The sequence below is a fragment of the Oncorhynchus tshawytscha genome, linkage group LG17 (genome assembly GCF_018296145.1).
Source record: "Oncorhynchus tshawytscha isolate Ot180627B linkage group LG17, Otsh_v2.0, whole genome shotgun sequence".
Lineage (NCBI taxonomy): Eukaryota > Metazoa > Chordata > Actinopteri > Salmoniformes > Salmonidae > Oncorhynchus > Oncorhynchus tshawytscha.
Genome location: NC_056445.1, coordinates 7764667 through 7825614, shown reverse-complemented (window position 1 = coordinate 7825614; position 60948 = coordinate 7764667). Strand labels below are relative to the sequence as shown.

The window sequence follows — 60948 nt, the reverse complement described above, 5'->3', positions numbered from 1 at the left end:
CGCGACCCGAAACCCGCTTTCAATGAAGACACAGTGAAGCACGAAAGGATGGGAGGAGAGAGGGAGGAAATTGAATGCACTCCGAGGGTAGGAAGAGGAGATCGGAAAATGACATTACTTCATTGCCATGCCGGTCCAGATAGCACCGTAATGTGTGGGCCATATCAGAGACAGTGAGTGGATGAACAAATGTGGTCGAGGCAAAATATCTCTCCATCGGACGCCAGGGGAGAAGAGAGGAGCCAGAGACAATTTATATCTCCCCTGCAGTCGTTTTCATGTAATAAGCCCATTAAATGCTGTGGGCGTCTCATTCGTCCCTTTCCCCAGTAAAGCATATCTGTCAGCGGAATGGGCTTTGCGGCACATCCAGCATTATGGAAGACCCTTAGAGATAACAGGGAAACATGTATTGGTTTCATGTAGTTAATTTATAATAACATCCTGTAAACCATGCCAAGAGAGGATAGGGATGCCAGCCACCGACAGTGCTGCGTCTGGGGCCCGTTTTTCAGTCTGTGCTTTTGTGTGTAGGCAAATGTCCTTCCAGTTTAAGGAATAACAAGTGAAGAGACACGGAGAAGAAATTAACAAGGAACACACATAGACCCACTACAAAACCTGCACAGGGTTGATGAAGGCTTTAAGTTTATTAAAAGCCTCAAAGCCTACTGTAAAAAAATAATAATACAATTTGCACTTGACACCAAAGTCACAACCTTCAAAATGCCCTCCGACCATTTCTAGAAAAATACACATTTTTCACACACTTATTAGTTTAAAAGCACTTTAATGAAGCTGTATCCAAACATTCATACATATTCAATCTTTATCAAATCATAATCCACATCACAGGTTAGTTACACACAGTGTGTCATGTCATCTTGAGACCCGCAAGATGAATAGTTTACATAAATATTCGGTCATTATAAAGCCTTCAGCAGAACTCATGTGTTTGTCAAAACGTCCCCCCCACGTCAGCTGGCTTAGCGAGTCAGCGTGGGGCTGACACCGTTTGGTTCCACACAGATTTATCCATTGTACAGCAAAGAAACATCAGCCAGTTCATCAGAACGGGACAGCCACATAGACCGTTCACCCACAGGAAAGATTATAAGCACGACCTGATTCACTCACAGCTCAGAGTTGAAATATAATCATGGCCTTTCGCAGCAACCAGTAATGATCGTGGAGAGGCTTCCAAAAGAACAGGCCGAGCCTCCCACAGTGTTGAGAGTTTAGGTCTGTGTGTGGTTTCACAGTGGCATATGATAGATGTGTGTGCGTGCATGGAGTGTGTGTGTGTGTGTGTCCTAGAGTTGGCTGATGTTTTGGCTGCAGGAAGCAGCATCTGTCTGATGGCAGTCTGGTGTATAATTGTAACGGAGCTAACTCATTATGATGGCACTCTCACAAAGACATTACCCTACACACAGAGGACAACCCACTGGCAGCAGCCCCCCGCCCCCCACTAGTGAGAGGGGCTACTAGTCTTAACTAAATAACTTCAAAATAGACAAACTGTAGCTCTGTGCCACAGGTGCGAAACTTCCTGGGAAAGCAAAATCACTTAGGGACCTCTGATTGCCCTGGAGATTCTCTGCCCTCACATTGTATCACAGCGATACGCAGAAGCAGTGAGGCATTACCGACAGTCTAGCTTGGTGATTTCCACTTCCCATCGCATTGTCTTTGGATGCCCACACAGAATATCAGTCGCATACTTTGATTGGAGGTACATAGAACAGATTCCTCCTTTTCGTTCATCTCATTATGGGTCTCCATATTCTCGGAAACCTGTACTGCAATCTGGTGTAATTGCGGCAGATACTCGCTTAAGCTCAGGTGGGGAGATGAGTCAGGAAAGAGACTTGACTGGGAAGGGAAAGCGCCTATATGTCTTGTCAAAAGCGCAAGCTGATGGCAGTTCTCCTCGAATAAGTGGGAAGTTTGAAATACGTGACCAACTGACTTTAAAAAAAGAAAAGAAAGTTATAAATAAACATTTAAAAAAATGCAGGACTTGCATGTGTGGTTGCAGGATGGAGGGATAAAGGGTCCAAATGCAGGACTTTCTAGCACAATTCGGGACAGTTGGTCCCCCTAAGCTTGCCACGAGAGACTTGATCCCTCTATTACAGACCATGTGTAAGTGTCAAACGTGGTCCTCCTCTCGACACCTCGGGCAAATAGTCTGATCAGCTGGCAGTGAACACTGTAGAGAGAGACACACACACACACACACACACACACAGAGAAAACAGTTACACATGTATTAACATAATGAGTGTTCGTTTTCAGTCTGACACAGATGTAAAACTAATGGAATGGAGATCAGGTTCCAAGCTCAGAAGCTTCCTTGTTCATTTTAGAGTAAAAACCGAGATTGTTATTTAGCGACCAGGTGGCCTGGTTACAGAAACACTGTGATGAGACTTGGAATGGTCCAGTAGTAGTGTGGAGGTTAATGCATTAGAGAGACCCTGACTTTAATAAGAGTTCAACTCAGATTTCATTTTCCAGTCAGTCACACTGGTGGTTCAAATTGTATGTGTGTCTAGCAGTGAAAGAAAGAAGCCTATTTCTTTTCTTTTCAGGGGGGGGGGCGATCAGGGTTATCACCATTAATTATCTCAGCCACTCATTCGCAGACTCATTCCAAGAATAATTACTGGAGAGGAAAAAGGCAATAAATGAACGGACTAAAAGGCTCTTAACAGTGGACGGGATATTGAATTAGATAAACTAGGATTACACAGCCATGCCTCATTGGCAAAGTATAACGGAGCATAAAGTAAATGATGTGTTCAGGAAGAAAGCCACTGTTGTGCTATATAAAGATCTCTACTGATGTTGTGGTGGTGGGAGGGAGAGCCACCATCATGCTATATAAAGATCTCTACTGATGTTGTGGTGGTGGGAGGGAGAGCCACCATCATGCTATATAAAGATCTCTACTGATGTTGTGGTGGTGGGAGGGAGAGCCACCATCATGCTATATAAAGATCTCTACTGATGTTGTGGTGGTGGGAGGGAGAGCCACCATCATGCTATATAAAGATCTCTACTGATATTGAGGTGGAAGAAGTGGGACCCCTGTGTGTGTGTGTGTTTGTGTGCGCACGTGGGTAAACCTCTAACTTTTTAAATCTCTTAACAAAACCAACATAGCATACCTCACTTGTATATCCGCATGAGGCAAGATCTCCCCATCACAGTTCCAGTTGCTATGGCCCGTGTCGTTGTTGGGATGGGCCGTACAGACCTGGTTACAGATCTTCTTCCCACTGGTCTCACTCAGGTCCACCTCTGAGATCCCGTTGCTTTGCTTTGGAACAAAACGGAACCGCCGCACACGGTGCACCTCCACAAAGGACATGTCAAACTGTGGAGGCAGAGAGGGATGGAAGTCAGGGGAGGGAGGGAGGGACAGAGAGGGAGGGAGGGACAGAGAGGGAGGGAGGGACAGAGAGGGAGGGAGGGACAGAGAGGGAGGGAGGGACGGAGAGAGGGAGGGACGGAGAGAGGGAGGGACGGAGAGAGGGAGGGATAAGGGAGTAAAGACAAGAGGGGATGGATAGAAAGTCAGGAAAAGAGGCAGAAAAGAAGGGGTCAGTCAAAGGTCTGAATCTTTCACTGCCCCAGAAAACAACCTCCCTTTATCCCCCCATCACTACTCAGTTCTACTCCACAGATTGTCTGAGAGGAGAGGAGGGTGTCAGAGCGATTTATTCTCCATTACACTCACTTTATGACTGGGCCTGGTTAGTATTCATACCAAGTGTCCCCTAAAAAGCTTTCGACAAAAAACTATGAATACACTTACTGGCCTCTCACTCCATGTTTCGCTCTGTGGTGGATGGGCTATGCAGATATTACAGAGGTATAATGCAATGGAAATCCTACCGTCCCACCTGTGTGTGTGTGGCAGTATGCGCAGGTGGATGACGCAAGTTATCCAGAGCGCTTTGTAGAATTGGGATATCACTTTGTAGAATTGGGATATTTACGAAAAGTGAGAGAGGGCGGAGTGGGACGCAAGAGAGTGTCTGAACTGAGGTATACCCTGATTTAGAAAGAGCTGTGTCAGCCAACTAAACCATGAGGTCTGCAAGCAAAGTACAGGGAAACTCTTTCCCACTCAATCTCCCTCTCTCTCTGTGAAGGCTGAGTAACACGTGACATGCAGTACGTGAGAGAGATGAGTGACTGAGCAAGTGACGGAGGAATTCTCCATCTCCCCCCGAACCCCTTGTGACTTTCAAAAGTTGTATTGTGGATCAAGCCAGTACATTACCAGAGATTAATATGGTTTGAAAATAATCCGTACTTACTTAGCAAATAACTTTGCTAAATCTTTTCACTTTTTGTCAGGGGTGATATCCACCTCTGATTGAGTCATCTTACATCTAATGATCTTTTACGCTTGCCAATGTGAAAATAAATAAATAAATAGCAAAATGTTTCTCTCAATGACAACTCAGAGTTCCCCACCTGGTCGTCCTTGTTGGTGTGTCGCATGAGGTGTCGGAGGAAGTCGAGGCGGGAGGCCTTGCGTACCAGGATGAGGTCTGTGGTGCCGTCAGCCAGGTGGGCATAGGGCGACAAGCCTCTAGGGCTGCGAGGACAGGCACAGCTCATACTGGCAGCGTTGATTGCTAGGAACTTCCCCCGGATCACCCGCCATACACCATCACCACTGGTCTCTTTAAACACAAGAGGAGATGATCGATCAAAAAAGTGTCATCCCTTTCGGGGAAAATTCTTCCTACAGTGCTGCGTCTGTATTATTGCTAGTAAAATATAAAAACACTCTTGTTGACTCTTTGGGTGCTCTAAAATCAGGAGCGAGACTGGACAAAATATGATGTGTTATTGCACTCATGTGACGCCACTCGGTAACTGTTAGGTGAATCAAAGTCTTCTGCCATTAAATGACTGGTTGAGTGGTTTAATGGGGGATGTACAGTAACTCCAAAATGTCTGAGTGTTTTACGATAATATCCCTGATCGCATGGGGAATATTATGTGATCCGAGTCCATAAAACGCTTAATTATTCTAGTCGCCTCGTAAAACAAACTCACGGGAACGATAACCTGAACCAACATTAACAAGTCCACCGGGATTAAAAAACTAAATTCATTTACTTGGAAAGTAAATGATTAGAAGTCTTTAAAAACTACCAATGGGATTGTGATTAGACATTTACAAACTTTACTGTAGGTCTTGGCATCGTCTTAGCTCGGGAACCTCTCAAGTGTCCCGCACACATTAAACATTTCGGGAGGCTCGTTTGCGACGTGGCACCGAGCCGGCGTCTTGCCCCATTGCTTAAGCAGTTGTTGGAGATTTGATCGCCAAAACGTGTGCAGCAAGTCTGCCGCCAACTCTGGCAGCCAGACCAACTATCTCCCTGATTAGTGGGGTTCTGACTCCCTCTGTCTGTGTGTCTGTGTGTGTGTGTGTCCCAGCTACCACAGGGACCTGTCGCCTCAGCCAGCGCTCCAGCCAGCCACAACAGAGAAGCCGGAAATTAACACCAATTAGACTCCCGGGAGATGAGAGGAGAAAGGGGATCTCTGTGGCTCTCAGTAAACTCTACTTATCCTATCTGCTGCTCAGAATAAATAAATGCCGGCTAAGAAGAGAGTTTCCCATTTCCCAAAAGTGGGGACTGTAGTGTGTGTGTGTGTGTTGTGGGGTAGATAAGGGTCTGGGATGAGACGAGTGGGCTGTGAGGAGTGTGTGTGTTCAACACCATACGGTATACTATGACTGTCTGTCGGGCGTCATGGCAGTGAGCGAGAGACAGACATGGGGACAGGAGGGACATCAGCTTTATCAACAGACATGGCAACAGGGAAAAGACCACACACACAGCACACACTTACAGAGGACTATAACCTCTTACCCTTGTCAGAGTTCTCTTCAGCCATCTTGTCGACATGGTCCAATGAGAGGAGCTGCCCATTGTTGGCACCCTGCTCACAGATATGGCACCCAGTCATGCACTTGATCTTGTCTCTAGGGTTCCCCAGGTTGTCCTCAGCGGGCAGGAAAGCGACGGTCCCTTCATAATACTGATGGGTCAGGAACGTCTTTAGGCCTGCAATGTGTGAAGCAGTGTGTGGCTTTGAAAATCCTGATGTTGACATTGTGTGAAATGTTTAGTTTCTCCACTCATTCCTCCCTTTCCCTGTAGGTCATATTCGGAAATGGAGATTTTTTTAATTAATTTTTTTACTACATGATGCAGTAACTAATCGTTGGACTGCAATTGTAATAACACTTATAACTCCATTATTTACCTGAGAAGTCGTATCTGGAAGGCCCCATCCAGCGCTTCCTCTCGCTGTCTGTCAGCACGTCGCCGTAGAAACCGTATCCGAGCAGCGAGACGGAGTACCTGAGGAAGGTGTTGTTGTGATGGACAGAACACACATCCATGGGCTGGGAGTCACCTGGAAAACAGACAGAAAGGGTGCCTTATTCAACTGGTTGGAATGTCGTCACGGAACACTCCCTGTAGAATAGTCTTGGCGTCCGGGTCAATGCCATTTCAATATCAGTCCATTCAGAAAGTCATTGAAAAGCATGGAAGAGAACTGGAATAACCAGTGTCCTTCCTGAATTGACCCAACCCCCCTGGACAGGACTCTAGTAGAGTGCAATGTTCTCTCTTTAAACCACACTCCAGACTGTGCGCATGGGACAACACAAGTGTACCTGCAGGACTTAGGATGCCGTACTGTACCCAGACATAGAATGCTTGTACTATTGAGAGATGCAGCTAATTGTGAGCATTGTCACCGAGATATATTAAGACATTCTATTAAATCTCGACGAGGACAGGTAGGAGACCGATAGACCTATTTGTGTTTGTGTGTGTGTGTATGGTTACTTACCCATGATGATGTGCAGGGCTGAAGTCACTGGATCGTTGGTGCCTGTGGTAGAATAGCAGATACAGTCAGTCGAACCTGTTGGATAGGAGAGATACAGGCCTCGTCAGTCACGTAATAGTATCTTGAATCTCAAGACTAATCCCAAACCACCAACTTTGGGGGCCGTTTTCTCCAGAAACAGATTAGCCCTAGACCTGGACTAAAAGGCACGTCCAATGTAAAATCTCTAATGAAATGGCATTTTACCCCAGGACTAGGCTTTGTCTGTATCCAGGAGTTATTGTTTAAGTGTTTAAATATGGTTTTTATTGAATCATCAATGGCCATAAAAGTGTTTTATGATTAGAGTCTTGAGATGGAGTTAAAACAAGAGTTTAAGTAGTTTTATTAGGCAGAAAAGAGATGATATGTACCAGGGCCAAAGAAAGATATCATAGCCAATGGGTGTCTGGATCTGGGCAATCAGCACTCACTACACAGTAAATGAGGGGAAAGCGAGACGCAAACCCTTCCTGGCACTTGTGAGAAATGTTCCGTTTGACTTCGAAATCTCTGATTTGATATTATGGTAATAGGTCTCTATCGACCGTGCGCTACCGTTCAGCTGGGGGACAGTCATTTCAGGCATATCTGTCACAGTTAGATAATTTACGATCTGTTGAGACGAACCAACGACACCAAGACAGACCAGTGAGGAGACAGACTTATTTCCTATTTCCATCTCTACAGCTAGACTGCAGACTGATGCTAGGGATGCTTCCCAAATGGCACCCTATTCCCTAATAGGCTCTGATGAAAAGTATTGCACTATATAGGGAATAGGGTGCTATTTGGGATGCAAGCTAGATGTTTTCAGCTGACTCAGGGAACCGTGACAGAACAGAGAGCCTGGGAAATCAGCCCTGCCGTTTACAGATGGACTCATTGCTTAGTAATCACACTCCTCTCTTTTCAGATTGCTCTTATCAAGAATCTGACAATGACACAGCAGAGAGTAAAGGGGTGACATGGGCTGACTGGTTTGCTTCTCCAATATTTTTTGAAAAGTTATTGAATTGAAATGAAAACTAACTGTAGTGCTACAGACTGGTTTACACTTCCATATTTCTTCATCAAGTGAAGATTGAAGATGTGTGTGTGTGAAGGAAGCCTGGCTGTCTTGGGTGTGTGACTGTGTGAGCCGAGCATGTATTTATTATGGATCCCCATTAGTTTGCCCTACTCTTCCTGGGGTCCAGCAAAAGTTTAAAAACATTACAATACATTCACAGATCTCACAACACACTGTGTGTCCTCAGGCCCTTACACCACCACATATCTACAGTACTAAATCCATGTGTATGTATACTGCGTATGTTATCGTGTGTGTGTGTGTGTATGCATGTGTCTGTGACACATTGTGTTGCTTCACAGTCCCCGCTGTTCCATAAGGTGTTTTTTTTTTTTTAAACTGTTTTTAAAATCTAATTTTACAGCTTGCTTCAGTTACTTGATGTAGAATAGAGTTCCATGGAGTCATGGCTTTATGTAGTACTGTGTGCCTCCCATAGTCTGTTCTGGACTTGGGACTGTGAAGAGACCTCTTGTGGCATGTATTGTGGGGTATGCATGGGTGTCCGAGCTGTGTGCCAGTAGTTTAGACAGACAGCTCGGTGCATTCAACATGTCAATACTTCTCATAAATAAAACTAGTGATGAAGTCAATCTCTCCTCCACTTTCAGCCAGGAGAGATTGACATGCATATTATTAATATTAGCTCTCTGTGTACATCCAAGGGCCAGCCGTGCTGCCCTGTTCTGAGACAATTGCTCTGAGTCAAGTCCTTTTTTTGTGGTACCTAACCACACGATTGAACAGTAGTCAAGGTGCGACAAAACTAGGGCCTGTAGGACCTGCCTTGTTGATAGTGTTGTTAAGGCAGAGCATTGCTTTATTATAGACAGACTTCTCCCCTTCTTAGCTACTACTGCATCAATATGTTTTGACCATGACAGTTTTCAATCTAGTGTTACTCCAAACAGTTAAGTCATCTCAATTTCCACAAGATTTATTACAAGATTTGGTTGAGGTTTAGGGTTTAGTGAGTGTTTTGTTCCAAATACAATGAATTTAGTTTTAGAAATATTTAGGGCTAACTTATTCCTTGCCACCCACTCTGAAACTAACTGCAGCTCTTTGTTGAATGTTGCAGTCATTTCAGTCGCTGTAGTAGATGACGTGTATAGTGTTGAGTCATCCGCATACATCGACACTCTGGCTTTACTCAAAGTCAGTGGCATGTCGTTAGTAAAAATTGAAGAAAAAAAACAAGGGGCCTAATCAGCTACCCTGGGGAATTCCTGATTCTAACTGTATTATATTTGAGAGGCTTCCATTAAAGAACACCATCTGTGTTCTGTTAGACAAGTAACTCTTTAGCCACATTATTGCAATAACACATATGTTTTCCCAGCAGCAGACTATGATCAATAATGTCAAAAGCTGAACTGAAGTCTAACAATCAGCCCCCCCAATCTTTTTATCATTAATTTCTCTCAGCCGTTGGGTGTAAGTGCTGTGCTTGTTGAGTGTCCTTCCCTATATGCAGGCTAAAATTCTGTTGTCAATTTGTTTCCTGTGAAATAGCATTGTATCTGGTCCAAAATAAAATCCAGAAGTTTACTAAGGGTTGGTAACAGGCTGATTGGTCGGCTATTTGAGCCTGTAAAGGGGGCTTTACTATTCTTTGGTAGCGGAATGACTAACTTCCCTCCAGGCTTGAGGGCACACTCTCTCCATTAGGCTTAAATTGAAGATGTGGCAAATAGGAATGACAATATCATCTGCTATTATCCTCAGTAATTTTCCATCCAGATTGTCAGACCCCGGTGGCTTGTCATTGTTGATAGACAATATTTTTTTCACCTCTTCCACACTGACTTTAGGGAATTCAAAATGACAATTCTTGTCTTTCATAATTTGGTCCGTTATACTTGGATGTGTAGTGTCAGTGTTTGTTGCTGGCATGTCATCCCTAAGTTTGCTGATCTTGCCAATGAAAAAGTCCTTAAAGTAGTTTGCAATATCAGTGGGCTTTGTGATTCAATGAACAAAGGAGCTGAGTTGGCCTTTTTCCCCAAAATGTTATTTAAGGTGCCCCAAAGCTTTTTTACTATCATTCTTTATAGAATTTATATTTGTTTCAAGGTGTAGTTCATTTCTTTTTCTTTATTTTAGTCACATGATTTCTTAATTTGCAGTACGTTTGCCAATCAGTTGGGCTGCCAGACTTAATTGCCATACCTTGTGCCTCATCCATCTCAACCATACAATTCCTCATCAATCCAAGGGGATTTAACAGATGGTACAGTCATTTTAATTCCTGTGCTGTTTGTAACTACCCTGGTAGGTTGACTGACGACCTGATTCAGGTTGCAGGCACTGGTTACAGTTTGAAGTTTTTTCCTGAGTGGGCAGTTTGATGATAGCCAGTCAATATTTAAAAATCACCCAGGAAATATACTTCTCTGTTGATATCACATATATTATCAAGCATTTCACACATATTATCCAGATACTGGCTGTTAGCACTTGGTGGTCTATATCAGCTTCCCACAATAATGGGTTTTAGGTGAGGAAGATGAACCTGTAGCCATATTACTTCAACAGTATTTAACATTAGATTGTCTCTAAGCTTTACAGGAATGTGGTTCTGAATATAGACCGCAACACCGCCTCTGTTGGCATTTCTGTCTTTTCGGTAGATGTTATAACCATGTATTGCTACCACTGTATCATCAAAGGTATTATCTAAGTGGGTCTCAGAGATAGTCAGAATATGAATGTCATCTGTTACAAGCAAGTTATTGACTTCATGGACCTTGTTTCTTAGGCTGCATATCTTAATTTGGGCTATTTTTAGCACTTTTCTGGGTTGCTTGATTGTTTTTAATGCTTTACTGGGAAGCTTCTCAGAGGTACACTTACTCATGCTATTTACATTGGAGCTGATAGTGCAGGGTGAGCTGCATAAAGTGGGCTACCTACTATTGCACACCGCCTCAGCGCTAACAGTAACTCTGGTTTATAGGCTCATGATTACTGCTTACAATAAGCTGTAGGATAAGCAGATATATTCGGTGCAATTAGGGGTACATCAATTAAATTACTTACATTGCGTTTGCCAATACCCCTAAGATCATGTACATTTGATGCGGCATTATGACGACTCATTGTCACAATGGTCGGGCTTAATTGAGCTGGGTCTTGGATCATCTACCAGTCATTGTTTCAACGCAGTCCTTTTCAAACAACAAACCTTAACACCCAGTCAAAAATATTCACAGAAGAGAGGAAACTAGCTACTCTCTCAGCTCCCTCTGAATTTCCAGATTTTTTATCTGGGAGATATTTCCCGCAGTTTTGACTCAGTTCCTCATTCAAATAATTCCAAAGCCTCTCTCACTTTCTCTGTCTTATCTGCCTACCTAATAGAATAACAGTCAAGGTTGAGTCATGAACCGAAACATAGTACCTTGAAAATATGTGATAAGACAATGTGAATGTGTTGAACTACACACAGCCACTAGGTTTCTAGGTAGGTTACCTGATAAAACCGTGGACTTTGGGTACTCTAACCAAGGCTGTGTGTGTGCTGGGTTGACTTTGTAAACACTCATACTATTTCAGTGAAAGTCTATTTGACACAGAGAGGTTCTGTTCGCTATCTTACCACGTCTGATTAAAGCATCAATATTACTTTGAGTTATTATTTCTCCTGGTATACGGAACCACACTACACCATGACAGTTGGTTATCACTATCCCTTATCAGCCTCAAAACTATGTTTTGATTGATTGATAGGTAACCATATTTAAAATGTTTGCACAGGATAAGCAGTGGCAGCAGAAAAGGCCACACTTGACCTCATGAGACCTGTCAGTGGGACACCAACAAAGGCAAAAGCACAAACAAAAACTGTGATACCGTGAGTCCTTTCCTCTAGATATATAGTGTTAACTGGCTTATAGTAATAATTTCATCTTCATCTGACTGACTGGAAAAAGACTAATTCTGGACCCCAGCAGCAGCAGCAGGCACTCAATGCTAAGTAGAAGCATTAACCTACAGAATCACTGAAGCTATAGGCCAAACCAGCTGTGATTTGATTCTCCTCCTCCATCTTCAACCTTAGGTATTGTGAAGTAATGGATTTCACGGTGGTGAAATGTATGATGATTTTTTTATTTCTTTTTTTTAAAACTGGTCACGCAGCACAACAGGCCCCCTCTGATTGAGTTTTGAGTGATGGACTCTTCAGAACCCCCTGTGGGACCCCAAGCCCTGTTGCTATAGGGATTCCAACTCGTAACTCAGCAACAGCCAGAAAACAGAACATGGGGATTAAGGTTAGCCACCGTGGGAGTCAATCATAGCCATGGCCACTAACAGAGGTATAACACAGTCCCATTCTATGGGCTAGAACATGCCTTTACCTCACCATAACTGAACTTCTCCCATTCCTTCCTCTCCTCTGCTTCTCTCCTCCCCTCATACCTGCAGGGATGATTCCGATGCGGAGCGCACATGGAACCAGGTCCTGGTTCGGTTGGTTCTGGTCCACTCTGGAATCACTCTGGGTCCTAGAGACCAGGCCGTGGACAACCTCGCTGAACATCCCGTCCCCTCCCACGCACACCACCCTGAACAGGGACACACACACACACACACACACACGATGCATGAAAACACTCCATTGAGACCAGCCTTAGGGCCTGCTGGTTTTTGCTTTCCTTTCAATTTGTGTCCAATTAAGACCTAGACAACCAGCTTAGGGAATTTCCTAACTAAATCAGTGATCATAATTGATTAATCTTAGGATTCGTATGTCGGGTCAAAATGACCCAGCCTAATGTTTTTTTTTTTTGTGCTGTACTAATCTCCCCCAAAAATGTCATCTAATATTCCAGGAATTCCTGAAATAATGTATATTTAATGTTCTAACATCCTAGTTTTGTTTTTTATTTCTTATCTTTTAAGTAAGAGTTTTTGCATCACTACCTCAAGTTTTCATATGTGGGTCAAATATGACCGGTATGTATTTCCTATAGAATTCACTGCATTGCACTTGTCAAACTAACCTTTCTTTTTGCTACAACAATAACATCGAAGTAATTAATAACATTTATTAAATATCTTGTTTTTAAATGTTCATTAATCACCTTTTCCATGTATCCTTTTGAACTCTTTGAGTAAAAGGAGTTTCATAAGGAGGCTCATAAGAATGTGGCCAGATATACAACCAAAATGGTTTTACAGATGCTGGATGAGGAAGCCATTGGTGCCTCCGACTCAGAATCTGAGGTATCCAATTCAGATGACACAGACTATGTGCCTGTGGGTCAAGTTGGAGTTGTGGATGCACCTGGTAGTCCAGCTGTCCTAGATGATTCTACAGATGGGGAGGATTCCTCGGAACCGAAATGAATAAAAAGGGGTCTTACTGGAGTGAACACCCCTGCCCTCCCACTAAAGTCAGGACCAGAAGCCATAACATCCTGAGGAGCTGCCCAGGGCCTGTGCCGGGGAAATCAGTTGTGTCACCAAAAGTTGCCTGGGAGCTGTTCATTAGAGATAACATTGTTGAGGAGGTCCTAAAGTGTACAAATTTAGAAGGACGGAGAAGAGCGACAGGAAAAGGGACTGAGTGGAGAGAGGTCAACAAGGAGGAACAAAAAGGCCTTAATTGGTTGAACCCTCCTCGCCGGCAAGGAGAAAAGGTGGGATGTCTCCACACAGGAGCTATTTTTGGATCCACTGCAGAATCCAATGTATAAGGCCACCATGTCGGTCGGAAGATATCTGGCGCTACCTGAGGCTTGATGACAAGAGGACCAGAGTGTTCAGAGAGGCAACGGATCACCTGGCAGCCTTCCAGTATGTGAGGGATCTTTTCAAAGCAAAACTGTAGAAGGTTCATCCCTAGCGACTGCGTGACAGTGGATGAGCAGCTTTCCTCCAGACGTGACGCTTAGCATTCCATCCAAAGAGTTCAATCTTTGTTTCATCAGACCAGACCTGACCTGACCAGACCTGTTTATCATGGTCTGGGAGTCCTTTAGGTGTCTTTTTGGCAAACTCCAAGCAGGCTGTCCGGTGCCTTTTACTGAGGAGTGGCTTCCGTCTGGCCACACTACCATAAAGGCCTGATTGTTGGAGTGCTGCAGAGATGGTTGTCCTTCTGGAAGGTTCTCCCATCTAAACAGAAGAACTGAGACAATGGAAAGATGTGGGGTGATGAAAGAGCCATGCCACTACCACTCAGAGCAGCCAGGGCCAGAAGAGGAAGAGGTGCCAGCTCTGCCCACCACTCAGAGCAGCCAGGGCCAGAAGAGGTGCCAGCTCTGCCCACCACTCAGAGCAGCCAGGGCCAGAAGAGGTGCCAGCTCTGCCCACCACTCAGAGCAGCCAGGGCCAGAAGAGGTGCCAGCTCTGCCCACCACTCAGAGCAGCCAGGGCCAGAAGAGGTGCCAGCTCTGCCCACCACTCAGAGCAGCCAGGGCCAGAAGAGGTGCCAGCTCTGCCCACCACTCAGAGCAGCCAGGGCCAGAAGAGGTGCCAGCTCTGCCCACCACTCAGAGCAGCCAGGGCCAGAAGAGGTGCCAGCTCTGCCCACCACTCAGAGCAGCCAGGGCCAGAAGAGGTGCCAGCTCTGCCCACCACTCAGAGCAGCCAGGGCCAGAAGAGGTGCCAGCTCTGCCCACCACTCAGAGCAGCCAGGGCCAGAAGAGGTGCCAGCTCTGCCCACCACTCAGAGCAGCCAGGGCCAGAAGAGGTGCCAGCTCTGCCCACCACTCAGAGCAGCCAGGGCCAGAAGAGGTGCCAGCTCTGCCCACCACTCAGAGCAGCCAGGGCCAGAAGAGGTGCCAGCTCTGCCCACCACTCAGAGCAGCCAGGGCCAGAAGAGGTGCCAGCTCTGCCCACCACTCAGAGCAGCCAGGGCCAGAAGAGGTGCCAGCTCTGCCCACCACTCAGAGCAGCCAGAAGAGGAAGAGGTGCCAGCTCTGCCCACCACTCAGAGCAGCCAGAAGAGGAAGAGGTGCCAGCTCTGCCCACCACTCAGAGCAGCCAGAAGAGGAAGAGGTGCCAGCTCTACCCACCACTCAGAGCAGCCAGAAGAGGAAGAGGTGCCAGCTCTACCCACCACTCAGAGCAGCCAGAAGAGGAAGAGGTGCCAGCTCTACCCACCACTCAGAGCAGCCAGAAGAGGAAGAGGTGCCAGCTCTGCCCACCACTCAGAGCAGCCAGAAGAGGAAGAGGTGCCAGCTCTACCCACCACTCAGAGCAGCCAGAAGAGGAAGAGGTGCCAGCTCTGCCCACCACTCAGAGCAGCCAGAAGAGGAAGAGGTGCCAGCTCTACCCACCACTCAGAGCAGCCAGAAGAGGAAGAGGTGCCAGCTCTGCCCAAGTGCAAAGGATAGAAGTCAGCTGCTGGTGTTCTCAGTGCAACACATCATCTGCAAAGAGCACAGTCACATGCTTGTGGTTTGTAACAAATGCATGGACTAAGACAGCACAAGTAAGCATCACACACACATGTTGTTCCTTTTAGTGTTCATGCTTTCTATATTCAAAATTGTTAGTGTTGTCGGTTATATTGATGAACTTTGGATTTAAAAAAAAATGTTTTGAAATATTATAAAACATGCTTAAGGTGGCTTTATTTGGTTCTTCACACTAAAAGGTTGAATGTGAAACTTTGATTGTAAAGATTGATTGTAAGAAAAAGATGCCAATATTTTCAATAGCCATTATGGAATTTCATAATATGTCATCATTGAAATGGAGCTGTTGAAATGCGACAAAAAAAAAACATTTCTAACAATAAAATAATTATTGAAAAAGTCCAAATCATCACTCAAAATAATTATATTCCACAAAAAGGATAATATTTTTGACCCATAAAAATAACACACAGATATTACATTATCGGGTCATTATGACCTGGCAAATGCATCCTTGGGGAGCCATGTTTACAATGCATCCTCCAGTATAATGGAGGAGTAAAAACCCACAGACAATCTGCCCCCCTCAGCTTTCATGTTAATGCGGTTGTTGTATTGATACTGCTATTAATGTCCATTTTGCTCTCAGCAGTCTTCTTCCTTCAGACATGAATGCATTGTGGTTGAACATGAACTGTTTTGTACTGAAATCTTCACTTAGTCTTTTGCACCAACAAAGTCATTTCTGACTGAGATGGTAAAGTCTATGCCAGGTGATTGAAGTGTTTTCCTGCTGTGTCTAAAACGCACCCGTCATATTGCTTCAGATCTACCTCCGTCTTCAAGTGATCCCTGGCATGATTGGCACTCTCCGTAACTATGGAAACAAGTTATATCGTCACTATTAAAAACCCATGATGAACATCTCACAAGCTTGTCAAGACGTTGCACACACATTACAAAAAAAATGGTTAAGCCAAGAATCCTGCATCCAGTATTGCTCTTACCATTGTCTAAAAGGAAAGAAAATATATGTTTTTGACCATAAAGGGGTTCCAACAAATGGTGAAAGGCCAACACCAATTAAAACACCTCGAGCTATGGATCTGGGTCCAGCCTTAAACCCATGACAGATCTATGGCCGCGAGCTGCCAATACCCTAGACTAGGGATCGGCAACTCCAGTCCTCGGGGACCTGGTTGGTCTCACACTTTTGCTCCAGCACCAGCTAACACACCTGACTCCAATAATCGACTAATCAGGACCTTCAGTTTAGAATGCAATACGTTTTAAATCAGCTGCGTTTGCTAGCGATGGGGAAAAAGGGAAACAACATTCCCGGCCCCCGAGGACTGGAGTTGCCCATCCCTGCCCTAGACAATTCATGATCTTCCCAAGCTATGTGATGCCTCCCCCTGCCAATACCCTAGACCCCTCAAACTCAACTCTGGACCTTGAAGCCAACTCCAGTACTCGTTTTCATTTGTCCCCTCTAATCAGGGTCCCGATTTAGACCCGGCACCCCAAGTGGGTGCAATTAACTATCAGGTAGAACAGAAAACCAACAGGCTCTGGACCTCGTAGGGTAAGAGTCGAGTACCCCTGCCCTAGACGATCCATGGTCTTCCCAAAGCATCCCATGAATCAGATGTGTTTGGAATGGATTCTCATGTTTATCGACTATCACAGCTTCCATTACAGTGTTCCATTGATGGATGGTGCTATAAATAAAACCATATTCTTGGGAGTGGTTGGCGGGTATAGGCTGTTTGCCAAGTCAACAAATAAATATTTGCCGGGCCATAAAAGCTCATTTTTTATTTAAATGTTAATGTAGGCCCTCTGACAGGAACTCACCGATCACGTCGGTGGAGATGGAGGCTCGAGAGAAGAGTGGGGCTACTCTCTGCTCGTAAATCCACTTCCCGCGTTGTTTCCCACTGTAGGGATTGATGTACACTAGCAAGCGTTTCGGTCGGATGCCTGCAAAGTGAAGGAGAGCCTGTTTGGTCATTAAAAATGGAGGACTCAACATTTAGTTTAACGGACGGTAGTGTGTGACTGTCTGACAACTTCATGAAGTTTCATTAACCAACAAAACTTTACAGAAATGCTCTGTTATCAAACTGACATCCTCTGACTGATTCTCTTAATGTTCTCCAGAATAAATTGTTGGGATATTGAAGGCTAGATGAGCAAAAAGCATTGGAAAGGTACTTCTTGGTAAGATGCTAAATAGTGTATAAATGGTTGGTAAAACACATTTAAAGAGATACGCCTTCATAGATGTTTCACAAAACGAGAGCCTTTAAAGTTGGTGTGTGTTTAATGTAAAACTGCATCGAAAGGGACATACTGAGTAGTGAGAGCTGGTTGTTGATTGTCTGGACCCACTGTTGACGCTGTGCCTCGTCTAAGCAATGGAAGATGATGTCTTTATACCGCCAGCAGTGATGTTTGGTCCTCTCCGTGTAGGACACTATTTCGAAAAAGAGAGAAAGACAGAATGGAAAACTGAAAAGTCAAGAGGGATACTGTCATTCCAACAAATTCTTGGCTTGTTCGGGTTGATTAAACAAAACAAAAGATGTCTGCCTCCACAAACCATCCCATGCCAGATTATGTATCCCTCCCCTACCTGTAAATGCATACGGATACAACAGAACTCTATGCTTCCTTCCACCATCTTTGTTTGTTTGGTCTTCTTCTTCTTTGGTCTCTCTGGCACCAACTATCTCAGACACCAGGAGAAAATGGTGGTCTGCTGTAAACATTAAGAAACAACACAGAAAAACAGTTAAGTACCCCATAATAACACAGCAATTACACAAAGGACAAATTGACATGCGGTCAGGATTTAGAATTCAACAATAGAGATTCGATATCAAAAAGGCAAAGATAACCTAGGGTTAAATTGACTTGAATGGGTGTCTTTTTAGGGTCATATTCCCCAGTGCTTGCATGAATGAAATCAAGGAACATTATTTATGTCCTGGGATCATGTGAATGCTTAGAATGAGCCTTCCTGTTTAGTTGACTTTCCTATTAACAGGCTGTGGGCACTACATATGCCAGTAAACTATATCACCATATGCCAGTAAACATGTGACCGTGCCACACTGGGATTAGGGTGACAGTATCAAATCAAAGTATCAGAGTCATTAAGGCTTTGTCAAAGGAAGTGGAGGGTTCAGACCAGGCACAAGGTGACGTTAATGATCTACCTCAGTCATAGACAGTAACCACCTAACGTTGACATACAGTACCAGTCAAAGGTTTGGACACACCTACTCATTCATGGATTTCTTAATTTTTATATTGTAGAACAATAGTGAAGACATCAACACTATGAAATAACACATATGGAATCATGTAGTAACCAAAAAAAGTGTTAAACAAATCCAAATGTATTTTATATTTGAGATTCTTCAAAGTAGACACCCTTTGCCTTTGACAGCTTTGCACACGTGGCATTTTTCTCAACCAACCAGGAAGTCACCTGGAATGCATTTCAATTAACAGGTGTGCCTTCTTAAAAGTTAATTTGTGGAATTTCTTTCCTTCTTAATGTGTTTGAGCCAATCAGTTGTGTTGTGACAAGGTAGGGGTGGTATACAGAAGATGGTATTTGACCAAATTTGGCTAAGTCCATATTATGACAAGAACAGCTCCAATAAGCAAAGAGAAATGACAGTCCATCATTACTTTAAGACATGAAGGTCATTCAATTCGGAACATTTCAAGAACTTTGAAAGTTTCTTCAAATGCAGTTGCAAAAACCATCAAGCGCTATGATGAAACTGGCTCTCATGAGGACCGCCACAGGAAAGGAAGACCCAGAGTTACCTCTGCTGCAGAGGATAAGTTCATTAGAGTTACCAGCTTCAGAACTTGCAGCCCAAATAAATGCTTCACAGAGTTCAAGTAACAGACATGTCAACATCAACTGTTCAGAGGAGACTGTGTGAATCAGGCCTTCATGGTCAAATTTCTGCAAAGAAACCAGTACTAAAGGACACCAACAAGAAGAAGTGACTTGCTAGGGCCAAGAAACACGAGCAACAGACATTCAACCGGAGAAAATCTATCCTTTGGTCTGATGAGTCCAAATTTGAGATTTTTAGTTCCAACCGCTGTGTTTTTGTGAGACGCAGAGCAGGTGAGCGGATGATTTCCACATGTGTGGTTCCCACCGTGAAGCATGATGGAGGTGGTGGTGTGATGGTGCTTTGCTGGTGACACTCATTGATTCATTTAGAATTCAAGGCACACTTAACCAGCATGGCTACCACAGCATTCTGCAGCGATACGCCATCCCATCTGGTTTGCGCTTAGTTGGACTATCATTTGTTTTTCAAGAGGACAATGACACAATACACCTCCAGGCTGTGTAAGGGCTATATGACCAAGAAGGAGAGTAATGGAGTGCTGCCTCAGATGACCTGGCCTCCACAATCACCCCACCTCAACCCAATTGAGATGGTTTGGGATGAGTTTGACCACAGAGTGAAGAAAAAGCAGCCAACAAGTGCTCAGCATATGTGGGAACTCCTTCAAGGCTGTTGGAAAAGCATTCCAGGTGAAGCTGGTTGAGAGAATGCCAAGAGTGTGCAAAGATGTCATCAAGGTAAAAGGTGGCTACTTTGAAGAATCAAAAATAAAATATATTTTGATTTGTGATATTTCATAGTTTTGATGTCTTCAATATTATTCTACATTGTAGAACAAAGTAAAAATAAAGAAGAACCCTTGAATGAGAAGGTGTCCAAACTTTTGACTGGTACTGTCATAAACATCTAGGTCTACAGCCTAACCTGTGTCATGATGAAAGCCACTTCATGATAATGAAAATGATAGAGGGCAGCAAGAACAACACTTGAAGAATTATCACTCATAATATCAGCTGCTCCTCATACACACTGCAGCAGGGTACCCCAACTGGTGGCCCTCGGGCCGAATTTGGCTCGCATGTGATTTTATTTGGCCCCCCCCCCCAAAAAAACCAGTGTTTAATTTATTCAAAGGAATCCCGTGCATAACAGAGCGATATATGTGATCATATAGAAATGTAAGCAAGGTTTGAAATCGTTGTTTTAGTCAAATGTTATATCTGTTTGGGAATCAATTTGCAGTTTCAAATTATTTGGAAATATGTTCCGGCCCCCTGACCATCCTCTCAAGATTCTAGTTGATGAGCCCTGCCCAATAGGCATTTGTGTGTGTTGTAGCTTTTAGTGTTGTGACATGGACAGTCAGCCAACTTACACCCACTCGGTCAAGCATAACCATTGGTTCTATATTTAGTCATATTATCAACATAAAGAATAACGAAGCTTTGGAAACATTCCAGGACTGGAAATGCTAAACAATGACAAGGGCGGAATTCCTTGTGCATTCTCCAGTATATTAGCGACAGTATATCCACAGGAGGGTTATTCTTTAAGTCACATGTGGACTCTGTCTGATTAGTGATAGCAGAGCGATGGGGATGGGTGACTCCAGGTTTACAGCCCGTCATAATCATAAGGGTTTAAAACCGGTTTTATCACTGTGACGCTATGGGCGTATGACATGATGGAATAAACCAAACACTCCAATAAAAATATGAAATACATTGATGAAACACTGGGTAAGTGGAAGTTCACTGGCACCACGACTGACATTCCAAAGATGCTCTGCCTTTATTTCAGAGCATAACGCATAAGAACAAACAAATTGTGAAGAAAAACTGGTCAGCAAGAAACTGTCAACGTGAGAACAAGTGAACTACAGTGTCATGTGTACATTGCAGGGCCCCAGTCATCTGTGACTGGGTCTTCCTCTTCAAGAAATGTCAGTATTAGGAGCTGATGATTATAGAGCAGACCCAATTTGCGTAAAGCCTCTTAAGCCGGTGGCTAACTAAGCACTGCCTTGAATCGCTGGCTTGCACAGCGGACTCCCCTACCACGCTGAAAACACAAACCAATTACTGTTGCTGGACAGTATGTGACCTGACTTGGCAGTGTGACGCAGGTTAGAAAACACAGGTGCTTTTGCCACACACTGTTCACTGGTCTGGCACAGCTATAACCAAGAAAAGGTATCTAACAACTACTGTGTGTAGAATGCACAGTGCTTCGAGATTGTATTGACAACATGACCTAACTGTGACCCAAGAGTTTTTATAGTCAGGTCATATGGTCAGGAAAAACAACTCAGTCCTAATGTGTACAGTCAGATATAACCAAGGGATTTTATTTTTAAAGCCATAGAAAAAGGTGAGCTGCGTAAAGCAAACCATGGGATTTTTATAAAGTACTTACTCAGCGGTTTTTAAACCTCAAATCCATTCCTACTTGGCCTGATAATGGAATAGTACAATTTCTAAATGATAACATTCCTAAGTTCCCCCATGTCACCTCGCTCCTACACACACTCCCAGTCAAACCTTGAATCATCTTCAAGACCCTGGTGCTTGCCTACAGAGCAGCAACGGGAACTGCACCTCCTTACCTTCATGCTCTGCTCCAACCCGACATTCCAATTCGAGAACTCCACCTTTGGTCACTTGGCCCTCTGTCCTGGCACCCCAATAGTGGAATAAGGCAAGCTTCCTCCTAAAGTCAGGACAGCGGGGTCCCTGCCCATCTTTTGAAAACTTAAAGCCTGAAAGCCTACATCTTTGAAGAGTCTTCAAAGGCAGTTAACCTACTGTTCCTAGGCCAGTTAACCTACTGTTCCTAGGCCAGTTAACCTACTGTTCCTCGGCCGTCATTGAAACTAAGAACTTGTTCTTAACTGACCTGCCTAGTAAAATAAAAGGTTACACAAATTTAAAAAATCTTAAATAAACCTTCACGGTGCCCCCAGCCACCCCTCCCAAAAAAAATGCACTTCTCTTTTCCCACTTGCATTGACTTTGCTGATAAATACCTTGTTGAGTGGAAATGCACGATACAATTGGGATGTGTTGTCTCACCTAGCTATTTTAAGATGAATGCACTAACTGTAAGTCACTCTGGAGAAGAGCGTCTGCTAAATTAATCAAATGTAATGTAAATTAGGGCTGTGGCGGTCATGAAATTTTGTCAGCTGGGGATTGTCACGCAAATAACTGCCGGTCTCACGGTAATTGACCGTTAATGAACATTAAGATGAATTAATCTCTTGGCTTCCACGCATAGCCTTCAAGCCACTGATGCAGACCTTCGGAACATCTACATTTTTAAAAAGTTGATAAAATTAATAGCCGGCTATTCTAAAACTAGGGCACCTAGCCCCAGGGGTATGCGCAATGCCGCAGGGGATACGCCACATTTTCAAACAGTCCATTTAGATTTGCCAACGGTGCTATACATTTGGGTGATGTTTTTTTCCCTCGCTTGAGTAGACTCGTTTCACTGCCCTAAATAAAATGTAACCATCTAGAGTTCAGGGAATTTACAACACGATGTCAAATACAGGTAGCCTAGTCAAATAATTAACATCCAATCACATGAACTATTACTCTCTAAGCTGGAATTCCACTAATGGTCCGTATGTAGCCAAAAGTAGCTGCTGCTCATTCCGTTTGCTCGAAAATGGATGAATTGTTACAAAAAGTAAGGCCCGCGTCCTTAGAGACACATACCAGCTCTACTGGTAGTACTACACCTGCACCTGTCGATGACAAGTTGTTCTGCTTCCACGATCACAACCAATGCTAGCATCAGTAATTCTATATTTGTTGTTAGCACAGCTAGCATGGACACTGACAGTTGTGAATCTGCTGCAGCCGAACAGCTACTGCCCCCTTACCTGGGAAAGCACTGAACAACAGACAGGAACGTTGGACCATTGAAGAGGCGCAAATATGATGAGAACTACATTGATTTGGGGTTCACTTATATTGGGAGTAGTGCCTTTCCTCAGCCACAGTGTGTTATATGTGCAAAAGTACTCTCTCACAACTCAATGAAACCTTCACTCTTGTTCAGACATTTAGAAGCATGCCAATTTGAAAAATAAGACACGGGAGTTTGAGCGAGAATTAATACGACTTTCGAGTAGTAAAACATGTATAAAAGCAATAGATACCATTAATAAGAAGGGGCTAGAAGCATCTTAAATGGTGAGCTACCGAGTGGCTAGTACAGGCAAGCCCCATACTATTGTGGAGGACTTAATTCTTCCTGCTGCCGCAGATATGGCTGGGACAATGCTGGGGGAAAAGGCCCAAAAAAAACTATAGAGACAATGACTTCATAAAAAAACACTTTCACGACACATCAGTGGCATGGCAGGAGATGTTTAAAAACAATTACTGCGTCGCATACAAGCCAGTGAATTCTATGCATTACAGCTGGATGAGTCAACAGAGGTGGCAGGCCTGGCACAGCTCCTGGTATATGTCCGTTACGTTTATGGGGGGTCAATTAAGGAAGACATCCTCTTCTGCAAACCACTGGAAACCAGGACAACAGGAAAGGATATTTTTAAAGTACTGGACAGCTTTGTGAGATCAAATGGACTTTGATGGTCAAGATGTGTTGGTATCTGTACTGATGGCGCAAAAGCCATGACAGGGAGACATAGTGGAGTGGGAATACGCGTGCAAGTAGTTGCTCCTGACGCTACTTGGGTATACTGCAGCATCCACCGAGAGGCTCTTGCTGCCAAGGGAATGCCTGACAGCTTGAAACATGTTTTGGACACAACAGTGAAAATGGTTAACTTTGTTAAAGCAAGGCACCTGAACTCTCGTGTATTTTCTGCACTATGCAATGATATGGGCAGCGACCATGTAAAGCTTTTACAACATACTGTGCTAGTTATCAAGGGGCAAAGTATTGACACGTTTTTTTAAATTGAGAGCTTAAACAAGCTTAACGGACGATGTCAAATGTGATATAGCGAAGCACCTGAGTGAGTTGGGTGCGCAATTACGCAGATACTTTCCCAAAACGGACAACACAACCAACTGGATTCATTATCCCTTTCATGCCCTGCCTACAGTCCACTTACCAATATCTGAACAAGAGAGACTCATCGAAAATGCCACAAATCAGAAGCCACTGCCAGATTTCTGGATAGGGCTGCTCTCAGATTATCCTGCCTTGGCAAATCGCGCTGTTAAGACACTGATGCCTTTTGCAACCATGTACCAATGTAAGATGGCTAAATAAAGAACAAAATAATTGATTATATTATTATTTGTGCCCTGGTCCTATAAGAGCTCTTTGTCACTTCCCACAAGCCGGGTTTTGACAAAAACTCAAACTGATTCTTATATTTAATAAATGTATCCTTATAGTGCGTGTGTGGCAGGCTTACAATGATGGCAAAAAACAACATTTGAGAGTCCGCTGACCCTGGTGCTAAAGGGGGTACGCAGCTGGAGGGTTAATGTTTGAAGGGGTACGGGACTATAAAAAGGTTTTGGAAAACCATTTTTTAAAGTATAAAGAATACAACTGAACATAGGAGAAAATATCATTTTATTTAGCTAACGATTTCTAAGGAAGTGTGCAAATGCCCATATTCTGTGTTGAGCAGTTACCACAGAAACAGCTCTTCCTACCTTCAATTTTTAATACCCTTCAGAGGCAACATGATTCGACGAATGATGATTTGAATAAAGTGGCATGAAAAAGGCATGAGATCTGATTTGTTTCTTGTGCAGGCTGCACACATTCTCTCACAAGATAATATTCTCACCAGGCATCGAATTTCCCGGCGGTATCGGTATGTGTGGCTGTAATGCCTCCTAAAAAAAAATCTGTGCCCTTGGGCTGAATATAATATTTATAATTCCCTTTTCCCGTGCTCCAAAGCACCTGTCACTCACATGGCTCTCTCAGATCTCAATTCTTATTAGCCAATGCCATTACTTGATCGGGTCCTTCTCACAAGCATCTCAGGTAAGAAGTAGGCTACAAGTGAAGACAGACACATCGGGGACGCAACTGCGCATATCCCTCTTATCGAATTCCAATGTGCATATTGAAGATGACATAAAAACGGTCCACATTTAGCCTACTTTCTTGTCAGCCAACAAGATGAGTAAGGCCTAACGAACAGCAAAAGCACTAGCCTATGTCAATCTACTATCCCCCATAGCAAAAAAAGTTTACCTATTATATTGGTCAACATGTCCTTCTGTGCAAGAAATAAATTATTCCTAGCATACTCTGGGACAGTTGTGGGATGCGATAGATTCCCCCCCCCCCACCAAAAACAATAAATAGTGATTAAAAGCAATAACGCTGATGGAACAGATCATTTCGCTTAAAATGTTGATAGGCCTATGGGCTAGGCTACATGAGGTGTGATACTAACCTTATTAAAACATATAGGCCTATGGGCTAGGCTACATGAGGTGTGATACTAACCTTATTAAAACATATAGGCCTATGGGCTAGGCTACATGAGGTGTGATACTAACCTTATTAAAACATATAGGCCTATGGGCTAGGCTACATGAGGTGTGATACTAACCTTATTAAAACATATAGGCCTATGCGCTAGGCAACATGAGGTGTGCGACTATGATTAGAAAAAAGTTGCAAAAAAAGGCATGTGCTATTTCTTGCCTTACTGTATGATCTCAAGTGATAGGCTAATATTACCACCCATCAGACTATTCTTAAGTTAATCTTGTCTTTACATATACTAAATAATGTGTGTGTGAAATTAGTTTTAATTTAGAATGGAGCATTATCATGCACCTGTCAGGTAGGCTATTCTCCTGTTGTAAAGTGAAGCAATCTGCTTAATATTAGGAAAGTTGTGAAATAAATATAGTAGGCCAAGCCTATAGAGAGCTGATGGGATCTTCTTTTAATATGTAAAAAAAAAAAAAAAGTTATCATGCAATTGTATAGAAATGTTGCGCAACATGAGCTCTCATGAAGTGTTTGATTTGACTTTTGAAAAAACATTCACATTGATGTCAGAGTGATTAGAGGGACAATAGAGCGTGAAGTACCAGGCAGTTAGCAAGTTTTACTAATGACAGCAGCAACAGAGCTTGGAGAAGCCTAATTACCGTGACTAAATGGTCATGTGGAATTTGACTGTGGTCATAACTCACGACCGCCGGTGTGGCGGTAATGCGGTCACCATAACAGCCCTAGTGTAAATGTAATACACTTTGCCCGCAGTCTCCCATAATGTAGTGAGGTGGCATTCTGACAGACAGGATTCCTGCTCTGCACAAACAGAACATACTGTACTGTTTTGGTGTCTCCTTCACGCTCCAGATCTACCCCTATACAAATAGGCCAAGAGGCCAAACTCATAGCTAAAATTTCCTGTAAGCGCAGATTTTGGACCAGCTAACCCTCCAACAATTCTAACCATAACAACTGTGGGAAATGACAACATGCAGTCATTAGGCTATTTCAACTACACCTGTTGCTGAACGGTGTGAGAAAAAAAAATCACAGTCATGCAATCTCCATAGACAAACACTGGCAGTATAAAAGCCTCCATGAAGAGCTCAGTGAATTTCAACGTGACAGTGAAGGTGGCATCCTTCACTGTCAAAGGATGCCACTTTTCCAAAAAGTCAGTTCATAAAATGTCTGCCCTGGTCAACTGTATGTGCTGTTATTGTGAAGTAGCAATGTCCAGGAGCAACAACTGCTCAGCCGCGAAGTGGAAGGCCACACAAGCTCACAGAACGGGACCGCTGAAGAGCGTAAAAATCTTCAGTTGCAACACTCACTACTGAGATCCAAACTGCCAATGGAAGCAACATCAGCACAAGGACTGTTAATTGGTAGCTTCATGAAATTGGTTTCCATGGTGGTGTACGTTGGCTGGAGTGTTGTAAAGCTCATGAAACCCTGATGAAGACAGCTTGGCTGTCGAAACGTTGGTATTACATTTTTGCATCTGAGTTGCTAGAGTGTGCGGCTCTCTTTATTTTCAAGTTTCTACTCCGCTAGCCAGCACCTCGTCTTAATAGGTGTTCTACTCCGCTAGCTAGCACCTCGTCTTAATAGGTGTTCTACTCCGCTAGCTAGCACCTCGTCTTAATAGGTGTTCTACTCCGCTAGCCAGCACCTCGTCTTAATAGGTGTTCTACTCCGCTAGCCAGCACCTCGTCTTAATAGGTGTTCTACTCCGCTAGCTAGCACCTCGTCTTAATAGGTGTTCTACTCCGCTAGCTAGCACCTCGTCTTAATAGGTGTTCTACTCCGCTAGCTAGCACCTCGTCTTAATAGGTGTGCGTTTCTTTTTCTTCTAATTGGTAGCTTCATGAAATGGGTTTCCATGGTGGTGTACGTTGGCTGGAGTGGTGTAAAGCTCATCGCCATTGGACTCTGGAGCAGTGGAAACACGTTCTCTGGATTGGTGAATCACACTTCACCACCTGGCAGTCCGACAGACAAATCTGGGTTTGGCATATGCCAGGAGAACGCTACCCTGCCCCAATGCATAGTGCCAACTGTAAAGTTTGCTGTAGGAAGAATAATGGTCTGGGGTTGTTCTTCATGGTTCGGGCTAGGCCCCTTAGTTCCAGTGAAGGGAAATCTGAACGCTACAGCATGACATTCTAGACGATTATGTGCTTTAAAAATTTTGCCTTCTATTCCTTAATTTCCTAACAATTTATTTAACGAGGCAAGTCAGTTAAGAACAAATTCATATTTACAATGATAGCCTACCAAAAGGCCTCCTGCAGGGACAGGGGCTGGGATATATAGAGATATATATATATAAACTAAAATGGACAAAACACACATCACGACAAGAGAGAACACTACATAAAGAGAGACCTAAAACAACATAATAGCAAGGCAGCAACACAACATGGAAGCAACACAACATGGTACAAACATTATCCTGGGCACAGACAACAGCACAAAGGGCAAGAAGGTAGAGACAACAATACATCACGCAAAGCATCCACAACTGTCATTAAGAGTGTCCATGATTGAGTCTTTGAATGAAGAGACGGAGATAAAACAGTCCAGTTTGAGTGGTTTTTGCAGCTCGTTCCAGTCGCGAGCTGCAGTGAACTGAAAAGACGAGTGACCCAGGGATGCGTGTAGATATCTCAGATAGGGGGGACTGAAGCCTAAGAGGGTTTTATAAATAAGCATCAACCAGTGGGTCTTGCGACGGGTATAGAGAGAGTTTACAGAAGAGGATAGAGTGCAGTGATGTGTCCTATAAGGAACATTGGTGATGGCCGAATGGTAAAGAACATCTAGCCGCTCAAGAGCCCCCTCACCTGCGATCTATAAATTATGTCTCCGTAATCTAGCATGGGTAGGATGGTCATTGAATTAGGGTTAGTTTGGCAGCTGGGGCAGCTGGGGTGAAAGAGGAGTGATTATGATAGAGGAAACAAAGCCTAGCCTGCAGCTTTGATATGTGCTGAGAGGACAGTGTACCGTTTAGCCATACACCCAAGTACTTGTATGAGGTGACTACCTCAAGCACTAAACCCTCAGAGGTAGTAATCACACCTGTGGGAAGAGGGGCATTCTTCTTACCAAACAACATGAGCTTTGTTTTGGAGGTGTTCAGAACAAGGTCAAGGGTAGAGAAAGCTTGATGGACACTAAGAAAGCTGTGTTGTAGAGCATTTAACACAAAATCCGGGGATGGGCCAGCTGATTAGAAGACTTTCATCTGCATATAAATGGATGAGAGCTTCCTACTGCCTGAGCGATGTTGTTGAGGTAAATTGATAAGAGCGTGAGGCCTAGGATTGAGGCCTTGGAGTACCTCCCTTGGTGACAGGCAGTGGCTGAGACAGCAGATTTTCTGACTTTATCCACTGCACTCTTTGAGAGAGGTATTTAGCAGACCAGCCCAAAGACCCCTCAGAAACACCAATACTCCTTAACCGGCCCACAAGAAAGGAATGGTCTACCCTATCAAAAGCTTTGGCAAAGTCGATCAAAATAGCAGCACAATATTGCTTAGAATCGAGGACAGTGGTGACATCATTGATGACCTTTAAGGTTGCAGTGACACATCCATAACCTGAGCAGAAACCAGATTGCAAACCCGAGAGAATACTATAGACATTAAGAAAGCCAGTCAGTTGATTATTGACAAGTTTTCCAACACTTTTGATAAACAGGACAAAATAGAAATAGGCCTATAACAGTTAGGATCAGCTTGATCTCCCCCTTTAAATAACAGAACCGTGGCTGACTTCCAAGCAATGGGAACCTCCACAGAAAGGAGAGACAGGTTTGGCAATGATAGGGGCAGCAACCTTAAAGAAGGGCTTTTTGGGGTCAAGTTTAAGGAGCTCCTTTTGCACCTCGGACTTAGTGACTGCCTGCAGGGAGAGACTTTGTAGAGGAGCAGGGGAAACAGAGGGAGAAGCATCAGAGATAGTCGCATTAGAAGGGGTGGGAGATGAGAAAATGTTGGGCGGGCAAGGAAGCATGGCTGAATCAAATAGGGATCCTGACTTAATGAAGTGGTGATTAAAGAGCTCAGCCATGTGTATCTTGCCAGTAACAACCACATCAACTTTAAGGGACATGGGCAGCTGTGAGGAGAAGGGTTTATTCTCCAGGTCTTTAACCATTTTCCAGAACTTCCTGGGGTTAGACCCACAGAGAGAGAACTACTCCTTAAAGTAACTAACTTTGGCCTTCCGGACAGCCTGAGTGCACTTATTTCTCATTTGCCGAGCCTTTAGCCAAATGCAATTCGAGGTGGAGAAACTCTGCAAGATCGTCGAACCAGGAGCTGAACCTGTTTTTAATTCTTATTATCTTTATGGGGGCGTGTTAACATTACCACTGAAAATATAAAAAAGAAGGTCCAAGCGTCTTCGACAGAGGGGATCAAGCTGATTCTATACTATTTTACAGAGGCCAGTTCATTAAGGAAGGCTTGCTCATTGAAGTTTTTTAGCAAGTGTCTATGACAAATCAGGACAGGTCATATCACTGAGCAGCCATTACAAACACAGGCTGTAAAACAGTGATCACTAAGGTCATTACAGAAAACACCAGTCTGATACCGATCAGGATTATTTGTGAGGATAAGAGAGGAGAGTAGCCTTTTCTTTGGAGTCATACCTTGTGGGATTGATGATAATCTGAGAAAGGTTTAGGGAGTCCCATTGCTTTAGGACTTGGTCAGGTGGTTTTAGCATGTCCCAGTTTAGGTCACCTAGCAGGACTAATTCAGACTAGGTGTAAGGGGCCAGGAGAGAGCTTAGGGCAGGTAGGGTACAGGCCGGTGTTAATGGAGGACCATAGCACCCAGCAACAGTCAACAAAGAGCTATTTGAAAGTTTTATACTAAAAACCAGCAAATACAGTAAAATACAGACTCTTAGCATTCATATGACACACAATTTTATAAGCTCCTATTGGTGCTCATATGTTGGTGCTCATGGGTCCTTTTCGAAGGAAATGCCCTAATGAGTTATTAGCCAGGTTAACACCCCTTTTTTAGTTTACAGATAAGGACAGTGACCCTTGTTGTCAGTGTGCTAGTCGAGGTGTGTGTGTACGTTTGATATTGCTGCCATGGGTGAACATTGACCGGAGAGCTTTCCAGGGTTATTAAAGGCCATTTGGTTCCACTTAGAGAAAGGCCAATGGCAGTGCGCAATGTTAAGTGATGATAATCACTGTATTTACTGGTGTAATAGGATGGTGTCGTGTCTTTACTATCATTAACTGAAGACTGATAGTTCTTATCAAAGATTCTCTGTAATTAGTTATTACGCGATCAACTGATTAATCACGTAACTAATTAACTAGGAAGTCGGGGCACCAAGGAGAAATATTCAGATTACAAAGTTATCATTTCCTAAAATAACTTTTCAGATATTTTATCTGATCAATTAGTCTTCACATTAATTAATTATTTACTTTACCTCATGTTAGTCTCATTCCAAACGTCGTAAATGGTTGGTTATCTCCACGAACCCAGTCTTCACTATGAGTCATCCATACATCAATTGTCTTAAATCATTTATTTATTACTAACTAAGTAATTCACAGAAATGCATAAATAAACAAGGTAAATGTGGTTACATGAAATGATAGGAGAATGTGCCCACTAAACCGGCATGGCGGCTTGTTAGACAAAAGGGGAGGTTGGGGTCAACTAAGAAGTCACTACAGAGTGATAATTATAACAATTGAAATGCTAATCCTTTGCACATGAACACTCACTCATTCGGGAACAATTGCAATCAATATATATATATATATTTATGCTCAGTGTGTCATCTTGATCGCTGGTGAAAAGTTCATTTCTTTTGTAGAATTGTGCGTCTCTCTCCCTCTCTCGGGTTGCGGTTAGAGAGGATTGTTCAGAGTGACATTTGTTATAGAATGGTTATTTCGGAGGTTGTCATTCTTCGCATTCAATATTCCCGAATTCCTAGCTGCAGACTAGTAATTAATATCAAAGACTTGTTCTTATTCTGTCGGTATCAATAGTCTAAGAGTTTAACCACGTGGTATGGTTAAAAGATTCAGCAATGGTCTACAACCTTTGTCCTCCTAATGGAGAAAACCATGGTCTGCAACCTTTAGCCATCTCGTAATTGAGGTAAGCTTGGTCTGCTGATCATTCCTCAAAGTTGGGTTTTATTCGGAATGGCAGAAAAGGGGCTGTCCCAGGAGGCCTGACCCTAACTGGGCTCAGGGGCGGTCCTCTGATTTAGTTCAAATCAAAAGGGAATTGTATTTTCTTCATTAAACAGTCCAAAAGCATATTGCACAATTATACAAACAGTATCATACTCACTCATTCATCTTATACAGCAATTAGATGTAAACCTCATATCTGAGGCTATTATATAAACAGCGTTATGGTAATGTGGCCACACCGTCTCCCATGAGCTTCCCCAAGTTGTGACAAACGGACCAGTTCGTAGCTGGATTCTTCACCGATCTTTTATATTTTCTACCGGAACATGACATTTTTTCGTACCTCAAGTTCTGTGAGGTCGAAGGATTTCCTTTGTTCTCCATGAAAATCTACTCTATATACTGTGTGTCCATGAGGAGATTCTCAGGAATTTATGACATCTCTCTGACCACAGCAACCTAGTTGAAGGAGGAAAGGGGGAGGCAGGGAGAGGGGGATGGGCTTGCTATACCCAAAGTGGCCAACGTCATGACAATGGTAAGGACCTCATTCACTTGAATAAACAAAGCCAGGGAGGCAGAAAACATTGGCAGATTGAATAACACCTATTTACATGTTAGATATTAGTGCTTTAAGTTTTTCTTTAGATATGACATTTCATAAATAGAGGGCATTTTACTAGGATTAAATGTCATAATGACCATTGTTATGTTTGGAGGACAAAGGGGGAGGCTTGCAAGCCGAAGAACACCATCCCAACCTTGAAGCACGGGGCTGGCAGCATCATGTTGTGGGGGTGCTTTGCTGCAGGAGGGACTGGTGCACTTCACAAAATAGATGGCCGCATGAGGAATGAAAATGATGTGGATATATTGAAGCAACATCTCAAGACATCAGTCACGAAGCTTGGTCGCTAATGGGTCTTCCAAATGGACAAATGACCCCAAGCATACTTCCAAAGTTGTGGCAAAATGGCTTAAGGACAACAAAGTCAAGGTATTGGAGTGGCCATCACAAAGCCCTGACCTCAATCCCATAGAACATTTGTGGGCAGAACTGAAAAAGCGTGTACAAGCAAGGAGGCCTACACACCTGACTCAGTTACACCAGGTCTGTCAGGAGGAATGGGCCAAAATTCACCCAACTTATTGTGGGAAGATTGTGGAAGGCTACCCGGAACATTTGACGCAAGTAAAACAATTTAAAGGCAATACTGCCAAATACTAATTGAGTGTATGTAAACGTCTGACCCACTAGGAATGTGATGGAAGAAATAAAAGCTGAAATAAATCCCTCTTCTATTATTCTGACATTTCACATTATTGAAATAAAGCGGTGATCCTAACAGACGTAAAATGGGGAATTTATACTTTATATTTTTACTAGGATTAAATGTCAGGAACTGTGAAAAACTGAGTTTAAATGTACTTGGCTAAGTTGTATGTAAACCTCCGACTTCAACTGCAGCAGTTGCATTTGGTAGGAAAAAGTTTTACATGTTGTTGAATGCAGCCAAACCCTTGCTACATGAGACTGACATACTAACAAACACTTCAGATACCCCCTGCATGGTTTTGATAAAAGGCCATATATGGTGAAGGTAACTATTCAATATATATTCTTTAAAGTCATACTTTTTCATTCACTGCCACAGGTTGGTGTAAAACCATGGATATCATAGAGTAAATACACTGAAAAATGTTTTTTACAATTAAAAAAATGTTAAAGTTCATATAAGCATATCAGTCAATTGAAATAAATACATTAGGACCTAATCTATGCATTTCACATGTCTGGGAATATAGAAATGCATCTGTTGTTCACAGATACCTTTAAAAAAGTTAGGGGCGTGGATCAGAAAACCAGTCAGTATCTGGTGTGACCACCATTTGCCTCATGGAGCGCGACATCTCCTTTGCATAGAGTTGATCAGGCTGTTGATTGTGGCCTGTGGAATGTTGTCCCACTCCTCTTCAATGGCTGTACAACGTTGCTGTATATTTGGCGGGAACTGGAACACGCTGTCGTACACATCGATCCAGAGCATACCAAACATACTCGACGGGGGACGTCTGGTGAGTATGCATGCCATGGAAGAACTGGGACATTTTCTGCTTCCGGGAATGGTGTACAGATCTTTGCAACATGGGGCCGTGCATTATCATGCTGAAACATGAGGTGATGGCAGCTGATGAACGGCAAGACAATGGGCCTCAGGATCTTGTCACAGTATCTCTGTGCATTGAAATTACTATCAATTAAATGCATTTTTGTTCGTTGTCTGTAGCTTATGCCCGGTACAGTTGAAACTGGGATAATCTGTTAAGAGGACACTTCTCCAGCATTCCAGTGACCATCGAAGGTGTGCATCTGCCCAATGAAGTCGGTTACGACACCAAACTGAAGTCAGGTCAAGACCCTGGTGAGGACGACAAGCACGCAGATGAGCTTCCCTGAGACAGTTTGTGCAGACATTCTTTGGTTGTGGAAACCCACCTTCATCAGCTCTCCGGGTGGCCTGTCTTAGACGATCCCGCAGGTGAAGAAACTGGATGTGGAGGTCCTGGACTGATGTGGTCTGCGGTTGTGAGACCGGTTGGACGTACTGCCAAATTCTCTAAAACAACGTTGGAGGCGGCTTATGGTAGAGAAATGAACATTTAACTATCTGGTAACATCTCTGGTGGACATTCCTGCAGTCAGCATGCAAATTGCAAGCTCCCTCAAAACTTAGCATTGTGTTGCATGACAAAACTGCACATTTGAGTGGCCTTTTGTCCCCAGCACAAGGTGCACCTTTGTAATGATCATGCTGTTTAATCAGCTTCTTGATATGCCACACCTCTCAGATGGATGGATTATCGTGGCAAATGAGAAATGCTCATTATAACAGGGATGTAAACAAATTTGTGCACAAAAGCTGAGAGAAATAAGCTTTTTGTGTGCGTATGGAACATTTCTGGGATCTTTCATTTCAGCTCAAGAAACATGGGGCCAACACTTTACATGTTTCATTTTTGTTCAATATTTCAGATATGTTCCTGTTTATTGTAAATACCCCACAATTTAACTTGTACAGTGGCATAAAGTACTTAAGTAACACTACTTTAAAGTACAACGTATGTAGTTTTTTGGTGTATATGTACTTCATTATTTATATTGACAACTTTGACTTTTACTTCACTACATTCCTAAAGAAAATAATGTAATTTTTACACCATGTATATTCCCTGACACCTAAAAGTACTCCATTAATTTTGAATGCTTATCAGGACAGGAAAATTACCCAATTCAGGCACTTATCAACAGAACATCCCAGGTCATCCCTACTGCCGCTGACCTGGCAGACTCACTAAAGAGAAATGCTTCGTTGGCAAATGATGTCTGAGTATTGGAGTGCACTGCTGGCTATCAGTAATTTATAAAAAGAAAATGGTGCCATCTGGTTTGCTTAATATAAGGAATTTGAAATTATTTTTACTTTTGGTACTTAAGTATATTTGAGCAATTACATATACTTTAGATACTTAAGTATATTTAAAACCACATACTTTTTGACATTCACTCAAAAAGTATTTTAATGACTGACCTCTACTTTATTTTCTATTAAGGCACAGCTGTCAAACTCATTCCATCGAGCGACAAGTGTTTGCGGGTTTTCGCTTATTTCAATTGTAGTCACTAATTAATAAGGAACTCCCCACACTGCTTGTCTAGGGCTTAATTGAAAAGAAAAACCTGCAGACACTAGACCCTCCAAGTGAATGAGGTTGACACCCCTGTATTAAGGGATCTTTACTTTAACTCAAGTATGACAATTGGGTACTTTTTCCTTAACTGAATTTGTAATAGCGAAAATAACAACTTGGCGGTTACTACGGCTATCCAAATTAGCACTGGCCAATGAAACGGATGGTCTGTCTAAAAACTAGACCTTATAATAATAGCATTTCATGTGCTTACCATCTTTAGAAATACAATTGAAGCTCGCAGAGCGTTTTCTCCTCGTCTCAATCTCCTTCCAAAATCCCAACATAACGCGGTTCAGAGTCACTTCTACAACCCTGTCCTTGTAAAAAAGTTGCGTTGACAATAACGTTGGTTGATTTACCATAATGAAGAATTCACTGATGAGCATTTTTACAATGTGTAGTGTTTCACAAGCACGCCGAGGTAAACACGTTGCATAAACTCAATCGTTCAACAATGTTTTGCTGACAGGCAAAAATGAGAGAGCGGGCGCGTTCGAGCAGGTCATTTTTTTGTCTAGCCATTGAGCACTATTGGATACCTTCTTTCAAAGTGTGTTGTGTTATGGTTGTACAAATTGTTTGACTTGCAATTACATGTCGACTGCGTAAATGATAAAAATTGTGATTAAGGTCATGCAGTTTTTTTTATATAGTTGCTTTTCACCAACTGCACCATGCAGCCACCACCTCCATTGTGGGAGGCACTATTTATCAATAATTTGGGTGTTTTTGTTTGGCCCATGTGAGTGTGGGCAAATACATGACTGAAACAGGAAGCAACATTTCAACGCTACAGGGGATACAAATTAAAAGTGATTTGAAACCTCTCTCGAACCAATTAATTATACACACGTTATGTTTCCAGTTTGGGTATGTGACATGGGTGAATAGTAAAGTTTATTTTGACATTTTACAGACAAACGTATATATATTATTTTGACAATGCTATGTTGATCTGAGCCTTACTGTTGGAAAACCACCACAGTGTCCGACTTTTGGCTGTGGCAGATACACCTCCCCTGATATCACTACTTTACTTTCATCTTGAGTCGGTTGCTTTCACCTTATTGCTCAAGCCCCCATGCAGTTGACATGTAGGCACAAGTCAGAAATGTTTAATCCCCATAATGCAACCCTCCTTTGGAAGACTTGACAAAAGTGATCCAGTCGAACGCGCCCAACGTCAAATACTATAGCCAAAGATTTCTACAACTAAAATTAACCCAAGATAGAACCGAGCCTGTCGTTTTCATTGGGAACACATTTGTAGTGTTGGAAAAAGTACCTTATTGTCATATTTGAGTAAAAGTAAAGATACCTTAATCACTCAAGTAAAAGTGAGACATTAAGTAAAATAGTACTTGAGTAAAAGTTTAAAAAACGTATTTGGTTTTAAATATAGTTATGTGTCAAAAGTGAAAGTACAAATAATTCCAATTTCCTTAAATTAACTAGACAGCACTATGTTCTTGTTTTTTTTTATTTTTACGGATAGCCAACACTCAGATGTAATTTACAAATGAAGCATGTGTGTTTAGTGAGTCCGCCAGATCAGAGGCAGTAGTGATGACCTGGGATTTTTTTCTTGATAAATGCATAAATTGAACCTTTTCCTGTCCTGCTAAGGCTAAGCATTCAAAATGTAACCAGTACTTTAGGGTGTCAGGGAAAATGTATGGAGTAAAATGTACCTTATTTTTTTTTAGGAATGTAGTTAAGTAAAACTTGTCAAAAAAATATAAATAGTAAAGTACAGATACCCCCAAAAAACAACTTAAGTAGTATTTTAAAGTGTTTTTAATTAAGTACTTTACACCACTGCAAATGAGTCAAAGTGGGCAGAACAAGGAGGTGGGCAGAGCTAGCGAGATCCTATTGGGTGCGTTCTACCATGTATTTGCATATTTCCGTTAGGAAACGCCTACTGTGAAGTGCTGGTGTGCAATAACAAAAATCGCCCTTGCACCCCTAAACAACTCTTTTTTTTAACCTTTGTGAAGGGTAAAATCTACAAAACTTAGTCCACTGTTTGTAACAGATTTTTGTTTTGGGAAATCTATATTGCTCAGTGGTGATTTTAGCTTATAAATCTTGGTGGGGCAAACTCCCCAAAAAACATTTCAGATGCATGCCAGCAAAGCCACGACACTACACTACTTTTCATTCATTACATTATAACAGCGACAAAGGTGAAATGCCTCCCTATATACATATACTTGGAATCACTTGCCACTTTCAAAATGGAACACGAGTCGCTTTAATAATGTTTAAATAATGTTTACATACTGCTTCAGTCGTCTCATATGTATAGACTGTATTATAATCTACTGTATTTTAGTCAATGCCACTCCGACATTGCTCAATCTAATATGTATATATCTCTTAATTCCGTTCTTTTACTTTTAGATTTGTGTGTATTGTTTGTGAATTGTTAGATATTACTGCACTGTTGGAGCTAGGAACACAAGCATTTCCCAATACAATTTGATTTGATTTGATTTTAAAGGTACCACAAAACTGTTTGGGCCTACATAAAGCTTTCTCAACAGCAGAGCTTTCTTTTCAGCACCATGGATTGACACCTTACTGCTGCTACACCTGGCTATCAGCCTTGTCTGGCAGCGAAACAGTTCATTCAGTCTCATTTACTGCATTTTTAAAAGAAAACATAGCTGATATGTCTGACAATTGAATCCTACAGACGAAGAACCATATATGTGACAATTTTTCCATTTTAAGATAATCAGTTATTTTTATATTATTAATTGTGTGTACCACATTAGGTGTTTTATGGTTGACAAATAATTCACCATACTCATATCTTCCAACAACAATTGATCTTTTTTTGTTATTTCAGTTTGTGGAAGAACAGTATATGTGACATTTTGCATGACTCTTGTAAGATGTCCTTTTTTAAACACCTGATATGATGTTTTAAGTACTTTCAAGTACAGATGCCCTTCATGTAAATAACTTAAATGCAATATGTTATTAATTCATTTGTATGGAGGTTCATTTAAAGGTGGTCTATCAACTTTAGCACTGATGACTTTTCTTAAAAGTTGAGTCATGAAATCTTAGTCTCATTTAAAATGAAGCCCTCAATGTGAACATACCATAGAACTACAAAAATAGAATACAATTAAATGAATTCAATCAAAACAAGCACAACTTGTAAATATCAAATATGGATCAATGTGATGTGCCAATATGCATGTCCATTATGCAGGTCCCTGAGGCCAATATTACAAAACGTTCAGAAAACCATTCTCTTTGTGTTTAACACTATGATCAGCAATTCAGTTTTGAATTGCGTTAAACCCATGCTAAAGGCAAGAAATGTCCTTCTGCACTGAGGTGACAGCAGTAAATAAGTATTAACTGCTTAGAGTTCATGCTAAATGTGGTGACAGACAGACATACTGTATATTGTAATGAATAAAAAAAGGGAATCAAGACCAAATGAATACTCACATACTGCATGTGACGACTTATTTGTTTTTAATTCATTCAGATTAATAAAGGTTCAAATGATCACACACAAAATTATTATCAACAGAACACATTGTACATAACATTTTCTACACTAGGAACAACATCTTAAAATTAAATTAATTCAATATATTGTGCTGGTTCAAATCATACACAAATTGATTCACATAGAAAACACCTACTATACATTTAATTTCCTACAATATGGGTGACCTGTCTTCTGAAATGTATTCAGATTCAACATACTATACAGGTTCAGGGGATCATAAACTCACAGAAAAAAACTGTTTATTATGTAGCTTGGTTTAACAACAAATTATTCACTCTGCAGTGATTTATAAAAAGAGCGTGCAGCAGCTGGCATGTAGTTGAGCATGGTCATCAGATCTTGGTACTTGGTACTTTTTTTGATGGACAGAGGACTCTCATATGCTCTAGGGTAGTGGCTTGCAAAATATGGAGGTTGAGGTGTAGCTCCTTGTTTGGTTTGGAGATCAGCCACGATTTCCATCCCTCAAATAGACTGTGGCTCTGTCTGGCGTACAGATCTCAATTATTGAGATGCACAAACTTTGACATAAGGGAACAACGAGCGGATAAGAGGCAATCTGTCATTTCAATTAAGACATTAATGAGCGAGCTAGGACAGACGTAGTCAATATAACTCTTTCTTCAGCACTTTTGAAATGTACAGCGACAGAATACAGAATATGGGCCGTTCTTACAGTATTCTCCCTGTACACAAAGTCAGAACCATAGGATAAATAAAGGGGGCAGATACAGTGCATTAGGTTCGTTTTCAGACCCCTTTACTTTTCCACATTTTGTTACAGCCTTATTCTAAAATGGATTAAAAAAAATGTCCTAATCAATTTACACACAATTCACCATAATGATATTTGAAATTTGAGCAAATGTATTAAAATATATACGTCTATTACATTTACATAAGCTTTCAGACCCTTTCCTACGTACTTTGTTGAAGCACATTTGGCAGAGATTACAGCCTCGGGTCTTCTTTGGTATGACGCTACAAGCTTGGCACACCTGTATTTGGGGACTTCCCCATACAGTACCAATCAATACTACTCACCCAACACTCAGGTCAGGTGTGGACCAGTGCTGCCTTGGCTGCAGTCTTGTGGTTTGCTGCTGCTCCCTTCTTAGCAGGCACAGCCATGGCATCAGTCATGAAGTTCAACTTCAACTTGTGAGTTGAGTATGCATTTAAATGGCTAGACAAATAAGCGGCCATCTAGCCAGGCTAATATTGCGAACTAAACTCAGCAAAAAAAGAAATGTCCCTTTTCAGGACCCTGTCTTTCAAAGATAATTCGGAAAAATCCAAATAACATCACAGATCTTCATTGTAAAGGGTTAAATACTGTTTCCAATGCTTGTTCAATGAACAATAAACAATGAATGAACATGCACCTGTGGAATGGTCATTAAAGACACTAACAGTTTACAGATTAAGGTCACAGTTATGAAAACTTAGGACACTAAAGAGGCATTTCTACTGACTGAAAAACACCAGAAGAAGGATGCCCAGGGACCCTGCTCATCAGTGTGAACGTGCCTTAGGCATGCTGCAAGGAGGCATGAGGACTGCAGATGTGGCCAGGGCAATACATTGCAATGTCCGTACTGTGAGAAGCCTAAGACAGCGCTACAGGGAGACAGGACAGATCGTCCTCGCAGTGGCAGACCACTTGTAACAAGACAAGCACAGGATCAGTACATCAGAACATCACACCTGCGGGACAGGCACAGGATGGCAACAACTGCCCGAGTTACACCAGGAATGCAGAATCCCTCCATCCTGTCCATAATAGGCTAAGAGAGGCTGGACTGAGGGCTTGTAAGCCTGTTGTAAGGCAGGTTCTCACCAGACATCACCGGCAACAACGTCGCCAATGGGCACAAATCCACCGTTGCAGGACCAGACATGACTTGCAAAAAGTGCTCTACACTGAAAAGTCACGGTTTTGTCACACCAGGGGTGATGGTCGGATTCGCATTTATTGTTGAAGGACTAAGCTTTACATCGATGCCTGTCCTTTGGAGTAGGATACATTATGGGGTGGAGGGTCCATCATGGTCTGGGGCGGTGTGTCACAGCATCATCGGACTGAACTTGTTGACATTGCAGGCAATCTCAATGCTGTGCGTTACAGGGAAGACATCCTCCTCCCTCTTGTGGTACCCTTCCTGCAGGCTCATCCTGACATGACCCTCCAGCATGACAATGCCTCCAGCCATACTGCTCGTTCTGTGCATGAATTCCTAGAAATGTCACTGTTCTGCCATAGCCAGCGAAGAGCCCGGATCTCAGTCCCATTGAGCACGTTTGGGACCTGTATGATCGGGGGGTGAGGGCTAGGGCCATTCCCCCCAGAAATGTCCGGGAACTTACAGGTGCCTTGGTGGAAGGGTAACATCTCACAGCAAGACCTGGCAAATCTGGTGCAGTCCATGAGGAGGAGATGCACTGCAGTACTTAATGCAGCTGTTGGCCACACCAGATACTCACTGTTACTTTTGATTTTGACCCCCCCTTTGTTCAGGGACACATTATTCCATTTCTGTTAGTCACATGTCTGTGGAACTTGTTCAGTTTATGTCTCAGTTGTTGAATCTTGTTGTGTTCATGCAAATATTTACACATGTTAAGTTTGCTTAATATAAATGCAATTGACAGTGAGAGGACGTTTCTTTTTTTACTGAGTTTAGCTAACCATGAGCTAGGTCCAGTTGCTTCGAAAGTATTCACCCCCCTTGGCATTTTTCCTATTTTGTTGCATTACAACCTGGAATTAAAATTGTTTTTTTGGGGGGGGTTTGTATAATTTGATTTACACAACATGCCTACCACTTTGAAGATACAAAATATTTTTATTATGAAAAAAAAAAACAGAACTTGAGCGTGCATAACTATTCACCCCCCCCCAAAGTCAATACTTTGTAGATCCACCTTTCGCGGCAATTACAGCTGTAAGTTTCTTGGGGTATGTCTCTATAAGCTTGCCACATCTAGCCATTGGGATTTTGTCAGTTCTTCAAGGCAAAACGGATCCAGCTCCTTCAAGTTAGATAGGTTCCGCTGGTGTGCAGCAATCTTGAAGTCGTACCATAGACTCTCAATTGAATTGAGGCTTTGACTAGGCCATTCCAAGACATTTAAATGTTTCCCCTTAAACCACTTCAGTGTTGCTTTAACAGTATGCTTAGGGTCATTGTCCTGCTGGAAGGTGAACCTCCGTCCCAGTCTCAAATCTCTGGAAGACTGAAACAGGTTTCCCTCAAGAATTTCCCTGTATTTAGCCCCATCCATCATTCCTTCAATTCAGACCAGTTACCCAGTCCCTGCTGATGGAAAAACATCCCCACAGCATGATGCTGTCACCATCATGCTTCACTGTGGGGTTGGTGTTTTCGGGGTGATGAGAGGTGTTGGGTTGTGTCAGACATAGCATTTTCCTTGATGGCCAAAATGCTCAATTTTAGTATCATCTGACCAGAGTACCTTCTTCCATATGTTTGGGGTGTCTCCCACATGCCTTTTGTCGAACACCAAACGTGTTTGCTTGTTTTTTTCTTTAAGAAATTGCTTTTTTCTGGCCACTGTTCCGTAAAGCCCAGCTCTGTGGAGTGTATGGCTTAAAGTGGTCCTATGGACAGATGCTCCAATCTCCGCTGTGGAGCTTTGCAGCTCCTTCAGGGTTATCTTTGGTTTCTTTGTTGCCTCTCTGATCAATGCCTTTCTAGCCTGGTCCGTGAGTTTTGGTGGGTGGCCCTCTCTTGGCAGGTTTGTTGTGGTGCCATATTCTTTATATTTTTTTAAGACTGGATTTAATGGTGCTCTGTGGGATGTTCAAAGTTTCTGATATTTTTTTATAACCCTGATCTGTACTTCTCCACAACTGTGTCTCTGACCTGTTTGGAGAGCTCCTTGGTTGTCATGCTGCCACTTGCTTGGTGGTGCCCCTTGCTTAGTGGTAGGGCCATTCAGAACAGGTGTATATATATAATGAGATCATGTGACAGATCATGCAACACTTATATTGCACCCAGGTGGACTTTATTTAACTAATTATATGACTTCTGAAGGTAATTGGTTGCACCAAATCTTATTTAGGGGATTCATAGCAAAGGGGGTGAATACATATGCACTCACCACTTTCCAGGTTTTTATTTTTTAGAATCTTTTGAAACTTTTAATTTTTTAATTTCACTTCACCAATTTGGACTATTATGTCCATTACATGAAATCCAAATAAAAATCTATTTAATTTACAGGTTGTAATGCAACAAAATAGGAAAAACCCCAAGGGGAATGAATACTTTTGTTAGGCACTGTAGCTACTGCAAATAACAGGCATTTACACAGATAATTTGCCCAAGACAGTTCACAGAATTGCCCATATATTAATTACAAAATGTAGCTAACGTTAGATAGTTTATCCATAGATTCTTACCTTTGTCTCTGGTGAGTGACGTGACGCTTGCTACAGGCATTTGTAGTTCTGTATGATAGCCACATTAGCAGCTAATTTGCATGTCATTTTGGGGGGAGGTGTGTAAATACAGGCAAATGTATTGTTTAAGTGACCTTTTCCGAGAGAGAGATTTATACAGGTAACAAAATGTTACGCCTACTCGAAACACAGCACTTATTTGAAGTCTTTCTAAAATATATTTATATTTTTCTTTATTTTTTGGTGTAAGGGAACCCTAGCGGCCAGGGTCCCTAAGTGACCACCTATGTCTGGAACCAGCATAGTACTGATCTTAATAACTGTTTGTTGCTGCTTTTGATAATTTTATCTGTATATTTTAGTCATTTAGTAGACATTCTTATCCAGAGCAATCAGGGTTAAGTGCCTTGCTCAAGGACACATCATACATTTTCACTCTAGTTGGCTCTGGGGTTCAAACCAGGAAACTTTCAGTTACCTGCCCAACGCTCTTAACCATTAGACTACCTGCCACCATGTACAGGAAATCATCATCTGTCATCTTCTCTTTCGGTGGGGTTTATTGGCAGTTGGAATCCAATGTTATGGTGCATTACTATTTTATGTTTCACCGAGTAGTGGCTGAACGACGACACAGATAATATAGAGCTGGCGGGATTTTCCATGCACCGGCAGAACAGAGAAGCTACGTCTGGTAAGATATCTATTTCTCAATAACAGCTGGTGCGAGTTATTGCTCACCTGAGGTAGCTGTAGACCACAATATCTACCAAGAGAGTTCTCATCTATATTATTCGTAGCCGTCTATTTACCACCACAAACCGATGCTGGCACTAAGACCGCACACAACCAACTCTATAAGGTCATTAGCAAACAATAAAATGCTCATCCTGAAGTGGCGCTCCTAGTGGCCGCGGACTTTAATGCAGGCAAACTTTAATCCGTTTTACCTCATTTCTACCAGCATGTCACATGTGCAACCAGAGGGAAAAAAATCTAGACCACCTTTACTCCACACACCCTCCATTTGGCAAATATGACCATAATTCTATCCTCCTGATTCCTGTTTACAAGCAAAAACTAAAGCAGGAAGTTCCAGTGACTCGCTCAATACGGAAGTGGTCAGATGACGCGGATGCTACGCTACAGGACTGGTTTGGTAACACAGACTGGAATATGTTCTGGGATAATCCAATGGCGTTGAGGAGTATACCACCTCAGTCATCGGCTTCATCAATAAGTGCATTGAAGATGTCGTCCCCACAGTGACCATAGCCCAACCAGAAGCCATGGATTACAGGCAAGGTCCGTATCAAGCTAAAGGCTAGAGCTGCTGCTTTCAAGGAATGGGACACTAATCCGGACGCTTATAAGAAATCCCTCTATACCATCAACCAAGCAAAGCGTCAATACAGGATTAAGATTGAATCCTACTACAGCGGCTCCGACGCACGTCAGATGTGGTAGAGCTTGAAAACTATTATGGACTACAAAGGGAAACCCAAACGCGAGCTGCCCAGTGACGCGAGCCTACCAGACAAGCTAAATGCCTTTTATGCTTGCTTTATGGCAATCAACACTTGAGCATGCTTGAGAGCACCAGCTGCTCTGGACGCCTGTGTGATAACGCTCTCAGCCAATGTGAGCAAGACCTTTAAACAGGTCAACATTCACAAAGCCACGGGGCCAGACTGATTACCAGGACATTTACCCAAAGCATGTGCGGACCAATTGGCAAGTGTCTTCACTGACATTTTCAACATCTCCCTGACGGAGTCTGTAATGCCTACATGTTTCAAGCAGTCCACCATAGTCCCTGTGCCCAAGGAAGCGAAGGTGTTCTGCCTAAATGAGTACCGCCCCGTAGCACTCACGTCAGTAGCCATGAAGTGCTTGAAAGGCTGGTCATGGCTCACATCAACAGCATCCTCCCGGATATTCTAGACCCACTCCAATTCGCCTCCGTCCAAACAGATCCACAGATGACGCAATCTCAATCGCACTCTACACTGCACTTTCCCACCTGGACAAAATGAACACTTATGTAAGAATGCTGTTCATTGAGTACAGCTCAGTGTTTAACACCATTGTGCCCTCAAAGCTCATCACTAAGCAAAGGACCCTGGGACTAAACACCTCCCTCTGCAACTGGATCCTGGACTTCCTGACAGGCCGCCCCCAGGTGGTAAGGATAGGTAACAACACATCTGACACGCTGATCCTCAACACTGGGGCCATTCAGTGGTGTGTACTTAGTATTTTTTTACTTACTATTTTTTTGGTTTAGTCGCTAAATATTTTCTTAACTCTTCTTGAACTGCACTGTTGGTTAAGGTCTTGTATGTAAGCATTGCACAGCAAGATCTACAGTTTGATTTCTTTTTTATTTAACCTTTATTTATCTAGGCAAGTCAGTTAAGAACAAATTCTTATTTACAATGACAGCCTAACCCCGCCAAACCTGGACAAATTGTGCAGACTCCCAATCACGGCCGGTTGTGATACAGCCTATAATCAAACCAGGGTCTGTAGTGATGCCTCTAGCACTGAGATGCAGTGCCTTAGACCGCTGTGCCACTCAGGAGCCAATTTGATTGATTTGATATCCTCCACAATCTGTACTGGAGTGTGGGCCAGAGACAGGGAGAAACAAAATCCTACCTGCCAGCTCATCTGCCATCCACACTGACCGTTTATATTATACCTCGTTCAAGTACTAGTCTACACAAGGAAACTTGGAAATGTCCGACTTGCTCAATGGTTGTTGTTAATCACGTGCTGCGTTTCCTATTTCCGACTAGGACTTGAACGCGGTATTATACCTCAGCGACTTTTACTGCGTTCACAAAGCTAGTCGGAACAATGAAACTTGGACATTTCTGTCTTCCTGGTTCGTTGAACGCGGGACGTAGATAACTATAACTTGTTAGCCACTCGGACAATTCAGAGTTTCTAGTTTCGACGAGTACATGAATGCAGCAACCGACACATTTGAAGATGACGTCAAGCGCGTCTCAACTCACATACAGTAGATTGTACTTGTGATTGGGCGATGGCTAGCCATTGTGAAACTGACCAATCCCTACAGCGCTTGCTCAGACTAACGCAGCTCCAACATGGCGGCGTTCTGAGTTTTGGAGGAGGGACCTGGGCGTAAATAAACACGCTTTAGACTTTTAAAAAAAACTTTCGGTAACAACACTCGCATTTTTGTGTTTGTGACATATTGTACCAGGGAAAGAAAATGTCAACTGACGGAAACAAGAAACAATTCTGGAAAAGAAATACAGCTAAGGTCCCTGGCAGGTATAAGTGACGTGTTCCTTCTTGGTAGCTACATTTGCTCACTGCTTGTTAGCTAGCTCCGTTGCACTATTACATTCGAAATTACAGGTCACACTGACTGTAACGTTGAAACATTTAGTTTTTCACACATCCAATAATTATGTGTTGCTTCATGTCATACTTTATGGGGTTGTCAAACGTGCGCATGCTCTTGCCTCAGTGATTCTAGAGAACATATCACCAGCCGCTAACGTTAGCTAAATGCTTGTAGTATGAGTTCGTCGTTTGGTATTCAGCTAGCTTAGCTAACCAGATAGCCAAGCCTAGCATTCCTTGGTGGCAAGTTTGTTAACTTTCTAAGGTTTTTATTTAGCTAGTTGTTGGCCTTTTCTGATTTAACTGACTCGTTGTTAGAGCGTATTGTCAATATAGCAAAAATTAAATATCAATATGACGTATTGAACTTATTTTTGATGTGTAGCTAAGTTCCAAGTAACTTTACATTTAGGCTCCAGTTCGCTAACTTTTTAAGGTTTTAATTTAGCTAGCTAGTAGCCTTTCCTGGTTGAACTGACTCGTTGTCAGAGCGTATTGTCATCATAACGTTACCAGCAATGAAATTCACAAGACTACTTATTGAACTTTATGATGTGTAGCCACGTTAAGTAACTTCACGTTTAGGCTAGATGGCTACATGCTCATCAAATAATCAAATGCGGCATCATATTGCCAACTACTGTTGACAGCTGCTTTCAAATGTAACCTAAGTAAACCAAAGTTGGTCTGCTCAATGAATTTTCTCATTATTGGAGTGCACTTTAACTTAATCAAGGCATTAGTTGACAGAGACGTGTTATCCACTGTTTACTATAATACACTGTAATACATTAATTCAGTAGATTTTCTTGTCAAAGCATAGCAATAGGTCATTGTGTTTTTTCCCCTCTCCACAGCATACAACATGTGTATGGTGCTCAACATCCGCCTTTCGACCCTCTTCTCCATGCTAAGTAAGTGTCTGATAAGTTGTGCGGTATATGTCCAACAGTATGTCTGAGTCCCAAATGGCTCCCCATATCCTTCCAGTGCTGCACAATATAGGGAATAACATGCCTTAAGGGACATATTCTATAATGAATGAATGAATGAATGGTGACTGTTGCTCTCTGGTATGTAGGTAGCTTTAGTCCTTTGATAGGGGATTTAAGATGGCCATTCAGGTTGGAGTAGTGGACTGACCTGAAAATCCAGTTTCTAACTTTCAGGAAATGCTGAGGTTAAAATTCAATGCTATTATAACTTCCTTTCGCCTCAATCACACCGGCAGCGACATTGGATTTTGGTACAACAGAAGTACATTCATTTACTATGGAACGCTGTGCTTTCCTTGCGTCATTGCATTGCAGAGACAGTTGCAGTGTGTTGCATACGTTGTATTTACAGAAATGGTAGCAGTGGAGTAGTGGACTGACCTGAAAATCCAGTTTCTAACTTTCCGGAAATGCTGAGGCTAAAATTCAATGCTATTATAACTTCCTTTCGCCTCGATCACAGCGACATTGGATTTTGGTTCATCAGAACTTGAACTTTTGTTGCAGACATATCCAGATGACACTGCATACCATTTTGCACAATGACGCTGTCTGTGTGATCGATGAGTTAGGACTATTGTAATTAAAAGAAACACTGCATGTCCTTGTTTGACTGTCTTTTTAAGCACCCGTATGACTTGATTGAGGATAGGGAATTATGTCCGCTCCTCTTTAGCCTGGGTGTCTAACTGTTTAATCAGCACTAGCTACATCGTTTCCTTGCCAATAGAACAGCAAATTGGCATAAGGGCAATTCCACGGTAATAACATTATGCTTTGACTCAGGTTTTTCACTTTCAAATGTATGACAAACAAAAAATACATTGATTTCAAAGTTCACCAAACCATACAAATCTATGCACAATGACTTTGGTAAGGGAATTACAATAAAATCTCCCTCATGTTTTTATGAGACCACATTGTCTAAAAGCTCCGAATTAAGATTCAAAGATGTCTGCAGAAATAATGGCATGTCAGCTCATTTTTTACAAGTTTGAACATCACAGCGGAGGACAGAACAGTACAATACAGCAGCGTTCAGTAAAGTATGCTACTGTTTTGTCCTATATTATACTGTACTATTGTATGTAACTTTACTGTTCTGTGCTCTACTCCCTGTACTGCACTCTGCTATCCAAATTTATGTCTGTGATGATAGGTTCAGATTTGGTCCAGTGCGTTTTGTCTGTGGATGTTCACATCAAGGCCAGGGTGGCCTGACCAAATGTGAACTACTTTTCAATGTCCATGAACGTCCGGTGTTGGCCGTTACTCAGTGAGTGAGGATGCTGGTTACAGTAAATTGAAAGAGAGAGGGCTCATGGATAGGTGTCAGTAAGAGCTGGAAGAGGTGACATTAACTGGGTCCATTAACACTCTTGGTTTGACCACCAGACAACAGAAAGACAAAGAAATCAGTTCTGAGCTGAACATAAGTATGCCAGTGGAAGAGAGGACAGTAGAAGGTGACCCAACTGTGGTTTGTGACACATTATTTTCCATTGTAGCCATTTCAGTTGCAGTGGTTTTTTGGGGGGGTAATTCGGCTACCAATTTGGTAACTGATTAGGAGTTTTAATAATTAGTAAACAAAATTGATATCAGTAAATTCACTGTAACTAACTGGTAGGTCTACCATTACTTGTTACTTCTGTGAGCTTACATTATCCTCCCTCATGAGGGAGAGAAATTAGAAAATATCTTGGGTTTTGGTAACAGAATTACAAGGCACAAGACTATTTCTTAAACTTAAAGAAGGTAAACCATTTCTCCAATACTAAATATAAGGGTTGATATTAGTTGGCAAGGGTCTATACATCGACGTTATTGTGTTTTGATGCATTTCTAATACCGTTTTAAGACTTTTTCTGGTAGATGTTTAAGACCCCTTTTCCATCTGTTTATCCAGAAATAAAACCTTTAATTATGCCACATTTTTTAGATGGAAAATGTGTACCTTAAATTTGCCAAAATATATACTCTTCGCTTTAATTTGACACCATTTTATATGCGCCTATGAACTTCACATTTTGGTGCTCATGGGTCGTTTTCAATGGAAATGCTCTAAAGCAGAGACAGATTTGGCACCTAGAAGGGCTTACTTCTCAGGGTGTGGCACCTACTATTTATTTTTTAATGATCTGTCTTATCTCCATTTGACATCTGTTAGATTAACTGACACAGACCCAAGGTAGGCTTAATCAAATATTCTATATACAGTGCCTTGCGAAAGTATTCGGCCCCCTTGAACTTTGCGACCTTTTGCCACATTTCAGGCTTCAAACATAAAGATATAAAACTGTATTTTTTTGTGAAGAATCAACAACAAGTGGGACACAATCATGAAGTGGAACGACATTTATTGGATATTTCAAACTTTTTTAACAAATCAAAAACTGAAAAATTGGGCGTTCAAAATGATTCAGCCCCCTTAAGTTAATACTTTGTAGCGCCACCTTTTGCTGCGATTACAGCTGTAAGTCGCTTGGGGTATGTCTCTATCAGTTTTGCACATCGAGAGACTGACATTTTTTTTCCCATTCCTCCTTGCAAAACAGCTCGTGCTCAGTGAGGTTGGATGGAGAGCATTTGTGAACAGCAGTTTTCAGTTCTTTCCACAGATTCTCGATTGGATTCAGGTCTGGACTTTGACTTGGCCATTCTAACACCTGGATATGTTTATTTTTGAACCATTCCATTGTATATTTTGCTTTATGTTTTGGATCATTGTCTTGTTGGAAGACAAATCTCCGTCCCAGTCTCAGGTCTTTTGCAGACTCCATCAGGTTTTCTTCCAGAATGGTCCTGTATTTGGCTCCATCCATCTTCCCATCAATTTTAACCATCTTCCCTGTCCCTGCTGAAGAAAAGCAGGCCCAAACCATGATGCTGCCACCACCATGTTTGACAGTGGGGATGGTGTGTTCAGGGTGATGCGCTGTGTTGCTTTTACGCCAAACATAACGTTTTGCATTGTTGCCAAAAAGTTCAATTTTGGTTTCATCTGACCAGAGCACCTTCTTCCACATGTTTGGTGTGTCTCCCAGGTGGCTTGTGGCAAACTTTAAACAACACTTTTTATGGATATCTTCAAGAACTGGCTTTCTTCTTGCCACTCTTCCATAAAGGCCAGATTTGTGCAATATACGACTGATTGTTGTCCTATGGACAGAGTCTCCCACCTCAGCTGTAGATCTTTGCAGTTCATCCAGAGTGATCATGGGCCTCTTGGCTGCATCTCTGATCAGTCTTCTCCTTGTATGAGCTGAAAGTTTAGAGGGACGGCCAGGTCTTGGTAGATTTGCAGTGGTCTGATACTCCTTCCATTTCAATATTATCGCTTGCACAGTACTCCTTGGGATGTTTAAAGCTTGGGGAATCTTTTGTATCCAAATCCGGCTTTAAACTTCTTCACAACAGTATCTCGGACCTGCCTGGTGTGTTCCTTGTTCTTCATGACGCTCTCTGCGCTTTCAACGGACCTCTGAGACTATCACAGTGCAGGTGCAGTTATACGGAGACTTGATTACACACAGGTGGATTGTATTTATCATCATTAGTCATTTAGGTCAACATTGGATCATTCAGAGATCCTCACTGAACTTCTGGAGAGAGTTTGCTGCACTGAAAGTAAAGGGGCTGAATAATTTTGCAGGCCCAATTTTTCAGTTTTTGATTTGTTAAAAAAGTTTGAAATATCCAATAAATGTCGTTCCACTTCATGATTGTGTCCCACTTGTTGTTGATTCTTCACAAAAAAATACAGTTTTATATCTTTGTTTGAAGCCTGAAATGTGGCAAAAGGTCGCAAAGTTCAAGGGGGCCGAATACATTCGCAAGGCACTGTAGGTAACCGAATAATAATCTCTCTACTGGCTCTTTGGGCTGTGCAGCACAGTTCAGTCCAGTCCAGCATAGTTCTGAAACTCCAGCCATCTGCGCACGTACCTGTATACCAAGTATATTCTCCCAACTGTTGGTTGTGGGTTGACAAGGAGAGAGTGGAAACAGATGAAACAGCTGATCTTCAGTAATAGGCTTTTGTTGCTTTGCCTTTAGATTAAAGTGCTGCAAGTCTAATCATGTGGCTGATGTCCACAGAGGGGTTTATTTCATTTACTTGTTATTGTTAGACTGACTTCCATGGTTTTATCACCTGTCAGGAGTGAGCTAGTCACAAGTAGAGTCATATTGAACTTGGCTTTGCTTTTGTTATGCTAATGCTTTCGTTTTGAGTGAAAATAATGAGATGGAAAGGAAGGGTCCCCTCTCCCTCTCTCCTTCCACCCGTGCTGCTTTTCAATCTCTGGTGCACACCTGATTCTCATGGACACGAGAGGAAAAAGGATAAATTAAATGGGCTTTTTATTACGTTTCCCCCCCCCTGAAGAAAACGTCTCTCATACACAAAGGAAGGTTTTCTGTGAGAAATTGTTGTTAATTGATTTAATCTGCGCTGCGATTGTGTACCTTTTTTACAATAAGCTTTTTGAAATAATTCAAATAGATGCTGACTCATTGATTGTCCTTGCGGAATGTTTTTGTGATTGTTTAATTTCTTTCATTATCTTCATTCAGTTTTCCCCCCCCAACATTCTCGTCAGTCAGTTCTTTTCAACATCGGCTCGCTGGGTCAACGTGAGAATATCCATCTGTAGATGGGGCACAGCTGCAGTATCATTAATAGAACTTAAAAATACATCCAATTGAGCTTTTTTGGAATTTAGTACAAGGGTATGTTCTTTGGCTGAAGTAGGCACTTTTTGACCAACTGTATTTGGCATTTGAATCTTAATTCCATTGAATGAACAGTTGAGGGATGTTTGAAGTGGCCCTACCAGGGTGAATTTGTCTCACAATCTTTCATGGCCTTTCTGTTCCTCCTTTCTAAGTTTTACACCTGTCATTCAATTCACCATTATTACCAACCTCTTCTACCTTCCGCTAAAAAAACTAACATGAATTGAAAATACATGTATAATTTGGGGTTTTTGGTCTTTTTTTTTTTAATGCTTTGGATGACTTCTAGTACCCTTAACTTCTCCTCATCTTTCCCCATCTTAGTCTAATCAAAGCGGGCAACAAGCCCCAGACGACACCGGGAGGGAAGCCAAAGAAAGCCACCACCTTCCAGGAGTTTGAGAGCATCACCAGCGATGCCTGGGACGTGGGGGACGACGACGACGAGCTGCTCGCCATGGCCGCACAGAACCTCAACATCGAGGTCGTCATGGAAACCGCCAACAAGGTGATTCTATGCCGTCAACATACACAGCAGTCAGTCGTCCTTGGGTGTTTCAAAGGCCCTTATGTACTCATAAGCCCTGTTTATATTAACTTATACGCCCTTATAATACATTAAGCTGTTTTTAAGGAGTTACATTTTTAAAAATATGTTATTGTCATTTTGCAGGTGATCGAGAACCACAGCAAGCAGCAGGAGAAGCAGAGACAGGATGATGCCGACGCGTCAGAGCTGGAGGACCGAGAGGAAGAGGAGCATGAGGAAGACGTGGAAGAGCAGTGGGAGGAAGGGGAGGAATCGACTCCTGAGGTGTCGTTTGCTTGTGAGCCCAGCCCGCTCAGTGATGGCAGACGGGTGAAGTCACTGAGTGAGGCCCCCATCGGATCACCTAAGGGTAAGTAGACATATGTCGCACGTTTCTCTTCTCGGTCTCTCTCCTCTCTATCCATCAGTCAACAAACAGACAAAAAAATGTAAGCGTCAGGTGAGGTGACAGATGTGAGGAACAACTTCCTAACAAGGAAGGAATCTTGAAAGGAGGAACCCCACTCCATAGGGCCCATCATTTCCTCTGTCTTCAGTCTTCACCCACTCCTTCTATACACAATATTTCCTCTCCCCCTGCCTCTGCTCTGAGCCTGCTAGGCTTTTCATGTTCATTTGTTAGTGTGGTAGCAGCAGCAGAGGGTGGTGTTTGTCTTGTGCAGTAGGGAACATCTGCCTGCTGTCTGTGGTGGTGCAGGAGATAAGACGGCAGCCCGTAGCAGCCCTAACTCCAATATTATCTCCATGGAGGAGACACTGGCAGAGTAGACACTGTCTGGTGTCTGCTCCATTCATCTGTGTTGATCAGTACACACGCATGTATATCTCTCACTCTCTCACTCACACACACAAAAGACAGACCCGCGCATCTGATGTGTTCACACACTGACCCCTACTCGCCCACGGACCCCTACTCGCCCACGGACCCCTACTCGCCCACGGACCCCTACTCACACACTGCCCTTCCTGCTGGGAGAGACCTCATATTGTCCATGCTTGTTCTGCTCTCTATTGTAGTGCTTGGGTAAATTATATATCATGGTGATAATGCAGTGGAGGTTGAGCGACCCACTCTGTTCTTTGCCTGCAGGAAGTGATAGTATTCACACACTCCCCTTTGCATGCTGTGTTCAAACCAAGCTGCTGTCTTGAGCTCAACTCATCACAAAAAATCTGTGTTCATTTTCCTTTAGTCACATCACTATAATATTGTTGTCTGGTAGCTTCTCTCTACCCCGTCTTCTCTCCCCTCTGTCTAACCTGGCACTCCCCTCCCTCCACGCTTTCAGCCTACAAACAAGCTGCTCTCTGCTAATGGAGAGACAGACAGAGAGAGAGTGGCCTGACCTCGGCCCTGCAGCACTCTACACCTTCTCTGGGTGTCCTCCGCTGTCCTCTACTTCTGCTGCTGGGAACAAACTCTACTCTGCCTTGTTATTGTCTGTAATGGGGCTCCCGAGTGGTACAGCGGTCTAAGGAACTGCATCTCAGTGCTAGCTAGAGTCGTCAGTACAGAACCTGGTTCGATTCCAGGCTGTATCACAACTGGCCGTGATTGGGAGTCCCATAGGGAGGCGCACAATTGTTAGGGTTAGGCCTGGGGTAGGCTGACATTGTAAGTAAGAATTTGTTCTTAACTAACTTGTCTAGTTAAATAAATATAAAAATGCGGGTTTGCTGTTACTCTAGTGGAGAAAGGTGGTTGGGTTACACAGTGTTTGTGTGACAGTTTTGTATGACATGTGAATTCAATGGGTGTGCTCAGAGGAAAGGTGCTTGCAACAGGTGTGCGTGTTTATCTGTGTTTTTGCGTGTGACCAAGTGTGTGCATCTTTGTGTGTGTTTGTTGTTCTCAGTATCTCTCCCCTCTCTCTGTTTATCCAGATACGTCGCTCCACAGACAGCAGTCCCTGCCCCACCGGCCCACCATCCCCATGGTGGCTCGTATAGCTGACCAGAACACCTCCGGGACCCCAGCCATGACAGAGAGAGAGGCATCCCGCCTGGACAAGTTTAAACAGGTCCTGGCTGGACCCAACACTGACCTTGGTATGTTGCTGGATATTAATTACAGATCTAAGATCAGACTCATGTAGGAATGGTGCTCATAGGGATCATCGAACCCAATACCTTTTTGAAGCTCTGATATGTGCTTCGTGTAGGAATGTTACCACTCAACCACACAGGTTCACCCCAATCCTGAACTAAACCATTTAGGGGAAGGATATCTGACCTTGTATCATTGTGTTGGGTTGCAACACCTCCCCGTCTCACCTTCTAATAGAAAACCCAGTTCACAGCTCTGTGGTAAAGAACTCCATCTGAGAAAACAAGCAGTGAAACATCTGCTGTGTTCTAACGATGCCATATGAATAGCTGAGGGGGAACTAAACTTTGCCATCTGGCCAGTGGCCACCGTGCATAATCCAAGGGGCACAAATGATGCTTTTAGTTTGTACTTGCTCGTTCTCTAGCTTTACTTCTACTGTACTCCTTTGAGACGAGATGGTGCTTTAACTTGTGATCCAAGGCCGTAATGGGGTAACGGCAGTAGCTTTGGTATTGTTCTTCCATGGGCATTTATATGGCCGATTTGAACATTTTTTTGTGTGTGTTTTACGCTTTCAACTTCTAAGGGCTATTCTATGGAGGATTTAAAGTTCTATGGGTGATTTGAAGGAGTCTATTCACCATTTGACTTACGCTTGTTCTCCTATAAGTTTCAAGGTTTTGTTCTTTGTCAGTCCTCTAATCCTGCAGTATCTGTCTGGCTTATCAGCTCCGTCCTGGAAAGGCATGGGGGCAGTTTGGTATGACTTGCATTGGAGCTGCTCAGGTGTGTGTGTACTTACGTGTTGTCAGACTCGCTCTTAACCATTTTGTACCATTGATGATTTTCCCTGCAGTCGGCTTTTGTAATGCTCTGAATATCCTTGGATTGTGCTTTGTGATTGTATGTGTGCTGTCTGATCCGCCTCAATGATTCCAGCTTCCGTCGTTGTGCCTGAGCCAGAGGTGAAGGCGTCTTAGCGAGGTTATACCTGTGAGGGAGTCGGTTCAAATCAAATCAAATGTATTTATATAGCCCTTCGTACATCAGCTGATATCTCAAAGAGCTGTACAGAAACCCAGCCTAAAACCCCAAACAGCAAGCAATGCAGGTGTAGAAGCACAGTGTCAAGGAAAAACTCCCTAGAAAGGCCAAAACCTAGGAAGAAACCTAGAGAGGAACCAGGCTATGTGGGGTGGCCAGTCCTCTTCTGGCTGTGCCGGGTGGAGATTATAACAGAACATGGCCAAGATGTTCAAATGTTCATAAATGACCAGCATAACAGTTGAAACTGGAGCAGCAGCATGGCCAGGTGGACTGGGGACAGCAAGGAGTCATCATGTCACGTAGTCCTGGGGCATGGTCCTAGGGCTCAGGTCCTCCGAGAGAAAGAGCATTAGAGAGAGCATATGTGGGGTGGCCAGTCCTCTTCTGGCTATGCCAGGTGGAGATTATAACAGAACATGGCCAAGATGTTCAAATGTTCATAAATGACCAGCATGGTCTAATAATAATAATAGAGTTCTTAGGCGCAGGAATGATTGTGGTCATCTTAAAACGTGGGGATTACAGACTGGGACAAGGAGAGGTTGAAAATGACTGTATTTGCCTGCCAAACTGTTCTGCGCGTGCCCTGGAATAACGTCGGTGCCCGGAGAGCGAGATCACCCAATCCTCTGGGTTGGTGACGTCCCTCACACCTGGCTCGATGTTGTTGTCAAAACATGCCTGAAATACATTGAGTTCGTCTGGTAGAGAGGCATCGTTGGGCAGATCACGGTTGGGTCTCGCTTTGTAATGCATAATGGACTGTAGTCCCTGCCACATACGGTGGGTGGCGGAGTCTGTGTAATGATTCCACCGTATTCCTATATAATCCTTTTGCGGAGGTCATAGCAGGCCTTCTTGTAATTATTCCTGTCTTTGGCCACAGCATCAGGGTTGTCTAAGATGGCACTGTGTGCAGTAGCCCTGTTCTTTAGTTAAGCGCCAACTTGTTAATCCAGGGCTTTTGATAGGGGAAGCAGAAAACCCTCATCGTGGGTACTACGTTGCTGATGCATTTTCTAATGAAGTCTAATGAAGGGAGGTGGAGGCTGGGGGGAGAGCAGCATGGTACAGTCAGTGATTCTAAGTCTGTCAACAGTGATTACACCAGGCCAGCAGTCGGGATCTGCTTTTTAAATGAAGTTGTCGCTGCTTTATTACATATCCAAGCTGACTAGCCAGACACATGATGCCAACGTTGAAATATGAACTTAATTCTGTCTGTGACGGAGGTGGTTAGCTCGTCAATGTTGGAGCTGGAGTCTCAAAACATATTCCAATCAGCACTAGCAGAGCAGTCCTGTAGCATAACCTCTGATTCTGGTGACCGTTTCTCAACCGAGCAAATTGCAGGTACCTCTTGTTTGAGTTTCTGCTTGTAAACAGGAAGCAAAAGTACAGAGTCATGATCTGATTTTGCCAAATGGATGACGAGGGAGGGCCTTGTATGCATGCTTGACAGGGTAGAATAGCAGTGGTCTAGGACTTTATCGCACGTAGTTGCTTTGGAGAAGTGTTGATGGAAGTTGGGCATCAAATCAAATTTATTTGTCACATACACTTGGTTAGCAGATGTTAATGCGAGTGTAGAGAAATGCTTGTGCTTCTAGTTCCGACAATGCAGTAATAACCAACGAGTAATCTAACCTAACAATTCCAAAACTACTACCTTATACACACAAGTGTAAAGGGATAAAGAATATGTACATAAAGATATATGAATGAGTGATAGTACAGGACGGCATAGGCAAGATGCAGTAGATGGTATTGAGTACAGTATATACATATGAGATGAGTAATGTAGGGTATGTAAACAGAAGTGGCATTGTTTAAAGTGGCTAGTGATATATTTTACATCAATTTCCATCAATTCCCATTATTAAAGTGGCTGGAGTTGAGTCAGTATGTTGGCAGCAGCCACTCAATGTTAGTGGTGGCTGTTTAACAGTCTGATGGCCTTGAGATAGAAGCTGTTTTTCAGTCTCTCGGTCCCCGTTTTGATGCACCTGTACTTTCCTCGCCTTCTGGATGATAGCAGAGTGAACAGGCAGTGGCTTGGGTGGTTGTTGTCCTTGATGATCTTTATGGCCTTCCTGTGACATCGGGTGGTGTAGGTGTCCTCGAGGGCAGGAAGTTTGCCCCCAATGATGCGTTGTGCAGACCTCCCTACCCTCTGTAGAGCCTTACGGTTGTGGGCGGAGCAGTTGCCGTACCAGGCCGTGATACAGCCCGACAGAATGCTCTCGATTGTGCATCTGTAGAAGTTTGTGAGTGCTTTTGGTGACAAGCCAAATTTCTTCAGCCTCCTGAGGTTGAAGAGGCGCTGCTGCGCCTTCTTCACGATGCTGTCTGTGTGGGTGGACCAATTCAGTTTGTCCGTGATGTGTACGCCGAGGAACTTAACTTACTTCCCTCTCCACTACTGTCCCATCGATGTGGATAGGGGGGTGCTCCCTCTGCTGTTTCCTGAAGTCCACAATCATCTCCTTTGTTTTGTTGACGTTGAGTGTGAGGTTATTTTCCTGACACCACACTTCGAGGGCCCTCACCTCCTCCCTGTAGGCCGTCTCGTCGTTGTTGTTAATCAAGCCTACCACTGTAGTGTCGTCCGCAAACTTGATGATTGAGTTGGAGGCGTGCATGGCCACGCAGTCGTGGGTGAACAGGGAGTACAGGAGAGGGCTCAGAAAGCACCCTTGTGGGGCCCCAGTGTTAAGGATCAGCGGGGTGGAGATGTTGTTACCTACCCTCACCATCTGGGGGCGGCCCGTCAGGAAATCCAGGACCCAGTTGCACAGAGCGGGGTCGAGACCCATGGTCTCGAGCTTGATGACGAGTTTGGAGGGTACTTCGGAGGGTACTATGGTGTTAAATGCTAGTCGATGAACAGCATTCTCACATAGGTATTCTGACATAGGTATTCCTCTTGTGCAGTTGGGTTAGGACAGTGTGGTTGAGATATCATCGTCTGTGGACCTATTTGGGCGGTAAGCAAATTGGAGTGGGTCTAGGGTGTCAGGTAGGGTGAAGGTGATATGGTCCTTGACTAGTGTCTCAAAGCACTTCATAATGATGGAAGTGAGTGCTACGGGGCGGTAGTCGTTAAGCTCAGTTACCTTAGCTTTCTTGGGAACAGGAACAATGGTGGCCCTCTTGAAGCATGTGGGAACAGCAGACTGGGATAAGGATTGATTGAATATGTCCGTAAACACACCAACCAGCTGGTCTGCGCATGCTCTGAGGGCGCGGCTTGGGATGCCGTCTATGCCTGCAGCCCCGCGAGGGTTAACACGTTTAAATGTTTTACTCACATTGACTGCAGTGAAGGAGAGTCCGCAGATTTTGGTTGCGGTCCGTGTCAGTGGCTCTGTATTGTCCTCAAAGCGGGCAAAAAAAATATTTAGTCTGCCTGGGAGCAAGACATCCTGGTCCGAGACGGGGCTGATTTTCTTTTTGTAATCCGTGATTGACTGTAGACCCTGCCACATACCTCCTCGTGTCTGAGCTGTTGAATTGTGACTCTACTTTGTCTCTATACTGACGCTTAGCTTGTTTGATTGCCTTGTGGAGGGAATAGCTACACTGTTTGTATTCGGTCATGTTTCTGGTCACCTTTCCCTGGTTAAAAGCAGTGGTTCGCGTTTTCAGTTTCACACGAATGCTGCCATCAATCCACGGTTTCTGGTTTAGGAATGTTTTAATTGTTGCGATCGGAACGACATCATGAATGCACTTTCTAATGAACTCGCTCACCGAATCAGCATATGTTGTTGATGGACGCAGTGCGGAACATATCCCAGTCCATGTGACCGAAGCAGTCTTGAAGCGTGGAATCCGATTGGTCGGACCATTGTTGAACAGACCTGAGCGCGGGAGCTTCTTGTTTTAGTTTGTCTGTAGGCAGGGAGCAACAAAATGGAGCCGTGGTCAGCTTTTCTGAAAGGAGGGCGGGGGAGGGCCTTATATGCGTCGCGGAAGTTAGAATAGCAATGATACAAGGTTTTACCAGCCGATTCCGTTAGCGTCTCTCGAGTGAGCCATGTTTCCGTGAAGCAAAGAACGTGAGTCTCTGATGTCCCTCTGGAATGCTACCCTTGCTCGGATTTCATCAACCTTGTTGTCAAGAGACTGGACATTGGCGAGTAGTATGCTAGGGCGTGGTGCGCGATGTACCTGTCTCCGGAGCCTGACCAGAAGACTTCGTTTCCCTCTTTTACGACGTCGTTGTTTTGGGTCGCAGGCTGGGATCCATTCCGTTGTCCTGGGTGGAAGGCAGAACACAGGATCCGCTTCGGGAAAGTCATATTCCTGGTCGTACTGATGGTGAGTTGACGTTGCTCTTATATTCAGTAGTTCCTCCCGACTGTATTTAATGAAACCTAAGATTACCTGGGGTACCAATGTAAGAAATAACACGTAAAAAAACAAAACACTGCATAGTTTCCTAGGAACGCGAAGCGAGGCGGCCATCTCTGTCGGCGCCGGAATTGAACGGCTACCAGATATCTCTCATTCT

The 60948-nt window shown here is 43.1% G+C and overlaps 2 protein-coding genes across 7 annotated transcripts in view; one reads left to right on the top strand and one right to left on the bottom strand.

The window, feature by feature from the left end:
- Positions 1-688: 688 nt before the first annotated feature.
- cerk (ceramide kinase) lies at positions 689-36341 on the bottom strand. Of its 2 annotated transcripts, XM_024376834.2 has the most exons (12): positions 35911-36340; positions 18029-18154; positions 17747-17869; positions 17248-17373; positions 16201-16267; positions 12443-12588; positions 6907-6981; positions 6310-6462; positions 5913-6107; positions 4495-4706; positions 3177-3385; positions 690-2215 (listed from the first exon to the last, which is right to left on the bottom strand). In XM_024376834.2, exons 1-12 carry the CDS (start codon positions 36083-36085, stop codon positions 2104-2106), a joined length of 1719 nt encoding a protein of 572 aa, XP_024232602.2. In that variant the 5' UTR covers positions 36086-36340; the 3' UTR covers positions 690-2103. The 2 variants fall into 2 exon arrangements, with proteins under 2 accessions (XP_024232603.2, XP_024232602.2); XM_024376835.2 differs by lacking the exons at positions 12443-12588; positions 16201-16267 and having other exon boundaries at positions 689-2215; positions 35911-36341.
- Positions 36342-46740: 10399 nt separating this feature from the next.
- The window catches only part of tbc1d22a (TBC1 domain family, member 22a), a 212999-nt gene continuing 198791 nt past the window's right edge, over positions 46741-60948 (top strand). For all 5 annotated transcript variants that reach the window (XR_006079204.1, XM_042300052.1, XM_042300053.1 and 2 more), the window contains exons 1-5: positions 46741-46975; positions 47908-47964; positions 53110-53293; positions 53459-53684; positions 55220-55384. Coding sequence is in view for 4 of the 5 variants with exons in the window: in XM_042300052.1 (XP_042155986.1) it covers positions 46914-46975; positions 47908-47964; positions 53110-53293; positions 53459-53684; positions 55220-55384 (694 nt within the window). In the remaining variant the exon portion in view is untranslated. The remainder of the gene's footprint in view (positions 46976-47907; positions 47965-53109; positions 53294-53458; positions 53685-55219; positions 55385-60948) is intronic.

Coding starts and splice junctions, on each gene's coding strand:
- cerk (XM_024376834.2), bottom strand. CDS start 36,085: ATGCTCATCAGTGAATTCTTCATTATGGTAAATCAACCAACGTTATTG. Junction 17,374..17,746: donor CAACCAGCTCTCACTACTCA/GTATGTCCCTTT, acceptor TTCACTTTGCAG/GCATCCGACCGAAACGCTTG. Junction 2,216..3,176: donor CATGCGGATATACAAGTGAG/GTATGCTATGTT, acceptor CTCTCTCTACAG/TGTTCACTGCCAGCTGATCA.